Genomic DNA, 72,089 nt, shown 5'->3' on the forward strand with positions numbered 1-72,089 from the left:
AATATCAGTATACGATGTAAAATAGTAAATTTGTGATTTGTCATAATTAGGTGTTGTTCCAGATGTTACAACATCTCGGACAACATGCAGCGGAATATTATATTTTGTAACACAAATTCACTTTAAATAAATAGATGGACGAGATTAAACATGCACAAGTATAAATACTTGTGCGGTGCCTTATGACAAAATTTAATCACTAGAAAAACCAATCGTTTACAAAAACTTATCACTAGTGATTATGACAAAAATCAATTTCCTCAACAAGTTGAGAAAACAAATGCTTTCTAAAAACAAAGAACCAGAATAAAACTAAAAACAAGAAAGCAAAACTTGATCCCGAAAAGCACGATCAATTAGATGCAATCTTCAGTCAACATCGTTACAGATGTTGTCTGTAGATGTTGACAACATTCAGAGCAACACGCGATTTCTGCACTCTTCAAAACAGCAGTGTCCTTGTAGGATGTTCTTCATTGAGAACCACGACATGCAACGTGCACAAGATATGCAACAGGAAAACTTTCAAGCACAGAGTGAAAAACACGATAGCAATAAATCGAAGAAGCCGCCCACGAAAATTACTCCACGAAAAACTCCACCACTAAAACTCTCTGATTTCTCTTCGTCTCTCTCAATCCCTTAAGCTTTTGAATCTCCATCTCTTATTTATAAATGTCTCCTCTTCTATGATTTATCTTCAAGGAAATCTATAAGATATTATATACAAGAATTATATTAGAAACAAAATCAATAATATCATATCATGTAAATCATTATCATAAATATTATATCTACAAAATCTTTATCATAAACATAATATCTAGAAAAGTAAAACACAATATTCCACATAATCTTATTAAGATGAAATTAAAATTAAGGAAGATATTATATCACAATAAAATCTTAACATAATTATCTAGAAAGACAAAATCATAATTAAATATTATATATTACATCAACAAGGAAGAATATATCTTGAGAAATAAATTTCATATGGAAATTATATTTCCCTTCAATCTCCCCCTTTTTGCCTTTCTGGACAAAATCAAAGCAAACTCAATTTGTCAGTTAAACTCTAGTTAACTCCCCCTTAATATGAGAATTTTTCTCCCCCTGAATAAAATCAAGTTGGTACGGGAACACCTGCAAAAATCATTAACAGTTAATTAAAACAGAAACACATTAGGGAAGTAAAACCTTAACAAAGCAGAACAATAAAAACGAAATCAAGCAAAGGTATCAGATAGTTGGTATCATTTGATACTTTCAATTCACACTCCCTTGAGTTTGAGTCACGTCTTCTCCCCCTTTTTGTCCAGAATGGACATCTACCTCCATAGCCAGACGATAGTCAGAAACTAAGTTCTCGTAGGAGACAAGATCAGCTTTAGCTCGTAATCACTATCCAAAATTACTGAGATAATTGCATCAAAAATAATTTCAAAAAAAAAATTTCCAGAATTGAAACCCACATCGATTTAACACCACTGAACCATCAAAAATCACACATATTCAATTTTACGTAAAATCTGGATTTTCAACGAATTTTCTCTGTTGAAATACTCATACCTCATGACACAACAATATTCACAATGTTATGTTTGTGCATGACCTATTTATGCATAATAACATAATGTAACAGAAATAGAAACATGAAAGCAAATATGAGATATGATCACAAATGAAGTGTTTTTCGCAAATGTTGGCAACATCTTCTGACAACACGTCCAACTTAAAAATTTATTTCGATTTTTCTGCACACTTAGAGACTTATCAATTTTCTCATAATAGAAGTGGTAGCTCCCACACTAGAAGAACGATCTTCTTTAGGACTTCTCTAGGTAGCTTTTTCTAACTTCATATGTTTTTCTTTCTGTATTAAACTCAGAAGAGGTAGCTCCCACACTAAAAGCACAGTCTTCATTGGACTCTTTTAGGTAGCTTTTTCTTATCTTGTCTTCTGATACAGAGCATATTGATTTTTTTTTAATCTTTTCAAGTCACTTTTCGTATGGAACAATGTCATGGAGTACATGATCATCCTTCAACTTCTTTGTGATTTAATCAGATTGTTAAGCATATCCAAGTGTGTTAAGTTTAGATAGAACAAGAAATTGTAAGTGCGCCAGAAGATTATGCAACATTGTGATAACACATCATATAACAGTATGCATGCAGATGCAGTATGTCTAAGTCCTAAAATTGCACATGCACGTTAGGTGTTGTCCGAGATGTTGTAACATCTGAGACAACATCTATATATGATTAGGCAGAACACATGCTGAGAGATTTCCGAAGGTTGGAAAACCTCTCAAAATCTAATGCTTTTGTTAATATGTCAGCCAGTTGGTTATTTGTACCAACAAATTCAATTCGAATCAATTCCTTTTCTACTAAATCTCGAATAAAGTGATGTCTAATGTCAATGTGTTTTGTTCGAGAGTGTTGTACTGGAATTTTTGAAATATTGATTGCACTAGAATTATCACAGTACACAACTAAAGTTTCACTTTTAAGTCCATAGTATTCAATCATTTGATTCATCCACAAAAGATGAGTGCAACCACTTCCTGCTGCCAAATATTCGGATTCAGCAGTTGAAAGTGACACAAAAAGATGTCATCATGCATTTGTTTCATTTGTAAACCAAGAAAGAAACTTAATTCATCAACCATGCTCATTTCAAATGTAGATGACATACGCTCAACAAAATTATCAGCATGTTTTTGAGATGAGGAACCAAAGATTATATCATCAACATAGACTTGACAAATAAGAATCTCACATTTAGATTTCTAAATAAAAAGAGTTTTGTCTACCTCACCTCGTTTGAAGCCAATTTCCAGTAGATATTCACTCAATCTGTGAGTATAAGGAGCTCATGCAAATAAGTCCAGCCATCTTTCGGTAATCCACTTTTTCTTTCTTTCGAGTTTGGACACCTTCATGCATACTTCCAATTATTTGAGATGATGGATGGTTTTTCTGAATTTTACTTGGAATATTCTGTCCATCATCTACTGCGTCATCATCGCTATTAGTTTCGTCCTCAGCTTTAGTGACTTCAGTGTCAAGTATTGTGCCAGGTGTTGCAATATCTGGAGCAACATCTGCATTTTCCAGTATGATTGGAATTTCCAGTAGGTCTTCCACATCATCTTCAGCTGTTTTCTTTTTCAAATCTGCACAGTCATCAAAAGCAACATTAATGGATTCCATAATAGTCATAGTTCGTAAATTAAACATGCGATAAGCTCGACTATTAATGGCATATCCCAAAAACAAACACTTATCACTCTTTGAATTGAACTTTGCAAGTTGATCCCTGTCATTCAAAGTGTAACAAACACAGCCAAAAACATGAAAATATTTAAGATTAGGCTTCTTTCCCATTATGATCTCATAAGATGTCATGGTTGAACCACTTCTTAAATAGACCCTATTCGAAATATGGCATGCTGTATTAAGGGCTTCTGCCAAAAACGCTTCGAGATATTCTTTGAAGCCAGCATTACCCTTGCCATTTCTTGCAAAGTCCTATTCTTACGTTCGGCAATGCCATTTTGTTGTGGGGTTTTTGATGCTGAAAATTCATGTGAAATCCCTTTCTTGTCACAAAATGATGAGAATGATGAGTTTTCAAATTCCTTACCATGATCAGTTCTGATCCTTCTCACCTTTAAATTATGGAAGTTTGTGATTCTTGTGACTAATTGTTTAAACACATCAAAAGTGTCCGATTTCTCCCGAATGAAACTTACCCATGAATATCGTGAGAAATCATCAACACAAACAAAGGAATATTTCTTACCTCCGAAGCTTTTCACTTCCATAGGACCCATGAGATCCATATGTAGTAATTCCAGACAACATGTTGTCCCAGATGTTGGCAACACTGGGTGCGACACGCGAGTCTGTTTTTCTTTTTGACAATCTCCGCACACATATGATATTCCAGATGAAAGATTAGGCATACCTCTTACTGCATCGTACTTACTCAAGTTCTTCAAGGTCTTGAAATTTGCATGTCCTAGTTTTTGATGCCAAAGGTTGAGTTCACTGAGTTGTGCATGTTTGCATGAAAGTTCCTCACCTATGTGGTGGTAGTTATCCGAAGACCTTGTACCTGTCATAATACACATGTTAGTTTCATCAAAAACTTCACAAGTATGTTTATCAAACTTGACAAGCAAATTATCATCACACAATTGGCTTATGCTTATCAAATTTGAATTTAATCCTTCAACATGAAGCACATTGTGGAGCTTCGGTAGTCCTTCAACATTCAATGTATCCTTTCCAACAATCCTTCCTTTAGCTCCCCCTCCATAGGTTACTCTACCACATTTTTGTTCAACATAATCAATGAGATGATCTCGTGATCCTGTCATATGGCATGAGCTTCCACTATCAAAGTACCAATGACCTTGCAGTGTTAGTTTTTAATGAAGTATAGACAACATTACCGTGAGTTTTTACCCTTGGTACCCAAATTTGTCTTACTGTAGGTCGACGATTGGAGGTGTTGCGGGAAGTGTTGTGCAACATTCGGGGCAACATCTGACTCGTCTTTTGATTCATGCGGTCATCCCTGAGTTTAAAACAGTAGGGCCTGATATGTCCAGGCTTAAAACAGTAATGACATACATACCTGCGTTTTCCTTTCTTAGGGACATGTGCAGTGGATTGTCTTTTTGGTGGAGAGCTTTTGATTGGAGATGTAGGTCGTGTGGATGTAACATCTTTTTCTTTCACAAAGAGAGTCGACTTGGATGATTCACCAATCTCAAACACACTGTCTTTGAAGCCTAAGCCCTTTTTATCATCTCTTCCCATCAAAAGTATGGAATCAAGTTTGGATGTGCTCGAATTGAACTTGGATAATGTTTCAGTTGTATTTTGAAGCTCTTCTTCGGTCTTACCCAGTTCTAAGTCATTTTTGCTCAGAACTACTTCAAGTTTGGCAACCACGGCTTTTAGATTGGTGTTTTTCTTCATAAGAGTTGAGTTAAGCTTGTTTCTTTTGGTCAAATCCTCAAACAACTCTTCATAAAGCTTTTGAACACTCTCAAGAGTCATCTCTTCATCATCAGCTTCTAATTCATCATCTACACTCGAATTTTCAGAAGCTGTAGATTTTAAACAAACTGATTTTTCGCAGATGTTGCGGCCAGGAGTGGCAACACCTAGGGCAACACCTAAAGGATTTACTTGCAACCAGCGTTTTTCTTCATTCCTTGGTCGAAACTGTTGTTGGACATGAGGTTTAGGAGCTGGTGGTCGAAGTGCTGCATTTGCCAGTGATGTGTCCATTTAAATATTTCTGTCAAACAAAACAAAAAACCAGAATCAGCACTTAGTATATCAAGAGTAGGCTCTGATACCACTTGTAAGAATTATTTTGTTCGACCGATACCACAAATAGTAAAAATATCAGTGTACAAGTAAAATAGTAAATTTGTGATTTGTCATAATTAGGTGGTGTTCCAGATGTTACAACATCTCGGACAACATGCAGCAGAATATTATATTTTGTAACACAAATTCACTTTAAATAAATAGATGGACGAGATTAAACATGCACAAGTATAAAATACTTGTACGGTGCCTTATGGCAAAACTTAATCACTAGAAAAACCAAGCGTTTACAAAAACCTATCACTAGTGATTATGACAAAAATCAATTTCCTCAACAAGTTGAGAAAACAAATGCCTTCTAAAAACAAAGAACCAGAATAAAACTAAAAATGAGAAAGCAAAACTTGATCCCGAAAAGCACGATCAATTAGATGCAATCTTCAGTCAACATCGTTACGGATGTTGTCTGTAGATGTTGACAACATTCAGAGCAACACGCGATTTCTGCACTCTTCAAAACAGCAGCGTCTTTGTAGGATGTTTTTCATTGAGAACCACGACATGCAACGTGCACAAGATATGCAACAGAAAAACTTTCAAGCACAGAGTGAAAAACACAATAGCAATAAATCGAAGAAGCCGCCCACGAAAATTACTCCACGAAAAACTCTACCACTAAAACTCCTCCACTAAAACTCTCTGAATTTCTTTCGTCTCTCTCAATCCCTTAAGCTTTTGAATCTCCATCTCTTATTTATAAATGTCTCATCTTCTATGATTTATCTTCAAGGAAATCTATAAGATATTATATACAAGATTATATTATAAACAAAATCAATAATATCATATCATGTAAATCATTATCATAAATATTATATCTACAAAATCTTTATCATAAACATAATATCTAGAAAAGTAAAACACAATATTTCACATAATCTTATTAAGATGAAATTAAAATTAAGGAAGATATTATATCACAATAAAATCTTAACATAATTATCTAGAAAGGCAAAACCATAATTAAATATTATATATCACATCAACAAAGAGGAATATATCTTGAGAAATAAATTTCATATGGAAATTATATTTCCCTTCAATATGATAACAGATGTAGTCTTTTCAACCTCTGAACACTGAAAAGATGGAAAACAGAAAAAGGAAAAAGTGCACAATTGTGATTTTGGCATGCGTGATTTAAAAAAAATGGTAACAAGAGCATTCATATGTTCTTGTCATATTCTATAATACGATGAGAAAACAAAAAATCAATTCAATCTCTTAACTCTTAGAAAGGATTCTACCTCAGCAAAAGATCACGAGCTTAACAATAAAGAAAAGAGTCGTACAATCGGCAACTTCACCAAGAATATAAAACCTGGATCCTAACAATTTAGTCCACCCATTGTTCACACTCTTCCAATCACAACCTACCATATCAAGACAACACTTTCATGATTTCAATGGCGTGGTAACTGAATCACATGCATATTGTGCCCACTAAAGCATGCAAAAGTTATTGAAATAAAATCGAAATAGTAGAAAATATGCTGAACGCTTTTGGGGTTGGTAGCACGGAATTGACATACACTTCTCAAGACGGACTCAATGCGGCAGGTTGCTTGGCTTGTCAAAACAAAAAGCGAAGCAAGACACGTTGAAAAGCTTCTATTATAGGCTTTAAACAATCTTTTGCAAGAGCGTCTCTTCATATTCTTCCGTTGCATCATCGGCAACCCGAAATTGTCCTGCAGTGTTTAACAACACAACCCCCTCAACTTGATCTTGCATTGAGGCCACTGATACCAAGGCTGTAAATCCTTCTAGACTGAGAAAAAAATTAGGTAAGTGGCCAAGTTCAACTGCCCCAAAAAAAGGGAAGCGCAAAACTAAAATTTAGACATAAAAATAGACCAATCAATTCTGAAACTAAATAAGAATGTCCAAATGCATTAGTTTTAATGCTAGGAGGAAATTGGTACAACCACTTCTCTACTTGTAGGACGTCCATAAAAGGATTAAAAGGTCATTACAAATAATATTCAAATCCATATAATAAGAGAAACAACCATATTATATAAGGGCTACATCAGCTAGAAAACAACATTTAACTCAAATTAAATAATATTGGGTTAACCTCAATGATTCTCCTGCATGAAATGCAACAGCAACATCCTTCGCGCGGCCATTAAAAGCAGCAAGAAAGAAAAAAGAATAAATACTTGTCTGTTCCTAACTAATATAGCAGGTTCTCTGACTACCTCCTTTAAGAAATCCAACACCCGATCTCTCAATACCAGGGCATCGTAATCAATAATTGCCTTCTTGCTCCACCCGAATTCTAGCAAATCTAGTGCATAGACCTTATGATTTTTTGCCCATTCAGGTATGTTGTAACTAAAGAAAATAAAAGATGAAGAGGAAAATAAACAAATTTTCCTAATTTGATCCGAGCAATTGTTAAACTGAGTACCAACATCCATATGGCATGGCACCACCATATTAGAAGTTAGAATCCATTTGTGTTCAGAACCTTCTAATCACAAAGAAGTTTGTCATTTTTAGATCATTTTTGTTTCTGTAGATAACATGAAGAGCACATAAATAACTTTTGCACAAGGCAGAATTAGCTATGCAGGCGAGATTCCGATAGTTTCTCTAGTTGTATTAGGAAGTTAAATAGGGGGGGGGGGGGGGGGGGGGGTGGGGGGCATTGATATATTGCGATTAATGTTTTCACGACCCAAAAGGACAAAGAAGAAAACAAAAAGAGATCGAACGTAACCTCCAGTGATATGCAGAAGACCCAAATCCATGAATAAGAACAATGGGAACCCCTCCCTTCCACTACATAATGTATCTTTCGACCTCAGCCATATCCAATACTTATATCCATCTAGTTTAATTAGCAATTTCTCCAAGTATAGCTCATATCAAGAACTGATATCACAAATAAAGTTAATTAACAACGAACCAATCACAATAGTTAAGTTACCTCCACCTTTTGACATCGAGGAGGGGGTCGCATGACAGTTATAGTGGAAGCAGTTGAAGCTAGCAGCCATAACAATTCTTCTGAACGCTAAATTCTCTCCGACTCAACCCACGCCTGCTTCCTGAAAGCAAAACAGCTAATCAAAATCGTAATCGAAATTGATAAGCAAACACACACTGACCGTGAAGTTGAAGCGTGAAGAATATGTTCTCGCGGCCAAACAGTGGTAATCCAAGCGAGTTTGGTGCGTGCGTGTATGCTGACATCGTGAACTGCTTCCGGAGGTAGCATCGCTGTCAAAGAGCAAGTGCAGAGCAATTGAGAGAGAATGATGACAGACATATGGAGTCGAAGAAAATGAGAAAACCGAATGGTTCTGCACAAGAGCCCTTTTTTGACATCACAAACTCTTGCTGTGTTGGAGAAAGCAATGTAGAACACATGTATTTTACTTGACCTGCAACCGTACCAAAACTGGCCCATCACAACTTATGTTCTCGCGGCCAAACACTAGTAATCCAAGCGAGTTTGGTGCGTGCGTGTATGCTGACATCGTGCGCTGCTTCCGGAGATAGCGTCAGTGTGAAAGTGTCACGCTCTGAGCTCGGGCCCACGGCTGCGTGACTGCACAATGAACCCCTATAGCAACTATTTCGTATTCGTCCTCGCTTTACGAAAATAATTAACCCAAGTTGTTATAGAACTCCATTGTAAGCCATTATAAACTCATTTTAAATCTTTCATTTTTATTATGTGGAACAAAGGTATCACAATCACCCCTCCTTCAGAACGCGACGCCCTCGTCACGGCCTGACCCCTCGATCCACCAGCACCGAGAATCTAGAGGTGACTCCTACATGTTCAAGAGGTGGCTCCCGTCATGTAGCACTTTGCCCCGCAGATTCAAGAGGTGGCTCCCATGCACGTAGCACTTTGCCCCGAATAGCACTTATTTCCCGGTGTTCCATGTCGGTGACCTGCTCTGATACCATTCTGTCACGCCCCGAGCCCGGGCTCGCGGCTGCGTGACTGCACAATGGGCCCCTATAGCAACTATTTTGTTTTCGTCATCGCTTTACGAAAATGATTAACCCAAGTTGTTATAGAAGTTCAATGTAAGTAATTATAAACTCATTTTAAATATTTCATTTTGAATATATGAGACAATGGTATCACAGGAAGGGCAAGTGCATAACGATAGCAAGAAGGATGATAGGAAGATGGAGTCGAAGAAAATGAAGAAAAATAGAAGACTTAATGTTGTAACATCTGCACAAACGCCCTTTTTTGACAGCACAAACTCTTGCTGTGTTGGAGAAAGCAATTTAAGGCACGTGTATTTTATTTGACCTGCAACGATACCAAAATTGGTCCATCACACAACTTATTCGTGTTTTCATATAAGTACATATAAAATAAAGGATAAATATTCAAAATGTGCAGCTCAAATAATTTTTTTCATCGGACTTTTTTTCTTTGGAGCCATAAGTAAGGTAGCCCAAGATGTTCGAACTGTTTCCCCTTCACTTATGAAACTCGGCGGTTCCATTTCTCGCCACTTCTCAAGAATCCTCAAATCTGCTCCATTAGTGTGCGGTGACCAATTCATCAAGGAGCGCCATGCCCACTGCTTCAGAACCCACCAGTCCGGAGACTCGAACGCCATGTCGAAAATCATCAGACATTATGCTCTCATCGAAGCATCTATGGACAAAGCTCGTTTTGCTTTTATCGATGTTGAGCGGCCCACATTGCCCATTTGGAATCACATGATTCGTGGGTTTTTTCAAAGCGAGAGTCCTGAATGTGCCCTTGATATGTTCGATGAAATGCGCGGGTCGGGAGTGCTTGGGGATAATCTCACTTTTATATTCGCGTGTAAAGCGTGTGGTAGACTTTCTGATGTTTTATATGGAAAAAGAATTCATGTTCATGTTTTAAAACTTGGGTTCGGGTCATATCTTTATGTGTGTAACGCTTTGATTCATATGTATGGTTGTTGTGGGGATTTGAGAATTTCAAGAGAAGTGTTCGATGAAATGAGTGTAAAGGACTTGGTCTCTTGGAACTCGTTGATTTGCGGGTATAGTCGATGTGGTGATTATAAGGAGGTTTTAGACCTTTTTGACGCTATGAAAAGGGGAAATGTCAAGGGTGATGAGGTCACTATGGTGAAAGTTGTATTAGCTTGTAGTTATTTAGGCGAGTGGAAACTTGTGGATTCTATGGTGGAGTATATTGAGGATAATTGTGTTAAAATCAGCGTGTTTTTGTGCAATACATTGATTGACGTGTATGGGAGGCGTGGCTCCATTGCAGTGGCTCGAGGTTTCTTTGATAGGATGACGGAGAGGAATGATGTTTCTTGGAATGCCATGATTATAGGGGCTGCCAAATCTGGAGATTTAGTTGCAGCGAAAAAACTTTTTGATGAGATGCCAGAAAAGGATGCCATTTCTTGGACTTCTATGATCACGGCATATGCTCAGGCTAACCTATTCGATGATGCTATATGGCATTTCCAGGGAATGATGGCGGCTAATATCAAGCCTGATAAAATTGCGGTAACTAGTGTGCTCTCTGCCTGTGGTCATTTAAGAAGAGTAGATGTGGGTAGTGCAGTGCACGATTTTGTTTGCAAAAGTGGTACAAATTTAGATACTTTTGTCGAGAATGCTTTAATAGATATGTATTGTAAGTGTAAATCTATCGACAAGGCATTGACCGTATTTCACAAAATGAAAGAAAAGGATTCCATTTCATGGACTTCAGTCATCTGTGGCCTAGCAATGAGTGGAGATTCTGACAAATCTCTTGACTTTTTCCAGCAAATGTTAGGTGATGGCATAAGGCCCATTCATGGAACCTTTATTGGTGTATTGCAAGCTTGCATTCATGCCGGTTTGGTGGAGAAAGGATTTGAATGCTTCTGTAGTATGCGAGAAGATTATGGATTGGTTCCAGAAATTCGGCATTATGGATGTGTGGTAGATCTTTTTTGTCGTGCTGGTAACGTTCCTCGGGCATATGAATTTATAAAGCATATGCCTATTGTTCCAGATATTGTCATATGGAGGATACTCTTCTATGCTAGCAAATTACATGAAAATTTTGCTATAGCTAAGATTGCGTTTGGCAAACTTTTAGAATTGGATCCTAGTAATGGTGGGAACTGTGTGCTCTAATCAAATTCATTTGCAATGCAGAGATATGGGTTATACATGTCAAAACGGGGCGGGTCTAGCCAATTTTGTGTTAGATTTGGCAGAGAGGGACAATGTCAACCCAACCCACCTATTTTATGTGGCCGGGCGGGCTTAGCCTATTTTGACAACTATAGAGATGGTATTATTCCATGCTAACGATAGAAAGTACAGTGGCATTCTCTGTCAAACAGATTGGGAATTTCATTTCTTCACGGAGAGGATAGGACTTGATTCATGCTTTCTCGTGAATTTTAAGAAGATAACATCCCTGGATTCAGTTTGGAGCTTCATCAAGTTTGTTACCTCATAACTGAACAAAATCAACTGACTTTTGGCTGGAGGTCTTATGAGTTAAAATAACCAATCTTGTGATTTTTTTGTTTGATTGTGATTTCTCTGGCAAGCTTCATCGATTGCTTACCACTTGTGGTCTCTATTCAAGATTCTCTTGTCGGACTCCAGTGCTTCCAAAAGAAAGCAAAGCAACATGATGCTTAATTTTGATTCTTTCTGAAACATTATAGGTAACTTTTGAAGTTTATCTTCTATGCTGTTGCTGTTCTTATTGGATTTCATCTGTCCATGATATGTGATATGGCTTGTAGAAACCTGGGGCAGGTGCAACTTGTTTGAAAATTGGACGTTTTGTAAACTTTCATCATCAAAGAAAATTCTATGGTCGTTCAGATATCAAATAGGAAAAAAGTTTCCACATGCAGCTTCAGAATGCAAGTTTATGAAGATGCTAGAGTGATTGTTTTCTTGGTTCTTATATTCTTCAATTGAACGACCAATGAATTGGCATGCTCTCGAAAAGTTATCTGGATAAACAGAAATGCAGTTCAGTCAGGTGATGGACAATATGAACCAAACTAACAGCTTGGACTTCAGGTTTGTCTAGTCGACAGCAAGAAAGTCAAGATCATGAATGAGCGCCACCATGCTGTATACAGCACTAGGAAGAGGCCGATATCGCCTCCAATCATTGGGTTCAGGAATAACTCATTCTGCTAGCGCGAATTGGGTGACCTCCCTAAAGCAAAACAGCATGACGAGGAGCAAGTACTGTTGAAGGCAGGGAGATGAACATGCAAAATTAAGTGCGTCTTTTCATTCGATGCGCATGCATTTATACAGAGTTTAGAGTCCGACAGGAAGCAACTTGAGATGTTGCACGACCGCTTGTGGCAATTATTGAGTGGTTGGGGTAAAAGCTGATGAAGGAAATGCGTTTCAATTAATGTGAAACTTGTGAAATGCATTTCACATTAAATAGAGCTCTCTCGTTTCTTATATTCTCATTCTCGAGTTCTACGAGAGTAGGTTGTTTTGTAATATTTGTAAGGTATTTTGTCATCCTATATTAAAAGAGCTCTTTGAAAACAATTTGAGAACACAACGAGTGGTTGTACACCATAATTTGAGAATTCTTTTTATCTTTATTGTTGTTTTTTTCTGATAATTTTTAGAAGTTTTATACTGAAATTTCGATGTCTAATTTTTTTTTAAATTTTTATATTTATATCTCAATATGTTGCATTTGAATCTAATAAAAAATAAGCTTGCAAGTACATGATTAGTCTTGTGGAAGTTCTTTCTATGTCCCCCTTTGTGTCCCTGGATTTATGATAATGACGTATGTATTGGATCTTTTTTTTGTACTCGGAAGATGTGATCTCCATCTATAATTTGCTGGCGAGGACATTCAAATTTCACGAAGTCAATAGAGTGCATATTTGTTACTCTTTTGAATAACTTGTACAATCCTGATGCCAATACTTTATTTAAATTAAAAATATAATAAATAGATCAATATATTTACATAAGAGAGTAACACACTTGAATTTGGTGCCTTCAAAAGTGAAGTTATTATTATTATTATTATTATTATTATTATTATTTTTTGAGAGAAAACACAATTAAACATTAATAGCATCCAACGATGTTACATCCATCAACCAGGATGGGTACAAAGAACCCACCCAACGAACAGGTGAAGGGTGGGACAAACCAAATATAGCTAAGCAATGAGCACTATTGTTTGCTGATCTAAACATGTGACTAAGCCCATAGAATTTACCAGATTTTAGGTTTTCTAAAATGTTGGAAACTAAAACACCATGAGGATCACGACCAACTTTCTTGAAGTTCACCTCCTGGACTGCCGATAGTGAATCTGAAAAAACCCACACTTTGTGAAAGTCGCTTTGTAATGCTAGAGTCATTCCAAAGTTGATCGCCCGGATTTCCGCATCCAAAACCGTGCCAGACAATCAGTAGCACTCGGCAGCAGCTGCACAGATAATACCCCGATGGTTGCGAATCACAGCAGCTGCACTACACAATCCCAATATCTCATTAAATCTTGCATCAACGTCGAGACGGAGATGACCTAAAGGAGGAGGCTCCCAACACTTTGATTTCGCCTTTGAAGATGATTCCTGAATAGTCCCATGCTTTTTGCGAGCTTCCTGGAATTGACTGAGATAGGATATGGCCCAATTAACTTTCAAATCAGGTAGTGAGATGTGTTCACTATGCTTAGCCTTGCATATCCCTATCCATACAGCCCACGGAAGCATAGCAAAGTGTTCAAACTCAGACATCGAGTATCCGTCTTTAACACTGATTCCACAATACAAAAAAGACAGAAGCTTACAGCCCTTCAACCGATTCCAGAAAATGGTTTCTTTCCACACCCCACACACCTTGGGGCAGAAAATCAGGCTATGGCTGGTAGATGCTGTGTAATTTCCGCAAAAGCCACAGCAACCTGATGACAAAATGTGTCTCATGAAAAGATTTCCTTCATTAGGCAATAGATCATTACAAGCACGCCATAAGAAAATCCTAACCTTTTGTGAAATATTTAATTTCCAAATAAATTTCCACCACCACTCAATTCCAGAACCCGACTGAGATTCATGGGGATCAAAACACCCTATCTCGAGAAAGGTAACCAGATTTAACCGAATATTGGCCATCCCGACCCCATTTCCAATATCTAATGTCATTTGTGTTATGATTATGCAATGGTAAATCCAGAATACTATCTGCCTCAAAAGAAGGAAATAAACTGCGTACCTTATCCACATTCCAAGTTCTGTCTGGTAATATTATCTCACTAACCATCAGCGATTCATTAGATCCTTCCATAGAACTTTTGCCAGAAGCTAACGAGGATATCCAGTTATCTGAGTATGCTTTAATTCGAAGACCATTCCCAACCCGCCATCGAACACCTTTCTGAATCAACCCACGGCTCCACAGTATTGATCTCCAAATATACGAAGGTTTCGATCCTAACTGATCAGTCAGTATGTCACCATGTCTAAAATACCTAGCTTTAAGAATCTTAGCCATGAGCGATGCGGGATCGCAAATTATCCTCCAGACTTGTTTTGCCAACAATGCTCGGTTGAAATCCAATAGGCTCCGAAAACCCATACCTCCATATTGTTTAGGTTTGCACATATTCCTCCATTTGATCCAATGCATGCCTTCCCCAGACGAGTTGGACTTCCACCAGAATTTGGAACAGCATTGTTCCAGCTCAAGACACAGAGAAACAGGCAGTTTGAAACATGACATTGCATACGACGGTATCGATTGTAGAACGGACTTGATAAGAGCCTCTTTTCCCCCAGCTGAAAATAACTTAGAAGACCAACCATTTATTTTCTTTAGAAGTCTCTCCCTCAACCCTGCAAATTGGATTCTTTTACTTCGCAATGAAAATGTAGGAAGCCCCAAGTATAACTCATGTCCCTTTACCACCGCAATCTGAAAGATTCTGCTGATCGCATTAATAGTATTTGCTGAAGCACTCGGGCTGAAGGTGAGGGCAGATTTATCATAATCCACAAGTTGTCCCGATGCTTTTTCGTAAATCTGCAGGCACTTTTTAATATGGAGGCACTCTGTGTCCAAAGCACGAAAAAATATGAGACTGTCATCGGCAAAAAACAAGTGGGAAATAGAAGGGCAATTAGATGCAATCTTAACTCCATAAAACAAGGAAACATGCTCCGCTTGAGTGAGAATCGTTGACAGGCCTTGAGCACATATTGTAAACAGATATGGCGATAAAGGATCACCTTGTCGAATACCACGTTGAGGGCGAATTTTACCATAAACAGCCTGGTTAACTCTAATAGAGTAGACAACTGATGAGATACATCTCATAATAAGAGCCACAAAGCTCGAAGCAAACCCCAGCTTGGTCATCATTGCTTCCAAAAACTTCCATTCCACTCGGTCGTATGCCTTGCTCATGTCTAGTTTAAGAGCCCCAAATCCAATCTTATTCCTTTTGTTATTGCGGATCCAATGTATGCATTCATAACCAATAATAACATTGTCTGTAATCAACCTTCCAGGGACAAAGGCGCTTTGGTTTTGGTTTATGACTTTGCCGAGAATAGATCTCAATCTGTTTGTGATAGCTCGAGCCACAACTTTATAGCACGTATTACATAGACTTATCGGCCGAAAATCACTCGGTTTTCCAGGAGCTGCCACTTGGGAATCAGAGTTATGTTCGTTTCATTCCACCCATCAAGTTCGCCTCTGTCATTCAGAATATATAGACAAGCAGATACGACTTCCCTACCCACAATACTCCAGTTTTTCTGAAAGAATAGAGCTGTGAATCCATCTGGACCAGGAGCTTTTGATGGGTGCATGTCAAACAAAGCTTTATAGATATCACTCTCAGTGTATGGCTCCTGCAAAATTTCATTCATAGCTTCGTCCACCAAGGGGGAAATATTCTTAGTTGCTTCCTCAATTTCTGCTGCAGAAGAATGGTTTGAGGAAAATAGATTTGCAAAAAAATTCAGCATTACATCAGCAATATCTTTTTCAGCCTCCACCCATTGACCATTATCATCAATCAACGCTTTAATTTGATTAGATCTTTTTCTTTGCGAAGCAAATGAATGGAAGAATTTGATATTCCCATCACCTTGTGCTAGCCAGTTAGTGCGAGCCCTTTGTTTCCAGTGCATCTCTTCCTGCATAACTAACTTCTCAATGATGTTTTCTAGCTCATTAATTCGTCTTTCATTGCTAGAGGCCTTCAATGGGTTCATAAGAGCATCAAGTTCTTTTCTTAAAGCCTCGATTTTTCGAGAAAGATCGGAAAACCTAGAACCTGCCCATTCCTTTAAGACTCCACTGAACTTGAACAAAGTTCTGGGTAAATCATTTCCCTCACTTTGACTCAACCAGTTTTCCATGATCAAGTTAAAGTCCTCCTCCATCATCCATTGATGTTCAAACCTGAATCTTTTCTGCCCTTTTTTGAAGTTTACCTCACATCCCATCTTCAAGTTTACTGAGATAGGTCTATGATCCGAGCTGTAGTAATCCAGATGTAAGACCTCGGCCATGGGGAACAAATATTGCCATTCATTGTAACAAAGGAATCTGTCCAGCCTCTCACAAATCAGCCCATTATTATGTCTTTTGTTACTCCAAGTAAATTTGTCTCCAATAAAATTCAAGTCAATCAGCATACACAAATTGAGCACCTCACGAAACGCTGACATTTGAGACAGAGAACGCATAGAACCTCCAAATTTTTCGCTTTCATAGAGGATTTCATTGAAATCACCTCCCACTAACCATGGTAGATGATTAAGCTCAAGGATATAACATAATTTTTTGAGCAGGTTCCAAGAAAAAACTCTAGACGAAGGAATAGGATTGCCATAAAAACCAGTAAATCTCCAAACATAATGGTCATGACTGACAATACAATCAATGTGGCCATTCGAATAGGAGCAGATTTTAACATCCAAAGGATCATTCCAGATCAACACTAGACCACCTTTCCTACCATCACAGTCTACAGCAAAAAGACCCTTAATCAGAAAATAAGTTCTCCACCATGCATACTGAGATTGATACAACTTAGTTTCACAAATAAAAACCAAAGATGGGCGTCTTTTGGCGACAAGTCGCCTGAAATCTCTAAATGCACGCTGGTTTCCAAGCCCGCGTGCATTCCATGCTAAGCAAATCATAATGTTCGGCGGGGCTGTGAAACCGCCACCGCCGATTCCTCAACATATAAAATAATAGAACCTGGACTCTGCTTTGTTTTCTTGTTAGTCGAATCCAAAATCTCCTGATCTTCTCGTGATCTTTTGGTTCCATCTCCAGGTCCCACCAAAACATTTTGTTGGTTTGTTTTTGCCAATTCTCCCCTGGCAAGACGTTTCCACTGTTTTTTCCCTTTCTCATTTATGTTTATATTATGATATCACCTTTATTTAAATATAATATTGTAAATTATAATATGAGTTTGCATTATTTTGCTTGGATCCGGCTCTACCTAAATTTTTCTGGTTCGTCCCAACATTTCTCACTTGTCTGACTGAGCAGTTTTTGGATATCAAACGGACTTCCCCAGAAGACAATTTTAAGGTGACCGATTTCCCCTCTTTTGCAATCAGTTTCGCTACAGCACCTGATGCTCTAACTAATTGTCAATCCTTTCCAACTAGTGCACCGATGAACGCGTTGCGTGCTTGTATAATATTTTTTATAATTCATTTGATTTATATTTAAATAAGGATCAAAATATAATTATAAGAAATAGTTAGGGACTACACTGTAATTTTGATATATAAATTAAAAAATAAAAGAATAAAAAAATGACCTCAGTGAGAATTGAATCTATAACCTAAACCCCAAAAAATAATGACTCTATCCGCTGAACTATATATAACTTACATTAACATTTTATTAATATATATAATTATTAAAACAGACCATGACATCAAAATTAGTTACTCTAGGTGTCTCAAACTTAATAAAATAGTATAGATTATGATTCTGATTTCTATGTTATCTATGGTCATGCCTAAAGGCATATCGTTTGAAGTAGATTCATTTATTTTATTTTATTTTTATTTAAATATAAATTAAATAAATTATACAAACACGTGGCGCATGCGGATCCACAAATTGAGATGAAAATGTATGATTTTATGAAAGGCAGGTGTTTGGGTTTTTTTAAAAATAATTTAAAATTTAAAAATTAATTCGAAAATAAATTTTAAAAAAAGGATTGCAATAATACTGTAATCCGCGCTCCACGTGAGCAGCGTCCGTGCTTACAAAGCACAGATTGCAGTATTTTTGAAAAGTTTTTTATTTTTGAATTAAATTTTATAAATTAAATTATTTATAAAAAAAAAAACCAGATGTTTGGTTTTATGTGAGTAAGTGGGTGACTCAAAATTGTGACTCTTATAGATATCTTCTACCATCGTTATCAGCATTATAATATAAATATAAATGCTGAAAACGAACATGAAAGCTGGCAGTGAGTGACGAACGGGTAAAGAATCCATCTTTCTTTATTATTTATTTAAAGATAAATCCAATAAATATTGAACTAAACTTTGTTGTTTCTTCATTCATCCGAACAGAGGCAGATATCAGAAATGGGCAAAGGTGGGATGTCTCGTGAAAATGGTGAAGAAGAGAACATGGCAGCTTGGCTTCTTGGTGTTAACAATCTCAAGATTCTACCTTTTAAGCTTCCACCTCTTGGTATTTTAGTACTCACTGATCTTTTTCTCTGTTTGTTCTGTTTGAAATTTCAGTTTTATGATTGGGGAATTCCCGTGAGTATGTATGCATGTACTATTTGATTACGTGTTTCGATCTGTCTGTTCTTGTTTGTTCGTAGGTCCTCATGATGTTAGAATTAGAATGAAAGCTGTGGGTATCTGCGGAAGTGATGTTCATTATCTCAAGGTGAAACCCTTTCCCTATTCTGGAAAAATATAATTTTTCGGTCATTACACACATGTAATACATATTATATTGAATTTCACCTAGATATGTTATTCTTGGGGTCTGCCTGTGTATGTGACTTGAACATAGTCTTTTGGCTTTTTGATGTGTGGATATCTCGTCTTTGTGATGCTCGAATTGACGGGGAATCAGATTTTATTTATGAATTCATTAAATTGTTTGAACAATCTTAAAGGTCATTGCTTTCTCATATTGTAGGAGATGAAATTAGCAGATTTTGTTGTGAAAGAGCCGATGGTTATTGGGCATGAGTGTGCTGGTATCATTGAGGAAGTTGGGACTGAGGTGAAGCATTTAGTTGCCGGTGACCGTGTGGCAGTCGAACCAGGGATCAGTTGTTGGCGGTGTAATCTTTGTAAGGAGGGCCGGTATAATCTATGCCCCGAGATGAAGTTTTTTGCTACTCCCCCTGTTCATGGCTCCCTTGCAAATCAGGTGTGTTGAAAGTTATGGTTTTGTATAAAGTTGCTTCCATTTTGTTCTTTCCAATTAATATACAGTATCCGGGAGTAATAATTGTCCATGTTCTTTTTTTTTTTTTAGGTGACGGTTTATGTATTAGACCATTATGATTTAATTTTTTTTTTGTTGCATCGCACCGTTATTGCAATCTGCAGCCCTTGTTACTGTGACAAGGGATTTGTCCTATATATAGTATCAAATAATCTGTTGCGAATAAAACATTGAATTAAGCTTTCTGCTATCTTTTTGTTCGAATTCGCTCTGAAATGGTGGAGTGATGATATTAATCTTTGTGTTTTGACACAACTGCAGATTGTGCATCCTGCAGACTTGTGTTTTAAACTCCCTGATAATGTGAGTTTGGAGGAGGGAGCAATGTGTGAGCCGTTGAGTGTTGGGGTTCACGCATGCCGTCGTGCCAATGTTAGTCCCAAGACCAATGTGCTGGTGATGGGCGCAGGACCAATAGGACTTGTAGCATTGCTTACTGCACGTGCTTTTGGATCTCCAAGAATTGTCATTGTAGATGTCGACGATCATCGACTATCTGTTGCGAAGGAGCTTGGAGCTGATGAAACTGTCAAAGTTTCAACTAACATGAATGTTAGTATCTCTTGCTGTTTTGCAAATGAATTTCGTTTATTCAGGTTATTCTTGAAAAATGTCAGTTGCATAATGTTCAGTGGCAATTACCTCTTCCGACTTGTGTTGTTTATGTGTGAGTGTGTGACAATGGTTGAAACATGAATATGCTTGAGAGGTTTTAGGTTTTATGATTTAAAAGATTTGAGTATACATTGTTACGTCTAGATTTTGGTACATTAGCAGACGTGTGATCCTATTCATACATTCTATCGTGATAACATCTGACAGCTAATTTTAAACAGGCTGTATCAGCAGAAGTTGAACAAATCAAGAAAGCAATGGGAGCAGAAATCGACATTACTCTTGACTGTGCAGGATTCACCAAAACCATGTCGACTGCATTAGGTGCCACTTCATCAGGTGGCAAAGTTTGCCTTGTGGGAATGGGGCACTCTGAGATGACTATCCCCCTCGCCCCCGCTGCTGTAAGGTATCTGATCACAGATCCCTTTTATCCTCAAAATAATGCATCTATCATTTCTTTTTATTTTATCTTTCTTGTTGAGGCGCGTAGGATGATTGATGTGGTCAAGTCTAAAATTTACAGGGAGATCGACGTGGTGGGAATATTTCGGTACAAGAACACATGGCCCTCGTGCATAGAGTTTCTGAGGAGCGGAAAGATAGACGTGAAGCCATTGATCACCCACAGGTTCGGATTCTCTCAGAAGGAGCTTGAAGACGCCTTCGAAACGAGTGCACGTGGGGGTAATGCTATCAAGGTCATGTTTAATCTGTAGAAAGTTGTGTAAAAATGGTGTCAATAAGAGGGGAAAAAAAAGCTAGACTCCATTTTGGTTTCTCCCCTTTTCGTTTAGTTGTACTGGCATGTAGCACGCGCGAATGCTCGCACATAACACATATTTTATACTTAGAATACTTATTTCGAGATAAAATTTATATTTACATATATAAGTTTATTTAAAAATCGAGAAAAATGGTTATTGTCAACCATGCCTTTGCCCAGGCTTCCGCAGATCATGCGGAATTTAATGTTGTCCTAGTTTTCTTTTCACTTAGTATCATCCAACATCGGTATTATGACAAGGAAGACAAATTAAGATGAGGAAAGCATCAATTAATTCATGACTAACAATTACAATGGCTCAAATTCATAAGCCTGAGTAGGACCAACCACATCTTCTATATTCACCTTACATTTAGGCAACAACCAGATTATTCAACCGTCCTCTAATCAAACTACCAATAAGGACCAAAAAAATGGATAAAAATGGAAAATGGAAACAGCCATCCTCTCATCTGGCGTTTGTTTTCTTCAACTTGTACAGCGGAAAAATTAAGACACCGAGACAACATTAAAGAGACTCGATGTATGGTTAATCATTTGCATCTCATGATGCTGCAGCTGGAGAATCATTTGCGTTTGACCACTTCCATACTCGCACCAGGCCGGATCCATCTCCGACGAAAAATAAACCACCAGGACCAATTTGAATGGAGCGAACCTCTTTCTGGGAATAGATCTTCCCCCTCTCGAAAAATCTAGTAGAGAAAAACAACCAGGATAATATTCATTATTGTTATCCAAGCCTCAGTTCTAAGAGTAGAGTTGGGGTCAACTAGAATTCAGGGTGATCATACGAAATCAACGCCTGGATCATCATGTAACGAGAGACAGGTATCAGCATATGGGACTCACGATGGTAAATCATAAACTCGGATGGAATTATCATTGCAAGAGCACATCAACACTGGTTTGCCTTCTGAATCATGCATCCCACAGAGTGTGAGTAAACCCTGCAGAAAACTACTGCAGTTAAAAAACCAGGTATTTTTCTAGCGTTGATAACAAGATTAACTGATTAATAATAATTTTGAAAATTACAAGATAAGACAATTTATAGCTTTCTTATGACCAACTTATGATACATACTAGCAAATTTTGGCAGGCGATGGACGCATATATTTTAAATTTGATATAAAATAATTTTTCTTTATCTAATTTTTCATTTTGAGTTTTATTTTATGTTTTTTTCATAATAATATGATATAAATATATAATCATTATATGTTTTTTTTAATTCTTTTAAACATTAAAAACTAATATGGGTATGTTTTAATTAAATGAAGTGTTTTGAAAAACTGGAATAAAAATAAAAAATATTAAAGGTGGTTATATAAATAGGTTTTAGGAAGAATACATAAAAACACACCAAGAGACCAAGATGATTATTATGTGGTGCTCTTCCTTAATAATATAGTAAAGTAATAGGTTAACATGTCCTCACATAATGATTCCATTCATCAGAAGAAGAAAAGAAGTGTAAACAACAAATTAAAACATACATATTCCTCTGTATGGGTGTATGTTACATCCAAATTCCCCGTCTCTGTTGCAGCCCAAACCTAGGCAAAGCAGGGAAATCAACAAAAAGACAAGTCAATTATCTATTACAGATATATTTCTAAGTCAGATGATACAGATGGAAGGAGCATCAAATTTTAGGAATAACACAAACCTTGACAGTTTTGTCCAATGAAGCTGACAAAAGAAATTGATCCCAGCATAAAACGGACATCACAACATCTGAATGCCCTGTTAAAGTCTGTAGGCACTGTAAAGTTTCCAGGCTCCATACCTGAACATAAAGCATATAAGATATAACAGTCATAAAATAAGAGCGACACACACAGACACAGTACAGCAAGATTTTAAGGGCAAAATTTAGCAGGAAATTTTGTAGCAAAGAAACTTAATGAACGTGTCTCGGGAGGTTAACTCACTTTGATAGATTGGTCCATGGAACCAGAGTACATTCTGTTACCTCCAACAACTAGCGACACAACTGCACGAGTGTGGACCTTGAGAGATGCTGCTGGTTCAAAGCAGTTGGCAGCTACATTGAATTTCCATGCCAATATTGCCCCATCCTGCAGTAGATAAGCACAGTCAGATTAATTGGATCTAGTGGTGTACGGAAGAGCATCCCTATCTATGACTGTAAGGAGCAATAAATCACTTTCAGTTGATGCGCATTGTCATAGCTCATCCATCTAGCAATTAAAATCAGGAGACAATATTTGGACATGGACAACAAAAAAGCTGCAGACAATTCATTAACACATCAAAAGCAACATAGCATGCGTATTCATAGCGGACAATTAAAGCAATAGTTATTGTTATCCCAAAAATAGGCTAAAATACCTGTGTACCAGCAAAGAGAAACTCAGAGCCAACGACAAGGGAATAGACTTGGCCAACTGGTCCATTTAAACTGAGCTCTGCAGAAGTTTGAGTATTCCATGCCTAGCACCGCACACAAAAAGCCAGGGACTAAAATAATAGGACATTGATGAAGCAAGTGGAAACAGGCCTTAATGTAGACAAGCAAAAGAGTAACAAACAAAGTAATATAACGGTGAGCCAAAACAAGGTTAATTGCAGTTGCTGCATTTAATTTTTAATCTTACCTTGACAAGATTAGTTAAACCAACAAATACCCAAGGCCCTTCACTCAGCATACATCCAACAGCACCACCTAAATTCACTACGACTGCCAGCTGTAGGATAATAAAGAAAGGAAAAAGAACCACACATTGGTTAAGTACAACTGTTCAATGTTTTTGAGAATCCAGTAATCAAAAGACCAAAGTAAGTAGGAAAATATCTGAACTATGCAATGTAAGTTGACACGAGCTATAAGAGTTTATATGAACCAACCCAATCCTGCAGTTTCTATCCCTTCATCTGTATCTTGTGCGTTAAGTCACCATCTATGTACAATACCTCCCAATTTTACTTAGCTCAGAGGATCTCGAGCATATTAACATGTGCCAAGTTGATTCTATTTTATTTTTGGTTTTAAATTGTGAAATTTTGTAAACAACCATCTGCAAGCTGCAGCCTACGCTTGAAATATTAGGTCTCTAAACACAAGTAACATATGCGATCAACTGTTAAGGACAAAAAATTAACATGTGAACAACCTGACCCGACTGGCAGTCCCAAACTCTAACAGTCTCATCTTGACTCCCAGTGTACAGCTTATCCGACCCTGAGGGCAAAGCAATCCCAGTAACAACCTGATTGAAAAATGTATGTTTAAAGATAAAGGTAAGGCAACATTTATGACATATTGCAAAAAGTAATGCTGACTCAATAACTTGTAACTAAGAATTGAAGTCAACAAAATGCAATAAAACAATCCATCCATTACACGCAAAACCATCACACGAACACAATTTTTTCTAAGGAAAAACAGCAATATCAATCATATTAACTCGGGTATTTTTCATTTTTAATCAAGATAAAATCAAGGTTGAGTTTGGCAACACATCCAAAAATAGACAAACTAAAGAACTCCGGGATCTAAAGAAAAATCCCACAATGAATTCAAACTCCAATTCACAACCAATCACGATACTTTAATAGTAAGCAACGTAGTAAAGATAACCTCCCGATGGCCTTCAAGTGGCGTCAAAAGCGAAAAGCAATCTCCCGTAGACCACTGATGCAAGTACTTACAAGTATCCCCATATCTACAGCTCCCTTGCGCCTTCCAATTATTACACAATTTATCAATCTTTTTCACCGTCGTCCTGTCGTCAGTAGCAGGCTGCCGCGATTGCTCTCTACCCCACGCGTTACTGTAATTATTAAAATAATTATTGTTTCCACTTCTCCTCAATCCTCCACCGGTTCGATATTTATCATCCGTACCAAACCCCTGATGCGCCGTCCTCTTCCCATTCGACGCGGCCGGTAACTCGCTGTGCAAATAAGGGCAAGGGAATTTCGTGCACTTCCCTTGTCTCCAATAAAAACAGACCTTTTGCTGCTTATTATTGCTCCCACCATCGCTCGAAGACGATGTTCCGAGTCTATTGAAAACTCGTCTTCCTCCATCCACATCCATGATTAATCACACGGTAGAAGCTCGATACAGAGTGAAAATTAGAAAAATTTATCAGGTTAATTGAAATGAATAAGGGCTTTTTACGAGATCGTGTGCAATTGGACTTCCGAAATTGTCTTGATCTGGAAAATTGAATATTTTAGGGGAATCAGAAATATGGAAGCTATGGCTTTGAGATGGTTGAATTACAAACCCTAATATTGGGGATTGCAAAAGGGGAAGAAGAGAATTTAAGAGATTTAGCGTAAGCTTAACATTTCATATTTATCTGGATTCAAAGTGATTTTAAATTTTATTAATATATTTTATATTAATTAAATAAATTTATTAATATCTATAAATGAGAAATTTTTGATGTATTTTAGAGTATCCAAATTACTTACTAGTGGCATATTCTTTTTTTATTTTAAAGCAAAACTATTGGCATATTCTAATTGATAACTAGTTATTCTACACACGCAATGTATGTGTACAGTTTTTTTTTATCATTATCGATGGATTAAAGTGAAATTTGACAAATTATGGAGGGAATAAATTGATATTTCAATTTTTTAAATAAAAAAATAAAAATAAAAGTATGTATTGAAATTTAAAAAAAAAACAAAAAACAAAAGTGTAATATTAATATCATATAAAGGGTAAAATTAAAAAAATAAGTTGGTGTCCTTCCTAGATGATTACTATCATGTCATCAACCTTAATAAAATAGAATAGATATAACAAGTATTTTACTAGTACAATCAAGGGTTAAATATTAGTATTTGAAAGTTTATTAAAACTATTATAATGAATATATTTAAATTTTAAATATCATTATAAAAAAATATTTATATGATTTGAGGTAACATTTAAATGATGACAACAATATTTTAATGTTGAATTGACTTATTTTTTCTTGACTGAGATGAACTGTTACTGATAAAAAAATAGAAAAGTTTATCTTAAAAGTCAAATATATTATTTTTCTATCAAAATTTTAAACAATTAACAAATATTTTTTAAAAAATCATTTTTTACATTTTTTATATGAATAAATTTGATTAAAATTTTTAGTTATTTTTCAGATATGTTGAAAATATTTATGTTGAAATATGAATACTACTAAATGTTTCTTTTTTATAATTATTTTTTTGGCGAGACTTTTCAAATATAAAACTATATATATATAAATAAATAAATAAATATAAATATATATATATATATATATCTTGCCACACAATATATTCATATACTATAATTTTTTATGCTAAGTCGTGTTCTAAAAAATTTAATTAAGTCTCACTTAAATTTATTTGAGCTTGAAGGTTGTCTAAAACATTTTGTTTTGGTCTAAAAAACAAAAAAAGTCAAAGATAGGTTAATTATATTAAGTATCATCAAATACTCTTAAGTTCGTTGTTTTTTAAAAAAAGAAAAAACAAAATTGTTGAATAAGAAGAAAAGAGAACATAATTTAGCGATTTTATGAATGATTGATGCTAACATTGTATAATCATGATTAATAATGCTTAAATGCGATTTTTTTCTAAAGCGAGATTGGTGATAAAAAAATGTTAGGATAAAAAAGAACAGTTTAGAGTTGATGAATGAACTATTATAAAAATATGACAAATAATGCAAAAATCAAGCTGCATTAATAGTGCAAGTCAATATTCCAATCACACCGAGTAATTTACGCTGCTAAAATATCCAAATGCGGAAAAGCTTAAGTTACTAAGTGAATACGATATATACAAGTGAATATATTAGTTCAAGTTAGAAGCTCAACGTCGCGGATGATAACATATATGACAGAAGTAAAGAATGTAAGCAGAAGATGCGAGAATTTGTTTACGGAAGTTCAAAGACTAGGCTACTATGTCTCCCCTTCTTCTGTTTTCAGGTGGATTCGTTAGAAGACTTTGATTCTTACAAAACTTTATACAAACTTCACTCCGACTTAAGAATTATCTATTGCCTAATCGGAACTCCTAGCATACTATTTTCTTAACTGTATTTATTCAAAACAAGTTTCTGACAGTTACAGTGATTCTCACAATACAATACAACTCGTATAAACAAATATAAGCTAGAATACAATATGCACAAAATAATCCTTAATCGATATGATAGAACTTTGTGCATATGCAAAAACAGATCTAGAATGAATCTTGTAAAAGGTGATATGCGATATTAGGATGCTTGATGAAGATCAATGTAACATCAATCTCTGCATTTCTTGATGCTTCCCCTTTTATAGTTGTTAATCCTCAATGTTAATAAATATATATGATACTCACATTTGTACTGGATAGTCGATAATCAAATAGAAAGCCTCACGTGTCCTTGTCGTGTTTCCAAATATAGCAATGGTTAATTCAAATTCCTTGTACAATAAATGAAAAAAGGTAACCAACCGATCTTTATTATGTCTTTGCTAGCAACTCTTAGAGTAAACTTGGAGATAACTTTATACTGTCTTCAAATTGTCGCCAGATCAATCTAACAATTGATATGTTTTACTCACGAAATAAATGGAAACAAGTTGATTCCACTCGAGCTGTTGTAAGATGCTTAGCAGAACGTTTGAGCTGGACAGCTTGATTTGTGTATAAAATTTTTGTCCATCTATTCTTATGTCAGGGAAGTTCATCAGCACGTGTGATGTTCTTTCAACGATAGTCTAGTTAATTTAGTTCATTTGTTCATGTCGTTTAGCAATCTAGCTTGAGTCGGTATCAATTTAGTTTGTGATCATCAAAACTTATATTTACATTTTATCTTAAAAATTTCTCTATTTTTTGTGATATAAAATCTAAGCTGTTGACTTAATTGATAAAAACTTAACATAATATGAGTAAACAAAACCGTTTATTAATAAGATGCATAGATAAATAAAAACAAATGAAAATGATGAATAAAAATTTATCTCCTATTTGTTTTATTATTTTCTGAAAGGTTGATGTGAAAAGTAGCAGAGCTTGTGTCCATCACTTAAGCTGCTATAATGACCACCACTACCGGAACTTCCATCAAGTGGTTTCTTTTGTTGAGACAAGGAAGAAGAGGGCTTAGACTATTCTTTGAGCTTAACATTAGATCTTTGAAAAGCATGCCTGAGCTCCGATAGCCGACTTGATTGCATGTTCAACACTCTGAGTACTTCAGAAATTTGAGTATTAAAGTTTGTTTTAAATAGCTCCAAGCCTAGTGAAGATGCCATGTGATGTGCTCTCGGGCCAAAAACTTCATTTTATGATCGGGAGAAAGACTGATGAACTAAATTCAGTTCATCAAATTGTGGAAGATCTTAGTTGAGAGTTTTGTTTATGCCATTGACATGTGTATTCGAGTGCAAATCTATATAGGATGTATCTAAAATTTTCCAAAAGGCATAGCATAGTGGAAACTCCATATTGCACATTCTTAGCTCTACTTGAATTTTTTAATAGAGTTTTTTTTTTTAAAAAAAAAAACTTTGGAATCCGCAACTGTTATTATTCATGTACTCTGGATAAACCCAAAATATCAACACAGAAGTCTGCAAGTAATGCTGATCAGATAAACCAAAATGAGCAAGTTCTATGTGAGATGCTTAAAGACAAATGCATAAAAATATTGAATTTCTGACTTCTTAATAAGTGCTTTTCATAATCTAAAAAATACAACTTAATGTCCTTACATTTCTCTATTACTATTCATATTTCTCTTTAAATTAATTTCAAATATTCAAATAAATTATTTAGATACATGTAAGAACCTTCATTTTTCAAATTGTATTTCGTATAAATATCCTTACTTTTTACATTTCATTACCAGTTTCAATTATGTCTCAACGATTTTTTAAATTAATATAATTTAAATAAATATTTATCGTGCATATAAATTTCATAATATTTATGTACCATTTTATACTTATTAGCACATATAAATCATTTAAAATGCATTATGATTACAGTAAGTAATTGAATAACAAGGAGCTTCGTTCTTTTTAACAATCTATATGATTAGAAATCTTATTGATGGAAACAAAATTGCGAACAACATACGCATGGAGAGATATCATCGTACAATGTTTGATCCGACTCAATTTTTGGATGAACTCAAAAAACGATTAATTTTGTTTATGGAAATAAAATAGTGGAAAATAAGAGGCATTGAAAGAGATTATTCCATGATAAGGTTGGCCCTACTCAACTACGGAGAGTATGTTTTTTATGAGACGATCTCACGAATCTTTATCTGTGACACAGTTCAACCCAAACGATATTCATAATAAAAAGTAATATTCTTAGCATAAAAAATAATATTTTTTCATGGATGACCCTAATAAGAGATCTGTCTCACAAAATACGACTCGTGAGATCGTATCACGTAAGTTTTTGTCAACTATGGATTAGTCTTATACTAGTATAATTGCAAGAATCTGAGTGTAAACCAAACATTGAATTTTAATTACCAATCACTTATCAATATTATACAACAAGAAATAAAAGAATAGGAGTATATCTTGAAACGAAAGACTTGTGTACAAATATACAAGTAGCTTTACTCCCATAAAAAGAAGACAATTAAGTTATTCGACAGAGAAGGTAAGCGATCCCACACTGATTATCGGAAAGTCACTAGACTTGCTGCGAATGCTTTCTTTCTATGAAATCTTCTTACTATGGCTCACGAAGTAGGAATTGATCAAACAAAAAAACTCACGTAAGACATATCTTTAATTCCGATCTGATTCATGAAATTTTTGTTTCTTTGATGATAAAAGAATTATTTCTCATTTTAAATATTCACTCGTCCGACGAGAAAATGGTAACATCGTAAAACAATATACATATTCTAACTTAGGTGGCATGAAGGTTGTGTGCTCGTGGGGTTGATAGAATACCATTTAAAAAACGCGTCAGTTCGAGTTGTATTGGTGAGCTAATTTTCAAAGACATCATTTTGAATTAGCACACACAATGTCCCACATATACAAGACAAATTAAGGTAAAAAAAAAAAACTTTTAATTATACTTTCTTCCAAAAATATATAACGAGAATGAAATGGTGACCAACGAAAACATGATTGCTCGAACCTCAAACATCACAATCTTGGTAAAAACTGAGGAGGCCAGAGCAAGTCGCCCCACAGGTCTCTCTCTTCTTTCTTAGTTGGGAAGGAAGAAGGGAATAACGGCTCCCACTATTGTGCATCTTCCTCTTTTGCTGAATTTTTGACTATTTGCCTTTCCTTCTCTCAAGGTTAGATTTCTTGGTTGCAGTCTGTGTTTCTCTATTTTCCCGTTGTGTAATTCTGAAAAAGTTTGGTTCTTGGAGAACTTGTGGATCTGGGAATGCTTCCTTGAGTTCAAGTTTTTGTGGGCTTTTCTGGATTTTCATCTTTTCTCATGTGAAGGTTTGTGGATGGGGGAAATTTTTTTTTTTTTTCAAATTTCTTCTTTGTCGGTACATTTGGGCCTTTGTCTCGTAATGGGAATTTTGGGATGTTTCACGTTTGGGGTTTTCTGTACTTGATTTAGTTGGTGTCGTGTCCTACAATGTTCTAAATGCTCCAAGAGTTTAGTTAATTGAGTAGTTCAGTTTGAGTTTTTATCTTTGCTATCTTAATAAATTAAGGCTTCGCTTTAGTCTTCCTTGTTCTTTTACCCTCTGTTCGGTGAAATTGTTCACTTGTTTTTCGGTGGTTATATGCTCGTGCTCTTTATGAACTTTTCAGATCCAGGTAATTTGGGAGGAAATTAAGACTCTTTCGATTTGGGTTTTTCCTGTTGCTTTTTCAAGCTTGATACGATGAATATATCAAACCTCTTGTGACCATACCAAATTTCTGGTTGGGGCATAGAAAACTGATGCAGTTTAGGTGATAATTTGAGGTTTCAGATATTAAAAGCTGAGATCTTGATAGGGTTTGTGTGATCGTTTTGTGGTTGAACTTTTGTATGGCTGTTGCCAAGAGCGAAACTGAATCACTGTTTAGTTCATGTAATTGCTATCGAGTTGCGTGCTTGAGGGAAACAATTTTAGATGCCCACAAGACTGCGAATTTGAGCGATCAGTATAATCTCGGAGAACATTTGGGCTGGGGACAATTTGGCATCATACGGGAATGTATCGATAAGTTTAGTGGTGAGGTTTTAGCTTGCAAGTCTATTTCAAAAGATCGGTTAGTCACTCAAGAAGATGTACGAAGTATCAAACTCGAGATCGAAATTATGAGCACTTTATCGGGGCACCCTAACGTGGTTGACCTTAAAGCAGTTTACGAGGAAGAAGATTATGTGCATCTCGTGATGGAGCTTTGTGCTGGAGGTGAGCTTTTTCACAAGTTGGAGAAGCACGGCAGGTTTTCCGAGTCAGAAGCCAGGGTGCTTTTCCGACACTTAATGCAAGTGTTGATGTATTGTCATGATAAGGGTGTTGTTCATCGAGATTTGAAGCCGGAGAACATCCTCTTAGCAACAAAATCCTCTTCTTCACCGATAAAACTGGCTGATTTTGGGCTTGCGACCTACATCAAACCAGGTAGAGTGCCAACTTACTTGGCTTCCCTGTTAATTCTTGCCGATTATTATGTTGAGAAATATTTCCTGATATTTTTATTTTTCTTTTTTGAAAACAGGACAGAAGTTACATGGTACGGTTGGTAGTCCATTCTATATAGCTCCAGAGGTTCTTGCAGGAGGATATGATCAGGCTGCTGATGTATGGAGTGCTGGTGTGATTTTATACATTCTTTTGAGTGGCATACCACCGTTTTGGGGGAAAACAAAGTCCCGGATCTTTGATGCTGTTCGGGCTGCTGACTTGAGATTTCAGTCGAATCCATGGGATTTCATCTCTGATTCAGCAAAGCAATTGATAACAGGAATGCTTTGTAGGGATACATCGAATCGGTTTACTCCACAGCAGGTTCTAGGTAGGTTATTGTTACTCTTCCCTCATGGTTTTACTATCATGGTTTTACTATCTCAGATATTTTTATCCTTTTATGTAATATTCATCCTTTTGTAGAATACTAAAGATTATATTTAGATATTTGGAGAAGCGAGTTTATGGAAACATGAGATCTGAATTAATTATTGTAGTATGATTGTTGAAAGGATCAATATTGTATCCAAACTTATAACCATTTGTGAACTAAGTTCGTTCTACGACGATTTTTTACAGACCATTCTTGGGTGAAGAACACAATGCCACTTTTCAGAGATCTAAGTAAAAGTGGTGAGCAACAATGTGGACTGGATTCTGAGAATAGCCGTATTTCCCCACATGTCATGAAAAGAAGTCAAGATATTAGTTTTGGAATTGGATCGCCCAACAATTGTGAAATTATGTCACCAACATTCACGTGCAAGTCGTCGTTTTCTTCTTTCATGGTATACCCGCCTACGCCTTTGTCGGAAACTTGTGGGTTTTCTTTCCGTAGTAGTGCTGGAACAAATACCATGGAATTTTCTATGCCTGTCATCACACTACCAAGCTTTGCTTTTTTCAAACCGAGCTTTGCGGTTAAACAGGAGGATGATGATTTGGATACCGCGGAAAATTCATCAGTACTTCATTTAATTCCTCGAGGTAATTATTTAGTCTCCTTATGCTATGCGTAAATTGCATGACACCCGCCTAAGATTTGGTCTAATTACACCCTGCTATGACTGATAAACTCCCTACAATTATACCCCTCAGGCTTCAAATCTTAATGTGGGTCTAGAATCGATATGGTTAAACTAAATGTTAAGAGGGTATCAGTGTAATGTGTCATAGTCCAGTTGAGGAAACAGAATCTTGTATTTATACTAGTCAATGCGATACATTAGCAAATTAGAGTAGTTTTCCTTGACCCCCAATCTCTTCTTACTACTCCTTGCAGATGGAGACATGGACTTCAAAGCAGTTGAGGTCAGAAAGAGTGCATCTGATGGGGCTCGAACGTTAGGCCTTCACAGCAGAAGGAACCACACAATTAGCCTTGGTGAATTCGAGCAGCTTGATATCATGGTGACAGAGTCAGTGATTCGATGGGCATCGTGCACTCATCTCCCGACAGCCCACTCACTTAGATCCTCACTTGTTTGTTAAAAGATCAAACCAACTAGGATTCAGGAAGCTAAAATAGGGGTAGTCGAGCCAAGATAGTGTGAGAAATGTTTCCTTTGCTGATGAAAGGTTTTCGTGGTTAAAAGAAAATTCTTATTACCAAGTAACTGCCGCCGCATGTACAGAACTAGTTCATCTAGCTAGTTCACTGTAATTTTCTACAAGGTGTGTCAAAAATTCTTCCCTGAAGAATGGAGTTGGTTCTTTTATTGCCATTACTACGAATCTTCCATTTCTTCCTGATTTACATGGATTTACAGCTTAGTCATTAAACCACGCAAATGGTTGCAGTTGGCTCAAGTAATGGTCTCCCACTTGCATGGTCCTCCCCATTATTCATTCCACCTAAGCACACTAAAGCTACTATCAAAACTCAATACATATCTTGGTGGACAATGTGTATGTCTATTTCAGCAAAAACTATGTAATCATAAATAAACGAAATACGGATTTTTGGGAGATGATGATATTGACATAAACAAAACAAATATCACTGGATTTCTTTATATTTGAGTTCGAGTTTGAAATTAACTACTTTTGTTTTAACGCGATTCAGACTAACAATCGTCTTCAAACTTGATTTGTTTGGTTCGAACTAAATTATCGAAATTTATTAAATAAAGTGTCATTCCTCAGTTTCTTTTACATCTGGGAACTTAAATTTTTGGGTTGGTAGTTGAAATGGATTGTAATGGGTTGCCACTGTGTGTTTGCAATATATGAGCCACATGGATATTTTATTTTAAAACTAAGAAGCTCTGGGTGATTTTTGGTCTGAAATGTCTTAATTTTGTGCACTCCATAGTGTGGAAAAGTACATTAAAGAAGCACCATGAATTGTATAATCTCCGAGTTGGTCAGAAATCTCTTTACTGTCACCTAAAAACTGAACACCCGCAACCAGTGGCGGAGCCACATGTCTAAATACCCGAGTTAGCCCAATTTTTTATTATTAAATTATATGTAAATTTTGTATAATTTTGGATTAATATGATATTAACTCGGGTATATCAATTGAAAATATTAAAAAATTCTAGAGTTTAAAATTCTAGTTCGGATAGAACCATATTCCTGGCTCTGGCTCTGACTTTGCCACTGCTCGCAACTGCTTTTCCCTCTTTGAAACCCAACATATCAATAAAAACAAGAAAATGGAGAAAGCTAAAAAATTTAGACTTTATGAGGAATCTTTATAGGAAATGTGAATTTTATTTCTCAAAATTACAATAAAATCATGCCATTGTGTCATAATTTATGAGTTTGTGCTTGCATCAAAGTAGGTGAATGTAGTGTTGAAAGTGAATCAACCGACTTGAATAATTTTCAATTTATATTTGAGTTCGTCGAATTTGAACAAAGCATAGATGTTTTTTATGTACCTACCAAATATTTCATGTTTAAAAAGAAATAAATGTGAATTAGTATTATATTTAATAATATTTCAATTTTCAATGTCATTAATTAATTTATTTTAAAATAATAATAATATTTTTCATTATTTCTCTTATATTTATTTAAATGTATTGATTTTGAAATAATATTAAACAAAAATATATTAATATATTTATATGCGTAATCAAAATAATAATTTACATTAAAATATAAGACTATAAATATTTATTATTTTATTAAAAACAAATTTATTCGAAAAATTTAAATATATAATAACATTTAATTATTACGAACTATAGAAGTATTTATAATTCTTTTTGTAATTCATTAAACTAGATAAATAAATATGTATTTTGAAATTTAAAAGAATGTTTGAAATCAATAGTCTATTTAAATTATTTGTTAACTTATTTACGAAAAATTACTTTAGGTAGAAAAAATAAATTTACCTAAATTAGTTTGAGGGAGTCTCATGTGAAACACTATCACATATCTATATTCATGAAACGAGTTGACGCGATCTATATTGTAATATCCCGACATTTTATCATGTTATTGTTGATGGTGTAATTTATGATTTATTATGGTAAGGTATGGTAATGGATATTTTATATGGTTTTGGTTGTTGAGTTTATGTGGAATGGTCATTGATTATGTTTATGTTTATTGGAATGATTAAAATATGGTCATTATTTATGGTTATTGTTTTGGTATTATGTTCATAGTCGTTGATGGTTATGGAGGGGAATGAGTTCATTGATGGTTGTTGGATGGTTTGAGTTTGTGATGGTTTGGATTTGGTGGAGGTTTTGGAGTGGATGCTCTTATGACTATAGTTTTTAGAAGATTGGAGTGCAGAAATTGTATGAAAAATATCGCAGTAGTTGTGGTTTTTAGCATAATATTTTGTATATTGATCCAATTGATGTGAGGCCACTTTCATTAGAAAGATAAGATATAAGGCTATAACTTTCATGTTTTGAGTTTTGTTCAAATCATTAGGGAAGACGAGCCAAAAGTGGCCTGAAGTGTGTCGCCTGTATCGTTGTTCCTGCACTGACACATGTTGGGAGAATTAACATAACTTTTTACTCAGACCTTCAAATGACATGAGGTCAATTGGAGATGTAAAAAAACACATAGGACTACAACTTTCATGTTGACTACTTTTGTAATTTCGGAAGCTAAAAATGAGTTTTTCGGCAGAATGTGGCGCGCATATGCGTCGGGTGCTGAAGTTTAATGTTTGGGCAGAAGGGGGCGCGCATATGCGCCCGGAAAGTCGCGCATATCCGCCCAAGCAGCCTATATAAAAAATAAAAAAACACGTTTTTTTTTTATTGGAAGGCTTATATACCCATTTCTAAATATTTCTCCACACTTCTCTCCTTTTCCCTTCCTCTCTATCGGTTCTAAGCTTCTCTCCCTCAAAGATTTTCTCTCCTTCAATTCTTTACTCCAAGTTCAAGGATTATAGTGATTTCTTAGTTGCTCCTTCCTAAGATTTCAAGCTACAAGGTAATTTTTCTATATTTTTGGAGTTTAGAAGGGTTCGGAGTTTCGAATAGGTTAAGTTGAATTGATTGATTTCTTGGATTAATTGTGATAATTTATGGTTATTATTGTGCTTATTGTTGTAGGAATCATTCAAGATCATCTTAGACATCATTTACTCGTTGGGTTGTAAGTAGAAGTTTTTCCCTTTCAAATGCTCACATGATATATATGTATATAAGCCATATTTATTGATGTCTAGCTCCTTCCATTGTTATATTACTGATGTATGTATTGTTATTTGTTCATTGATTCAAGAATACCATTGAATTCATTGATAAGGAGCTAGTACTCTATGGTTGCCTACCAAGTATTTGTTGAATTGCCTCAATTGAAATTCTCATGATCAAAGTCAAGGAAATGATAATTAATTCATGCATGTCATTGGCCAATTTCATGATTATTATTATCTCTTACAGTTTTGATATATAGAATTTCCAGGCGGGTCAACTGCCAATGTCGGGCTTACCTTAATTTGCCTCATTCTATGTATCAACAATTGATCATGAAAATGTCAGAAATCATATTTCTAATTAAACTCATCGAATCATGGTAAGAGTGTCTAGTAGCATCGCCCCATAATTCCCTAGGTATCACTGATAGTGCCTGCAAGAACCAGTCGATTATGATTAACGTACATCATGGTCCCTTCATCTCATATATCCCGATCGAATCTGCAACCATTGATTCATCGAAGGTTGCATAATAATTCGATAACTATGTGACACATCTTTGGGAATAAATAGTGACATCACATGTACAATTGGAGAACTCCTTCTCTACCGTACATCTCATATTCTGGCCAAAGATTCCATGCACTATTATTTCATCATATCACATAGGAAATCCACACCCGTAGGTGAGTAGTGAATTCTCGACTACAATGCACTGGCTCCTATATGTGTCGCAACTGCACCCAACCTCGCCACCTGATGACTCTCATGGAGCCGGTAAACGAGTCAAAGCACATCCCTAGCATATAGAGCCTCAGTGTTGTCCCGGGTCGTAAGGACTAATGGTGTACAATCATAACTACGGACTTAGCTTCTCGATGAATGATAACCACTTGGAAAGTCGGAGGGAGCGTAGTTAGGTATAATAATCATATGACTACTCATCTGCATGTTTTGACATCTCTATGCCCTTACCAAAAAACGCAGTACACAACATCACAGATACTAGTCTCGAGCTCAAGCGACCTTATCTACGTTTTAGGTTGCTGAATCGACTAGGAACGAATTTAGATCATACAATGTTTACAAATGAGTTTCAATATCGAATTACGATTCATTTGTATTAAAGTATAATCGAGGTCTTTATCTATGTTGTTCACATGAGTATACATATAAAGAAATAACAAACCATGAAATAAAGAATTATATTAAAATAAAGATTGTTTATTACAACTGAGTCAATAAATTCTCTAGCCAACAATTGATTTGTATGACATCTACTCTTACAGGAAGAGCCAAGGGAGGAGGTGCCATTTTTGGTTGGCGCCGTGTTTCATATCTCTAACAGTAATTCTATTTACAATAACTTAATTCGTCTACTTCAAATTTATTATAAAAATTCATTTTTTAAAATATTTTTCCTTAATTTTCATATTCAAGTTTCTATTCGTGAAATCAGAGATACATTACATATTATTTTTGCATTCGGTTATGAATAATTTATTTAATAATTAAATCAGTCTATTTAAATAAATAACTATTTAATAATTAATCATTATAATTATAATAAATTATATATTAAATAAAAGTGTAGTTTCTGCAAGCCATTTAATAGTCGCGTGCAAGCAGATTTTTCAATATTTAATCCATTTTGTCCGAATATGCGGTCATTTTCTTGCTCATTTTCATATTTCATATGCTCATTCGCACATTTAACATAAGTTTAAATGCGCGACTTAATTGAGTTGGTAGAATAGATGTATATTTACCAAGAAGTCTAATGTTCGGATTTTCCAACATCTACCTTCTTGATCAGCGTATTTTGGAGGCTAATTCGTTAGTCCGTAAATTTACACAGAACACAAAAAAAAAAAAAAAAAAAAATAACAGTTGCATATTCCCGGTTTAAAAAACATAAGTTTGAATGCAAATTATTTAAGTTTAATCATTTAATAATTTAATTGAAATTTATTTTTGCCAGAAAATTCAAGTGAGCAAAATTGATAGCAATATATATTGTATAATTATTTCTTGTGTTATTACAAAATTATTTTATTTGGAAGAATGTATTTTATTTGGCTGAGTGATTCAGAATAATTATTTAAATGACACAAATATATATTCCATGTATATATTTATTATTTAGCATTATTTTTTCTATTGTTTACCAATCTATTCTTATTTATTAAATATATTTTTTAATTTCAATATTTTTTATATATTCTATTGAAACGCTTACACGAAAAAAATAGTAAAATTTGTTTTTTTAATAAATTTCACAATTTTGTAAAATCAAATAACATATATCATTTGACACCATTATTATTTATAAAATCTTTAAAACATTAATTAATTTTAAAAACTTTTATTAAATATTATTATATAAAATCGTATCATAAATTTTTTTGTAAAGTCGTCGTATATAAATTATGTGACCTTTTTTCCGACTAGTTTGGGCTACCGAGATTAATTAATCTTGATCGGCCAATCAAATTAAAAAAGGTCAATTGTAATGTACTGCATTAAAAGGAACTGTAGAGGATCCAGTAGTAGCTGTCCTTCAATCTCCTGCACCGTACATCTCTTTACCTTCGTTGCCCTCACGTCCTTTGGCACTCAAACAAACCAAAAAAATCCAAGAAACAAAACCAAAAGTATCAGAGTTGTCGAAAGATCCAATCTTGATGCAGTATTTTCCCGACCCTATTGGGGCGTTCATCATTCAACATCAAATCTTTGTTCTTTTCTGTGAAAAGATCTCATCTTTCGAAAGCCCATTAGCGAATTGACTTTGACATCTTTTGTGCCGGTTCATGGCGCTAAGGGTGGGCACGAAGCTGATGGAACGACGTTGCTTTGCTCTTTTCTTGGTATTCCTCTCGTGCTTTACAAGATTGCTCAGCGCGAGCCCTGGTGATGCTGATCCGATTTACCAGTAAGCTGTATAAAGATTGTGTTGATAAGCTTATTTTCTGTGTCTTAAATCTTGATTTTCGTTCGTGTTTTGATTGATTGCATATTCTTGGTTGGTGTTCAGAATTTATTTGTAGTATTTGAATGTTTTGACTATTGAGTTTGGAGTAGAATCAGTGAACTAAGTATATAGTTTGTAAGTATAAGAGTTGCCGGAGCTTTGGAAAGTGGGGCTATTTTCTGGGTCAGCTTGAGCAGATTGCTGGTGAAATTGCGGTTGTCTCATTAAAGTGATAAATTTGGAGTCCTGGGAAGTGTAAATCTAATTATACTAGTTGGTGTGGCTGTTTCCTGCAAAGGTGTTCTTGGTGCGGTTTTAGGATTCATGGCATTTTTTAAGTAAGTCTGATAGTAGGTATAACAAATCCAAAAAAGTTGAAAAATATAGGTGATGAATATTTATTTTATTGTAATTTAATATTTATAAAGAACATTTTTGATTATTTGCGATGATTTCTCTTAACTCATTTAATTAGCTTAGCATCTCAAGACGCTTTAATTAAATAAAGTGTGTATCTTGCCTTGTGACTAGGCTCTAGAAAACCTTTATGTCTTAGTGCATCTTGCAATTATAGTAACTGTAGGTAGATGGAGCTGCAGAGAATTTGAATTAGCTTCTCAAGTAATAAAGACTTGTTATACAAAGCAGTGTCCTACATTACAACGCCAGTTAAACTTTTGGTTGGATTTTCGGGTTATTGACTGACCACAAATCGTGCTTGACAAAAAAATGCTTATATAAAATGTACGTTTTTTAATAGATTGCCACTTGCTTAATTGTTTCGAGTAGTAATTTGGCTGGAAATTTAGATCCGGCATTTCATTTCCTGGAGACCCATTCAAATCTTCTTTGATGAATTTGTGATTAGTCATAACATAGACTTGTCTGCCATTTTCTGCTTTATCTTTTAACAATCTTTCATTCGTTATAAATTTACCCCTCCTAAAACTTTTGGTCATACATCATTGATGCATCTACCCTTTTTTCGGCTCTTTGTTGGGAACCACATATGAGAGCGAAGGATGGAGTATTTTCATTGCCTCTTTTCTTGAACAACAAATTCAGTCAAGAATACCTAAATACTATGCATATGTTTATTGGCTATTAACAATAGTCATTTATTTCCTTTAAAACACTGAACTCTGTTCAAGGCACAAACCATGCACCTAGGTGTGCCTTACGTGTTCTAAGTGCAGCTTAAATGTTGGAGTAGCGAGATAATGTGAAAAGAAAACGAGATTAAGGAGTGAATTCACATGGATTTGGTGATTTTCTATCTGAATAAATTATGACAGACTATAACAGACTCGCTAAGAAGTTTCAAAAAGAACTCTTCGTGTTCAACTTGTGCTTTATGATTGTGTTGTTTGGCTCAAGATATCAATGAATACAAAGAGAATATTTAATCATATCAAAACTGCTGCATGGGTATTTTATATTCAGTTCACACTTCACATGAGGCCAGTTCTTGCATTTCGATTGGTCACTTTTGGATTTCAGTCTTGAGCTTTTTGGCTCAAGTGCAAATGATTTAACACACATATGTTTATAATACTAAATAAATAATTTAGAGCCTAAAACAGTCTACGCTTACTTTGCATTCGGAGTTAGGAATCTCAAGAGCTTGTGCATGCGGTGTGTGTTGGCATATGGACAACCGTTGTTCATTACATAGCTTCTTGAAGCAATGCCTTTTAATTCTTTAAACTGAATTGAACTTCCAGGGAATGTGTCGAGAAATGTGAGAAGACCGGATGCGCGGGGGAGAAATGCTTTCAACACTGTAATTTTTCCTCAGATGGAAACAGTATTGATGGCCCATGGTATCTGCAGGAGCCACTTTATGTACAGTGGAAGCAATGGGACTGCCTTGGTGACTGCCGTTACCACTGCATGCTCTCTAGAGAAGAAGAGAGACAGAAACTTGGATACCAGCCTTCTAAGTACCATGGGAAATGGCCATTTCGGCGTATTTATGGAATTCAGGTAAATTTATACCGTTTTTTAAGCTCCCGTTGCTCTCTATTTCTAGCTGATCTATTATCTATATATGATCAGGAACCAGTTTCTATGGCTCTCTCTGCTCTTAATCTTGCTGTTCAGTTCCATGGATGGGTGTCCTTTTTTATCCTTGTAAATTACAAACTAGCATTGAGGCCAAACAAGACCACTTATTATGAATATACAGGCTTGTGGCATATTTACGCCATTATTGCGATGAATGCCTGGTTTTGGAGTGCGGTTTTCCACGCTAGGTGAGCGGCATCTTTTCCTCCTTTTGTTTCTTGTGCTAATGTGAACTAAGGACGAGTTTTAAATTTAGAGGGATTTATATTTCTGAATGCATGATAAATTTGGTGAGGCAAGAATTATTTCCTATAACATATTACATTTGAACCGGTGTAGATTAGTTACACATATGAATGTTGATGCAAAATTTTGTTAAGAAGTTAGAAATCTAATTAAGTTCATGTGCCTGATTAACTTTATGTATTAAATTTTGCAAGAGATAATGAATTTTATAATGAACTGTAAAATTTGTTGGGAAAATAATGAATTGGACTAAATTATAGTTTTTGGTCGACATAATGTAAAAAATTAATCACATATATGCGAGGACGAGTTATAGTTTTACGGTTTTACCACCACAATGATGTTGGTGAAACGTTCACAAACAACTGCAAAAAGTTACGAATAATTTCTCTCCTGCTTGAAATTATGAATTAAAAAACAAAAGAAATACGGCTCGGTGAATGCTGTTAAACATGGTGAACGTTGAATTAAAAAACAAAACAAATACGGCTCGGTGAATGCTGTTAAACATGTTGAATGTTGGTAAATATTTTCCAAGTGTTAAGAGACATTTTTTGGGATTTGTTTTGAGAACTTCACGCAGTGTAGTTCAGGCACGTGTTTATTAAGTGATTTAGGGGACATTGCAATTCAGTCGCTGTCTTGTTCTTGATACTTGCTAATTTGCACATTCATGTTTAAATAACATCAAACCATATGCAGAGATGTAGATTTGACAGAGAAGCTTGACTACTCGTCTGCGGTGGCATTACTTGGATACTCTCTTTTTCTAGCCATAATAAGAGCTTTCAGTGTGAGAGTCGAGGCTGCCAGAGTCATGGTTGCGGCTCCTGTTTTTGCTTTTGTGGCAACCCATATCTTATATGTAAACTTCTATCAGTTTGACTACGGTATGCCCACCACCACATATCATGCATTGTTGATACTACTTTTCAAGGCAACAGTGGGTCTATCCTTAATTGGAAGTCATCAAGAAGATGATGACACACATACATACATATGTTTGTGTGTGTGGGTCGCCATTTTCTCAATGGATGCAAAAGATGATAAATACACTAACTCATTCCACTAATTCCCTGGATTTGCTCTTGATTCCAAGTTGTTATTTAATATAAATAATAGTTACACTTCCTTTGCAGGATTCAACATGATAGTCTGTGTGGCAATGGCCGTGCTTCAGCTCGTTGTGTGGGCTATCTGGGCCGGAACTACTAATCACCCCTCACGTTGGAAGATTTGGGGTGTCGTGTTTGGAGGTGCGCTAGCCGTGATGTTAGAGTTGTACGACTTCCCACCATACTCAGGACTTGTGGATGCTCATGCTATCTGGCATGCAACCATGATACCCCTTACTTATTTGTGGTGGAGTTTTGTTAGGGATGACAGTGAGTTCCGAACTTTGGTTCTCACCAAGAAGACAAAATAACTATCAACTCATTTTCAACACTTATCTTTGTCCATTTATTTAGGAGTTTTTTGAATTTTTTTTTTTTGCTCGTGTCCATGAGATCGTTTCCTTGGAATGCTCGGCGATGCGGGTTTCTCTTGGTTTATGAGTAGATTGAACTTTAACTGTGGAACAAGAATGTTTGTGTTTAAGGATTTTCTATCAATTTAATGAAAGTTTATCTTCAGGTTCTATGAGAAGAGCAGAACGCTGAGAAAGTTATAATGAAACTTCATCCATTTCTTATTTTTTCGACGTCTCGATTTAAACTGCAACTATGAAAATGGTTTATTTATTGCGAGTTAGTAATGCTGAATAAATATGTAATACGTCCATGCACATCCGACTGTGGAAAATTTTGACAAATTAATCTTGTTCATATTTACAATAAAAAATAATATTTTTTCATGAGTGAATCAAATATAATATATATCTCACAAAATTATCTCGTGAAATTGTTTCACATGAGTTTTTGTGTATTTTTTATATCACATTTTATGTATTTCATTAGTTATAAAAAAAAATTCATGTACTAAAATGGGCTTTTTCCCTTCTATTCATTTTTGTTTATTAATATAAACGCAATATTATAGAGGTTGAGGGATTATCTTTTTTGCTTTTATCATTTCCAAAATAATGACAAATTAGGGGATATGTCAAATTAATATTTTTACATTTTCTTTCTATATTTGATCGTTAAACATAACGTTAGACTTAATTTTATTGTAGTGATGAGAGTCAAAACCAATAGGTCACAATAGCTATAATCAGACGTATCCCCTAATTTGTCATTATTTTGTGGGAAGTTTTCGTGAAGAGTTTTCACGTGAGAAGATTTTCTTGGAGTTTTTAGTGAGAGTTTTTCGTGGGAAGTGTTTTTGTGAATCTCTCAAAAACTAATGCTTTTGTGAATATGTCAGCCATTTGGTTATTTGTACCAACAAATTCAATTCGAATCAATCATTTTTCTACTAAATCTCGAATAAAGTGATGTCTAATGTCAATGTGTTTTGTTCGAGAGTGTTTTACTGGATTTTTCTAAATATCAGTTGTACTAGAATTATCACAGTATCCGATTTCTCCCTAATGAAACTAACCCATGAAAATTGTGAGAAATCATCAACACAAACAAAGGAATACTTCTTACCTCCAAAACTTTCCACTTCCACAGGACCCATAAGATCCATGTGTAGCAATTCGAGGCAACGTGTTGTCCCAAAGTGGGGCAACATGTGATGTGACACGCGAGTTTGCTTACCCTTTTGACAGTCTCCACAAACATATGGTGTACTAGATGATAGGTTAGGCATACCTCGTACAGCATCGTACTTACTCAAATTCTTCAGGGTTTTGAAACTAGCATGTCCAAGTTTTTGATGTCATAGGTCGAGTTCACTAACTTCTGCATGTTTGCATGAAAGTCCTTCACCTATTTGGTAGTAAATGTACGAAGACCTTGTACCTGTCATAATGCACAAGTTAGTTTCATCAAAAACTTCACAAGTATGTTTATCAAACTTTACATGCAAATTATCATCACACAATTGGCTTATGCTTATCAAATTTGAATTTAATCCTTCGACATGAAGCACATTGTGGAGCTTTGGCAGTCCTTCAGCACTCAAAGTACCCTTTCCAACAATTTTTCCTTTAGCTCCCCCTCCATATGTCACTCTACCACATTTTTGCTCAACATAATCGGTGAGATATTCTCGTGATCCCGTCATGTGGCGTGAGCTTCCACTATCGAAGTACCAATGACCTGCAGTATTAGTTTTCAACGAATTATAGACAACTTTACAGTGAGTTTTTACCTTTGGGACCCAAATTTGTCTTACTGTAGGTCGATGGTGAGAGGTGTTGCGGAAAGTGTTGGACAACATTCGGGGCAACATCCTGCTCGACTTTCGATTCATGCAGTCATCCCTGAGTTTAAAATAGTAGGGCCCTGATATGACCAGGCTTAAAGCAGTAATGACATACATACCTGCGTTTTCGTTTCTTAGAAATTGGTGCAGCAGGTTGTCTTTTTGATGAAAAGCTTTTGATTGGTGAATTGGATTGTGGTTGTGGAGATGTATCAGCTTTTCCCTTCACAAAAAAGTAGACTTGGAAGATTCACCTATTTAAAACACACTGTCTTTGAACCCTAAGCCTTTCTTGTCATCTCTTCCCATCAAAAGTATGGATTCAAGCTTGGATGTGCTTGAATTAAACTTGGACAAGGTTTCAGTTGCCTTTTGAAGTTCTTCTTTGGTCTTACCAAGTTCCAAATCCTTTTTGCTCAAAATTACTTCAAGTTTGGCAACTACGGCTTTTAGTTCAACGTTCTCCTTCATGAGACTTGAGTTCAACTTGTTTTTTTTTGTCCAATCTTCAAACAGCTCTTCATAAAGCTTTTGCACACTCTCAAGAGTGAGTTATTCATAATCAGCCTCTGATCCATCATCTCCACTCAAATTTTCAGAAGTTGTGGAGTTCAAACGCACTGAATTTTTGCAGATGTTGCGGCCAGGTGTGGCAACACCTAGGGCAACACCTAAAGGATTCACTTGCAAGCAGCGTTTTTCTTCATTCCTTGGTCGAAACTGTTGTTGGACAGGAGGTTTAGGAGCTGGTGGTCGAAGTGCTCCGTTTGCAAGTGACGTGTCCATTAAATATTTCTGTCAAAACAAAATAAAAACCAGAATCAGCACTTAGTATATCAAGAGTAGGCTCTGATACCACTTGTAAGGATTATTTTGTCCGACAGATGCTAAACATAATAAGACTTTCAGTATAGGATGTAAAATAGTAAATTTGTGTTTAATCAGAATTAAGTGTTGTTCCAGATGTTACAACATCTCGGACAACATGCAGCGGAAAATTATATTTTGCAACACAAATTCACTTTCAATAACTAAATGGACGAGATTAAATTTGCACAAGTATAAATACTTGTGCGGTGCCTTATGGCAAAAATTAATCACTAGAAAACCAAACCGTTTACAAAAACTTATCACTAGTGATTAAGACTAAAATCAATTTCCTCAACAAGTTGAGAAAACACATGCTTTCTAAAACAAACAACCAGAATAAAACTAAAACAAGAAAGCAAAAACGTTGCAAAAAAAGTAGATCCACGAGAAGCAATCTTCGGTCAACTTCTTCCCAGATATTGTCCGCAGATGTTCTCAACATTCACAACAACACCTTATCACCACTCTTCTATACACAACACGTCTCTTGAATAAAGTTTTCTCTGAAATTCTGAACGTGCACATCTGAGTGAATATTTAACCGAGAGGAAGAAGCCGCAAGAAAAACTCTCACTAAAAACTCCAAGAAAATCTTCTCACGTGAAAACTCTTCACGAAAACTTCCCACGAAAATCACGTTAAAAGACGTTAAGTTATTTCTGCTTAAACTAAGTTCTGCTTATAAATCCATGTGATGTTTCTGACTTTCTAAGCTTTTTAAGTACTCGAAGAGTAAGCAATGTAGGATATAAATTAAATGACGAATATACGAGTTGACCTGATCTAATTCATTTGTATTAATCTAATATAACGTCAGGTAAGCATTCTTATATCAAAAAATTAAATTGTAGAGAATAAAAATTATAAAATAACATTTATTGAATTCTGAAAACGTAACATATCAAAATCATAAAAAGATAAATATCATAAAATTAATTTCTCTCTTTAGAAGTGTCGTTATTTAGGGGGCAAAAAAAGGTTGTTAAAAGGTGGGGTTTTTTTATTATTAATTTAAAATTTTAAAAATATTTCAAAAATAATTCAAAAAAAAATTATTTTGCAACATTACTTTATACCGCGGTTACAAAGTGCGGACGCTCCACGTGGACCGTCTGCACTTACAAAGCACGGACGCTCGTCCACGTAAGCACGGATATAAGTATATTATTATTTTTTTAATATTAATTTAATGAAAATATAAAATATAATATTTAAAAAATATGTTAATTATTAAATATTTTGTATTATTTGGTTGGGTGATTGAAAAATTAGAGATATGAGAGGATTGAAGGGAAAACGTACATAAAATCAACATTTTTAAAATATGAGTGGATTGAAAAAATATTATTGTTCCATTTTAAATTATTGTTCCATTTAAAAAATATGAGAGGATTGAAAAAATATTTATTGTTCCATTTTAAAAATAAGAGAGGATTAAAAATATGAGAGATATGAGAGGATTAAAAAATATTTTCTATTTTTAAATTATTGTTCTATTTTAAATTATTGTTCCAAGAAAACGTACATAAAATCAATTGTCAAAAGGATATTTCAGGAAGACTCATTTCGAATTCTTTCAAAATTATATAAACACATATTTCATAAAAAAATTAATTGTAAAACATATAATTATATATCATGGGTTTATTATTATTAATAGATTTATTAAATAAATCAATCTATAAAAATGAAAAGACCACCGGTGAAGGAAGCAAGCAAGTATTAATAATTATTTGTATAATATATTAATATTGTATTTTTATGTTGTGATTAATATTTTATTTTAATGTTGCGATTGAAATTCAATTAATAATAATAGCTTAAATAGAAAATAAACAATATACATTTAGGAATAAAATGAAAATATTGTAATTCAGTGTAAGTTTTATCGATAATATATGCTAAAATTAAACATCTTATTGGTGTATTGATGAAATACTACTATTTTTATTCTTCTTAATTTTCTCCCTTAGATCCTCTAATATATCTAATTTTTCAATCACCCAACCACATAATACAAAATAGTTAATAATTACCATATGTTATAAATATTTATATTTTTATATTTTTTATTCGAATTAAATTAATTAATTAATAATAATAATAATAATAATAATAATATATTTATAAATAAAATTTCACGCCGTGTGAATTTTTATGTTGCGATTGAAATTAAATTAATAATAATAGCTTAAATAAAAAATAAACAATGTAAATTTAATAATAGAATGAAAAAATTATAATACATCGTAAGTTTTATCGATACTACATGCTAAAGTTAAACATCTTATTGATGTATTAGTGAAAGACAACTATTTTTATTCTCCTTAATTTTCTACCTTCAATCCTCTCATATCTCTTTAATTTTCTCTTTTCAATCCTCTCATATCTCTACTTTTTCAATCACTCAACCAAATAATACAAAATATTTAATAACTTAACATATATTATAAATATTTATATTTATATTTTTCATTAAATTAATTATTAAAAATTATAATAAATAATAATAATAATAATAATAATAATAATATACTTATATCCGTGCTTACATGCTGCCTTTTTATTTCACTTTTTAACTTGTAATTTTACACTACATTATTAGTAGTTGGTAACCAGCCAACACGATATTTCTTTTTATTAATATTTCTGTCATAAAATCCATATTTAACTACCTATATTTATAGTTGGCTTAAAGTAATTACATGAAATAATAGTGACTAGAAATTATCTAATTTCCATGTATGTTGAGTTATCCAAACGACAATATTGGCAGATTTTCATATCATCGTTAGAGCTCGTCGGAAAATCCAAAAAGAAACCATTCAATTGAAACCCGGAATTACATACTATCGTTAGCGCTCGATGATTGTCTTGTCGTCTCAAATCTGCAATAAGATCACTCTTTAAATGCATCAAACTCGATTCTTGAAAGAATCAAATTTCATATCTTGTTACTGAAATTATTTTCAAATTTCATGTTGATTCTAAATTGAGAACTTAAGAACATTATGGTGTAGACAAAATGTCAGATCTTATAAATTTGGACAAAGAAGTGTACCATCAAAGAGTTAGATTTCATCCCAAGCATCGAATTCATCTCGAAGTACGGGACAAACACGAAAAAGAAATTTTTTAGAAGAGCTCACATTGGAGTTAATGAAAGTTTTAAATATTATAATTACTAGAAATGTGGATCAATATATCATATTTCGATCAACGGTCTAGAAAATGATAAAAAGTGAATAAGACGCTTTGAATAAACTTCAGATATCGAATAAGAGGTTTATTACGAAGACCTAGTTCAAATATACCGATTTGAGGACATTCTCTCGAACGAAAGTATATATGAAGAAGAATAAGTCTTGAGTCAATACAAATATGATGGAACAAAATCCGAATATGACCAAAGACGAAGTATTTTAGTATGCAACACACGAAGATTTGTCCGGTTTCTTTAGCCAGACAATCATATCTAATAACATGGTACAAAAGATCATGAGAGAAAACCCAGACTTACAGAGATATCAAAGATTCTCTGCAGGACATGTAGAAAAGTTCTTAGAAAATCTTGGCCTGAGAAACATAAAACAGCATCTAATCTATAAGTTTCAAGAAAGGAAAATGACAATTCTCATGGAAATAACAGGAAATCAGATAGAGATGCAGTTCTCATGGAAATAACAGGAAATCAGATGGAAATGACAATTCTCATGGAAATTTTCTCAAGAAATTTGTCCATAAATAATCGAGGTTACTTTAAAATAGGAAATAAATATCCAGATAGAAGACAAATCGATTCTATATAGAAATCAAAGTCGCCTTAGACTGGAACCAAATAGATTATCTTTTCAGAGAGATAAGATCACAAGTCAAGGTGAGAAAAAACACAAATACAAGAAATTCAACATGTAACAATTTTTTTTTCCGATAAAAGAAAATCTTAGATGTCCATAAACATGGAGGGAAGTCAAAATAATATTTGATATTACAAGACAGAAATAAATTGTCTTGTAATACCATATACTATTTGGAACAATCTATGATAAAAACTTATCAAGGAATGATAAACATTGGTGAATTGAAAGTTCGCATCAAAGAAATTTCTTAGAAAAAATCCGATCAATTGGTTATTGTATTAAAGTTTCTCGAGGAACATATACCTTGACAATGACTTGACGAGATGAAATTCTTAAAATGACAAAAAATGTGGAAAATTCGATGAATACGAGTCCATTATCGATATATGTTCTAGTATGAATGTTTTATAAACAATATAAAATATAATATTTGCTGCTTATATTGATTTAGAGGCTAGAATCTGTACAATAAAAAGAGAAGTTTTTCAAAAATAATTACCTCGGATTGGTGGACTAGATTTTTCAAACGAATCTTAATCTTATTTAAAGGAATAAGATGAACACAATATTAATCAGATGTGATGGACATCTTCTACACTATCGATATATTTCCATTATACAAGAGCAGAAATTTTCCTAGGAAATAATTTCTTGCAAATGTTTAAAACATATACTCAAGAAAATGTAATTAGAAGATTAGTGTTCACAACACCATGTGATTACAAAATCATATATCAGAGATAAATAGAGAGGCATTTTATACATAATTTCTAATCTAGTTCACAGCAAGCGTGATGATGAAGGAAACTCTAACTCCCAAAAATGAAATATTCCATAAGATTTCGAGATACAATGCTCCAAACAGAACAAAACCTTCAACTGAAAGAAATGAATGTCCTTAAAATAGCTTTACATCAAAAGATATAGAGTTTGAAATAGAAAATATCCCTAGAAGATGTCAAGAAAAGAACTAAAGAAATTACAATGAAAATTTCTTGACAAAATGGGAAAGAAACCAACTCCAAGCCAGCCTTAAAATCAAGAAGACAAGGAATATGAGTTCGTAATATGTAAGCCTATCCCGATGAAAATAATTAATCAAAAAGATTTGCAGATTATTATCAATATATATTTGGACCTTATTTTAATGCTCGATTATACACAATACGTATACATTTTGCATGAAAATTAAACTGAACTATAGACTTGGTTAATTTGCAAGTTTTTATAATTTTTTTTCATATATATATATATATATATATATATGTATATATTGTTAAACTCATGACAAGTTGTGCAGGGTTTAGAATTACTTCAGACGACATAATCATGAATTTTATTTGAATGACATGCATAGTATAAAGAAATAATTTTTTCCATTGATTTTTTTTTTTATTTTGAGTTTTGATCTTTAAGTTTTTGAAGTTTTGGTTCTCATATATTAAATTCGAAACTTTTTTTGCTTTCAGTCCTATTTCGTTGAGTGTTGACGTGACAATAAAAAATACTGATATGATATCAAAATTATATAATTCTGTGATGTTACTCCAACAGTTAGACGAAAATAACTAGAAAACAAAATCTGAAAGTTTGATAATTTACCAAAATATAAAATTGAACAAGTTAATAAACCTCAAAAAAATTATGTTCCCTATTATTATATGATCAAGCAAAATCTTAAGCCGAAGATTACTGTTGCGGCCTTTCTGGAAATCGAAAGTTCTACGGAAAAAAAAGAACTGTTGGGACAATTTTATTATTATTTTTTCCTAGAAAAGAAGGCCCGGACCGGCCCTACTTCATTTAAATATGACTCCCAACACCAAACACCACATAATAGGTGTTAAATTTTATAGGAAGATTAGAACAGCTCATGGTCTCGGACTCGATCGGAGGATGAGTTAATTAATGTATGGGGCGAGTGCATAATTTATTTCGATAAATTTATGAAATTTATTACAATTAAATCTGGAAAACTATGAGGAGAGAACAAGAGATTGATTAAAAGCGATCGGCTAAAAAAATACGGATGAAATTGACTCAAGATTAAATTATTATTTAATTTGTTCAGTCAGAAGCAGTCAGTGTGAAGCCAGTACGTAGCAATTGGAACTTGCTTTGATTTTGATAATTATAACCTGAGCAAAAGCAAACAAGCAAGCTCCCGCTATAAGCGGGGAAAACTCATAATTCAGTTCATTTATGCTGAAAAAATCACAGAAAACCAAAACAAAAGTGCACACAAAGATGGCGGAGTTGTCCATTTTAATGGCAATCCAATTCCATAGACACACGATACATATATTATACATCATATATATCTAGATTCTGGATAGATTTTATATATTTGATATTGTTAGGTTATTTTAATTTGGCTCAGGTTCTTTAATTTTCTTGATCCATGTTTTGTCAAGGGTAGCTCCAAAGACTGTCGTTTCTTGAACTGTTATCCGGCCATTCATCGTCCTCCGCCGCCCGCGGCGGGCTGAGAAGCATCCCCCACGCCATGTCCACTAGCAACTGAGGCATATCGAACAACTCTTCCTCATCCACATAGTTGCTCTGCAAGCTCAACGAACCTTCGTTTCCCGGCATTACCGAGGCTCCAGTACTCCCACCCCCGGCTCCTCCAGCCCCGGATGAAGCGGAGGCAGCCATAGCGGCCGCCGCCCTTATGTCCCCGGCCGACTGAGAAACCGGCACCGGGTACGAAGCAACCAGGCCGGGGAAATTGATCCTCGCATCCGACCCTTTCAACGCCAGCGCCGCCACATCATACGCCGCGGCCGCCATCTCCGGGGTGGGGTAAGTCCCCAGCCATATGCGAGTTGTTTTACGTGGCTCCCGAATCTCGGACACCCATTTCCCGCCTCGGCAACGAATCCCACGATAAGCCGGGTGGCGCCCGGATGTCGGGGAGGGAACGGCGGCGGCGCTGTGATGCGGCGGCTGAGGAACTGGTGACGAGTTTTCTTGGTCATAAGTGTAAGAGAGAGGAGCATTGTAGTTGTAGTAGTAGTTGTCATGGTCTATAAAAGGATTTATTTGATTTGGACTTTCTCTCCTGCCTCGATTTGCCATGCATTCAATTAAAATTAAAAGAGAAATAATAATAAAAAAAAGGTCAAACTAATTTATTTTAACATAAGATTAATTTAGATAATATGTTTGAAAAAAAGTTAAGGGGTAAATGGTTTATAAGGGAAAATAAAACGCAGCCGAAACGCGGAAAACTCGTGGGCGTAAAGTAAATCAGTACTTTGTGTTTTTTTTTTTAAATTTAAGGTTTGTGGTGACAATATTTGAAGCTACCTAAGAATTAGCTGTCGGAATTAAGGCATGTGTTTGATAGGGATTTCTCCACCCTTTCTTGTTTTTGCATCACAATTTATAATCATTAGTTGCCATCCAATTGCGTTTTAAGTATCTTTCCTCTGATATTCTATTTGAAATTTAATCAGTATCAATTTCAAATCAAAGTTCAACAGTAGGATGTATTAAATTTGGGTGGAGGATTAAACAAAGTTCTAAATAGTGTCAAATAAAATAATAAAGTTTTGTTATAGGATTGTAATGGGTCGAAACCCGACCCGAATAAGTCATAAACGGGGCTGGCTTTTCTATGTTGAATGGGTATAGAGTCTTGTAATTTATATTGATTTTTCTACCTTAGATGTACCGACCGTGGATGGGGGTTTTTCTCCTGTAAACAGACTTCCTCGGAGGTCTTCTCCCTCCTCAGGGCTTTTTCATGCGCCGTCTTTCACAGAATATCCACATCCCTAGAAAATAAGTTACTTTAGTCTCTTCAACACTCGAACTCAGGACCTCCATACTTAAGTACCAAGATTTCTAGAACGTTGGTAATGATTGAGTTACTAGTTCAATTTAATAAAACAAAAGGACACCTAGTAGAAATGGTCTTGCGAAATTGTGCGACAAAATAGTGTATGCATTTGAATCACATCTTGAACTTAATAGAACCGTCTTTAGATTCTCGGCACCCCCAACACCGATGGGTCAATGTATTAGACCTCGACGAGGACGTCGTTTCTTCAAAAATAGGTAATCCTAATCCTCCACCCGATTTATGGGAAGAGTTTGATAAAGTTTAAAATCTGTGAATAGATTCTTACAAAAAAAAAATGAACAAATTGATTTTTATTAAATGAGAATAAATATAAAATAATTATTCGTAAAACCCATTACATAAATTAAATCTCGTTAATTAACTTGCATCATTAATCGTATAAAAGCCACCAAGGATCTTAGTCTGACTCACATATATAAGTTGAAGAGAATTGGCATTAAATTTCTAAATAATTAAAAAAAAGTTAAAATCCCCATTTAATTGTTCATATCATTTAAATTTTGAAGCAATACAAATGGTGGCTGGCTAGTAATTAAAAATTTGAAAAACTTCTATATAGTCTTGTATATTTTACCTATTTACGATTTTGATATTAAATGTTTTCAAATTTCAGTCCAATCCCATAAAAAATATTACTTTTATATCCAAATTATTATTTTTTTGCAAAAGTCAGTTTTTTTGTTAGTTATGTTATGAAAAAATATTGTGTAATATATGTTGGTTGAGTGAAAAGTGTACGATACATGAAAATAATTACGTTTTATGTCCAAATTATTTTTTGCCACGGTAAAAGTAACATTTTTGTCAGTTATGTTGCGAAAATATCGTGTAACATATGATGATTTCAGTAAAAAAAACATTAATTTTCACCGTAAGTGTGGAACTGGATCGATCCGTCTCATAAATAAATATTCGTGAGATCGTTGCACATAACACCTAATCATATTTTAAAGGGTCAACAGTAACCTTTTGTCCATTTTTGTCGATATTTTAAGATTTTGATATAAGGATAAAAATAGCATTAATTGGGAGTTGAGGGGGGAGTCATGAATTGACCCACAAACATATAAAATAATTTATAGGATTTAAAAGCTTTATTAAAGTCAAGGACTGACAGTATAATAAAATCCAAGCGAAACGTGCAAAATTACTCAAGACTTTCTACAAAACTATTTATAAAATTTTAAAAAAATTTCCATTTCACCAAAAACAAATGTTATTCAACTAGGTCTAAGGACAATTAGTGGCGCCAATAAATTATTTTGAAAGACTATGATATATATTTCAAATAACACATTAATAGACATTTAATTAATTTATAAATTTATAAATACAAAATTACTTTAAATATCTGATATTAGAATCAATTTTATTTTATAAAATCTTCCTAGAAAAGAAGCTTAAAAATGAACATCTTATTATATGGTATGTTTCTTTAAATGCTAATATTAGTCTCAGATTTTGTCCACTAAATATAACATCATACAATTAAAGTGCCACCAAAAAAATTAAAAACCCAATTTATTTTTTGTTACAATTGGAAGTTAAATTGAGTGGGAAAACCAAGAAAATGAAAAAGGGCTTTCAAATAAAAACAAGAAACATACCTACATTTTCTTCTAGATTTTAGCAGGCTTTATTATTCTGGTGTCACCTTTTTTATATCTCCACAGTTGACTAAGTGCACAAAACCTCTATATATCTATATCTATATACATATATATATCATCATCCTTTGTATTTTTGTCAACTGCTGTTGTCAAAAAGAAAGAGATTAACATGGAGGGTGAAACTATTACCATAAGCAACACCTTTTCCAGGTCGGAAAAATCGTTCGATGCGCTAAGCATTTTGGTCGTTGATGATGATACGACATGTCTCTCCATTGTTGCTGCTATACTCAAGAAATTCAAATATGAAGGTAGATTATTGTTGGATAAATGTGTGTCTGTCTGTGTGAAGTTCATGAAACATATCCATTACTTTGAGGGGTTTTCAAGATTTTTTTAAAAAAATCTTGAAGAAATTTTTATTCGATTTTCTTGTTTTGGATATATGTGTCTCTTTTTTAATGGGATTTACTTAAACTATTTTTCAGTGGATTTGGAATCTTTTCTTTATTTTAGGGTTACAAAGGAGTTCATTGAAGACCTATATTTAATCTTCAAGAAATGTGGACGTGTAATTGAAATGGCCTGATCAATGATTGTTTATTCATAAATTTTCATGAAGAATATGAGAAAACAACATGAAAAAATGGTTGTTAAATACGGAAAATATTTCAAGTTTTATTTCCAAGATTCATCAAAATTGTTCATAAATCAGGCCACTGCAAAAAATTCCACATAAAATCAGTGATCTACACTAGATTATGTCACACATAGACAAACAAACTTGTCTTAGTTCCATAAGGCATGTCTTCTTGAGTTGTTCTTATATCTCGGAGTCAAGATTTTTTGTTCTGTTTTGTGAAGTATCAGTTTATACATAACATTCTAACTGATTACTTATTCAATTTCAGTTGTCACAGTCAAACACCCGAGCGATGCTTTATGCGCACTTCGAATCAAAGGGGGTGCCTTCGACTTGGTGGTATCAGATGTTCATATGCCAGATATGAACGGATTCGAGTTACAAAAAGTCATTGCTCGAGAATTCAATTTGCCTGTAGTTTGTGAGTTAATTGTATATACTATGTAGCGAATCTGTGAAATCGGTTGAAGATAATCACACAGACATAGATTTTATAATTAATTACGTTGATACATCGCACAACTGGTTATCAGAACCCTAATTCCTTAACATGTTCTTCGAGCCATTTATTCGATCTGATTTTCTTTTATACGTTTGATTTTGAGATTATTTCTAGTACTTTTTATGAGCTACATGAAAGTATTCGAACATTCAAACTATTTTTTTTTTGATAATTCTTTTTATCTATGTCATGTCCTAAATCCGATATATTTAATATATTGTGTCACTTTTACAGTAATGTCAGCAGATAACGAAGAAGCTGTTGCACTAAAAGGATTGCGAAATGGTGCTGCTTTCTTCATCTTAAAGCCGGTATCTGCAGATGACTTAAGGGATTTATGGCAATTTGCATCAATGTATTAGTAACAAGAAAAATCAAGTTCTTATTGAGGAAAAAACAACTGTCGATGAAATCAACGATATTTCCGAGTCATCGACACTTGATGAAGATGGGAATATTAAGAAAGATCCAAGAAAATCTCCAAGAAAAGAAGAGCCTGCTGATGGAAAAAGAGGAGAAGTTTCTGAGTCTTCACAAAAAAAGCCTAAAGTTGTTTGGACTAATGCATTACACAACCGGTTCTTGGACGCTATCAGAAGCATTGGATTTGATAGTAAGTAAATATCTATATCTATATGTATGTATGTATACACACACACACACATATCATATATGGAAATTCACAAACATGCATGTGATTATAGAGTAGGTCTCTTGTGAGACGGTCTCACGAATATTTATCTGTGAGATGAGTCAACCCTATCGATATTCACAATAAAAAGTAATACTCTTAGCGTATAAAGTAATATTTTTTCATGAATGACCCAAATAAGAGACCCGTCTCACAAAATACGATCTATGAGATCATCTCACACAAGTTTTTGTCGTGATTATAAGTGTGCATACATGAATATACATACATAAAAGAAGTACATGTGTGTGTATATGCATATATTTATATGTATGTTATTAGTGCGTGTGCTTTTTTTTTCCCTGATATTTATGTTTATTTTCTATTTTTCGTATTTTGTACAGGGGCTGTTCCAAAGAAAATCCTGGAGGTAATGAATGTGCCTGGATTAACTAGAGAAAATATAGCAAGTCATTTGCAGGTTCGATATATTTTATTTCTCAAGAGAATTAATTACAGTATCACATCATATTATATTATATCATATAATTATGATTTCATATATAATTAATGCATAATTCCTTTTCCCCCTTTGAATAACTATATATGAAAGGGAAAAAACCATAGTCTATTTATTTTAAGTTCATGTATTTTTATTTAATACAAAAAAAATGAAGATATTTTCCCCATAAAGTAGATAGTTTAATATCATATACGATTTTTTTTAGTAACTAATACAAATCCTTAAATTAAACTTTTCAAATATTTCACAATCAAAGGATCATCATTTTATTAAAAATCCATTCTAGCCTTTGTTTAACCAAATTTAAAAAAGATCAACATATTAACATTTATTAATTTATCCGAAATGACAAAAATAATTGATTAATTTTAGGTAAATATGTATTTATTTCAAACAATATTAATCATATTAGTGTTTATATTTATTTAACAAATTCTATATTTTAACTGAAATGAAATTTATCAACACGAATTTTTTTTATTAATTTAGCTTGAACAAAATTTATGATATATGGAGTATTAATTTCAGTTTTAAACAGATATATTTTTTATTTGTTCATATACAAGTTTATAATCAAATATATTTACATAGCATTCTACATAAGAATAAAGATCCTCTTGTAAAATATTTTTTTAATTAATATAATTATATTTTAGTTTTTTTTTTTTGTTATGAAAATATTATGGATGAATCTTCTGATACAATTTTATTTTCTTCAAATTTTTTTTTTATAAAAAAATTTTCTAAGGAAAAAAATTCTCTTAAAACTTCTGATTTCATTTATTCTTTTTATTATAGATTTTTTCTTGTTTCCTCGTTTACATGCGTATGAATGCAGAAATACAGGATCTTCCTGAGACGGGTTTCTGGTGCAGACTATAAAATTCGTTATGCCACGGATAATTGCTTCAGTAGAAGCTTTCGATCGATTTTAACATCGTCACGAACAAACCCTTCAATTCTAATGCTCAACAATTTCATGAACAACCAGCATCAAAATCCAGGACGATTTCCAGGTGCGAAAAATGGCATATTCTTCCAAAATCAGGCAGCTTCTTCCAGCAGCAGCGTCACACCTGGAATTGAACGGTCCCGAATACTTTCCCAGTCAGGAGGTTTTCTGAGACCAAACCTCACAAATTCAAGCCTCCTGATTCAGGACACCGAGCTGTCACGCGTCAGTTTTGCTCAAAGTAGTAATCTTTCTGCAGCATCAGGCCTGGAAGATCTTCCAGTGAGCCTGCCCACTTGTTTCCAGACATCACTGTTATCTTCAGCCGGGTTCAATACTCCAAGCCTTACTTATGAAAATTCACCCCGTCAAGAGATCAATGTTTTAACAAATGATACTGTTTCTACAAATTATAAGCCATCCAACCGTGTCGCGTATCGGACGAATTACGTCGGGTTAAGAATGTCGAATTTGAAGCAACTTACTGAGTCAGGCCTGAGTAAGACAAACCAGGGGACGAAACCTTGCAGCGGAATGGAAACCCTGCCTGGATTCGAATTCCAGGGAAATATACTCGATGCTGCTGATCAAGATTTTCCGAACGATGATACGGCCCTGGATCGATTGCTGGAGTCTATAGGGAATTCTTCATGTTTCGCGCCTGATGCGAATGGTGGAAAACAATTATCCGATGTTATTGCAGATTACCAAATGTTGATCAGTCCTTCTAATTTAGGTAGCTTGATTGGTGAAATGGAAAATGGAGGGGGAACTCAAGAATCTGTGTTTGGTCCTGATTTTGTTGCATTTGATCATCATACCATCTCCTCGGAACAGTACTCTATGTTGCAGGTACCATTTTGAAGCTTAATTTTCTCTTCTTGGTGCATAATTATGAAGAAATAGTATATTTTCATTTTATTTTTTTTTTGTGAGGATATATATATATATATATCTATATTTCTACCAATTTTTATTAATGGACATACATCTAAGCAGCAAAATGGTAACAACGATACAATCAACTATGCTCCTTCACAATTCAGTGCAACCCTTCTCTCTCCGAGTGAGGTATACATTGTCTATTTATTTTTTTTCTTATAGAAAAAATAACTCGTTATTTATCTTTTCACTTGTAACAGACTCGTGTGTATGTGCACGCGTGCGTATGGAATTAGGTTTTATAACCTTTTTTTGTTTTATTATTACACAGCGCGAAGATCAAGAATTTCTTGCATCTTTACTTGCTTCTGACCAATTTGGAGTGGAGCAAACAACCCTTGATGGTATGTAACTAAATTTCAATTGTTGCAATGGATGACAATTGGTACATTTATGTGTTAAATTTACAATGTAAAAGAGACAAATTGACTTATAATTGGGGTTAGAATTTCATATGTATTGTTGGGCTTGATACCCATTTGTGGTACAAGAAACCAAATTTACTAACTTGAAAACAATTTCCAGTATTGTATAAACAGGCCCATTATAAATTGGGATTGTTTTCTTCTTCTAACGTCTATGTTGTCTAATTTAGATTAACTAAACTATGATCTTACGTTTTTATAAAATAGATGACCAAAATTACGAAGAGCGAAATACAAAGAACGAAAAAAAACAATTTTCCTGATAAAAATATAACCTTTTTGATCCTACTAATAATTCGTGTGACTAATTTTGGAGTTTTTCAAATTTCATTTGTAATTAGTTTTTATAAATATAACTTTTTGGCTGCTCAAAATAGACAAAGTCCTCTTTTCAATTAAATTGTTGATTCAACGATTAATTTAGTGTACATTCCATGTGTTAAACTAAATGGAATTTAAACATTCAAAATAAAATTCACTTGAAATTTTACCAAAGTATGATAATAACGAAATATGAGCTTTAAACATCGAAATCTTTACACGAAGTTTATAGAAAGTCCGCACAAATTGAAAAGAATAGAATTACTAAAAAATATAATAATACAAATTTATTGCACACACTTTGAATAATTAGAAGATTAAGAATTTATATATTTAAGTCAATTTACATGACAATTGTTTTTCCATTTTTTGCGTATTCAAGTCGAAGTAAAAGTGAACAACTAGCTCTTCACATGTAAAGCCTACAAAACCCTTTAAAAAACATATAATTTACCTAAAAGGTTTACAAGTTTAGGGGACAATTGGCTAGTATAAAAGACTTTTTTGGAACAATAGTATCCAGGATTTTAATAAATAGATCTCTTAAATATTAGGGAAAATGATTTTTTTTTTCACTCACTTGTTCAATTTTGGGTTTGATCCAATAAGTTTTCAAATTTTGGGTTTAGTACGTTAAATTTTAGTTTTTGGCTATTTTGATCCAATTATTGATGAAACATCAGACAATTCAGAAATTTCTGATGTTGCATCAACATTTGTTTGTGTCACATCAACATTTTATTGTGTCACATCAACATTTTCTCGTTTCACGTCAGAACTCCGGAGAAATTAGATCAAAAGACAAAAATTCAAGGTTAGTCCCTCACAACCAAAATTTGAAATTTAACATATCAAAACTCAAATAAAAAAAAAACTATTAGTAAGAACGTTTTAAAGGTCAATTTTGTTAGACGGGTCAGATCTCCAACCCAACCAAACTCATGAAAACACTTTTTTACGCCAAAATATCACTATTCAAATATGAGTCTGATTGATATGTCTCATGTATATAGACATGTGAGACAGTCACACAAAAGACTTATTCAAACTCAAAATAAGAAAAGTTAGTATACCAAAAAATTATTTTCCCTAAATTATCATTAAGTTTTTCTTTGCTTTTGTTTAGAAATGAACATTCATCTTCATGATAAGAAAGTGATGTTTTGTGAGAAAATGATACAATACTTGATTTTTCATAAGCACCACCATCGAAAGTTGTACACATTCATATCTTATTTACGTTTCATGTGGTGCAAAACACTATTCTCTACATCTTCAACGACACGTTTCGATTTATTATTCGAACTAATCTTTGGAATACTCTTGATATAAAGAATACTTTTTTGGTATTTGACGATGATATACCTGTATTTATGTACTCATATACAGCAACAGAATCATGTTTTACGACAAAAAATTCGAGAAATAAAGTAATTAACGATAGACAAGATACATGACGTTGCTGATAATTTGAGAAAATAATTAATTATTAAAACTTTTAAGTCATCTCAATATCAAAATTCTTAGATCCATCGTACTTTGATACGGTTCTTAATTAATTTATTCTAGTTGGTTTGTCAGAATTTATGCCTATTGTTTTATTCTAATAATCGGACAACAAACCCTAACAAATAAATCAGGATAATTAATAAAATATAAATTTATTAATTCATTTTAATATGTTTTGCTTCACCACTAAGTATGTTAAATTCACTTATCAATTATACATAAGCACAAACATTTTATATGGTCCATGTTTACTTGTATGATCCAGTATTTTCAAAAAATATATGAAATATGTTCACGTAGTAACATATTATATATATATTGTTTTCAGTATATATATATATATATATATATATTTATATATCGAATTTATATACACAATATAACACATGCTTTATTTTGTTAGACAATGGCAAGGGCTATATTTATATTTTAATTTTTTTTAATAATAATGAGTTATTTTAAAATATCGAATTAATGTCCCGCGAATTGAAATCCCGACTCCTTTCCTAATCGCAACGAATGGAACGGAGAGGGTGACGATTGTAGCTATGTAATCGCTATTCACAATGTTTGAAAGGATATATATTTTTATTAAACTTGCTCATGAGAATTCTCATCTGCTGTAGGGTTGGGGAAAACCTCGTCGGAATAGGCAGATACGAATTAGTTGCTATGAAGTTTTTATTGAATGGTTCAAAAGCACTGATTCCATTCATGTTATAATTGCATTCAACTACTGAAAAGCTTTTAGTACATCGAGATACTTATGAAAAGTTTTCCTAATGAAGAGGCAACGGGAAGGCAGAAGGTTGTTGTACGTAACACCCTTCTTCTATGTTTGACGTGACTAATGATGATTACGTTCATAATTAAAATAGAGTTTTATAAATATACCTATATCATGGAACAATCCAACCTATGAGCACTAATTTGATGGTTTATAAAATTTTTGAAATGATTTCCCTATATTTCGGACAATCCAATAATCCAAGCAATAGATAAATTAGTATAACATATATTCCAAAACTTACCTATATAAACATTAACAGATTTACATCAATATGATCACAAAGACATATATTTCGTCCACAATTTTTCTCAATTCATTCTATATACGAAGACTTTCTTTCACCTTTATACGTATAGACATAGATAACATAAAGCTTATTTCAAACCCTAGCGTAAGATCAACAATAATGCATATATGCCGAAGCCAGGACAATAGCATGTCCAGGTTCTTGTCGAGATAAGGCACTTCACAAGCATCCATTGGTGAACCGGCATCCTATTCACCTTCATTACCTGATCCTGTAATACATGAGCTATGTGAGTTTATAAAACTCAATAAGTTGGCACTTATACATATCAATATGCGTAGAAGGAACATATGTATCAAAGTCGTGATCAACATTCAATTCTTAAATTTTTTCATATCATAAATTACATCCATAACATGTAAACAGGTTCCTTTTTGTACTTGAGCCCCATTAGTTGATCTTTACTACCGTGCTTGCTTTATTATATAGCTACTACTGTGACGACCGTCCGGGTGCCCTGTGACAACCCCATGATCCATGAACATATATTGGTCAATAGGGCTGGTGGACTTAAAACCACCCATGATGTCAACGAGCTCATATATCATAACATAATCTATTGAATTCATTCGTACCATTTTCATGTTCATGATGACACAACACATCTCTTGAACATTCATGATCTTTCATCTTTAATACATAATAATGGTATATGGTGCTATGTTTTCATCTATAAGCGTACTAACAAAGTACATATAACAATAATCAATAAGAAACATTTGAAACTCATAATATACTCATATATTACTTCAAGAACATGTCAACTTACTTTCCAAGCGTAAGAACAGTACTGGTGGAATATAGTTCATTGGTTCTACTATGTAAAATACTTTAATAATTCAATCACTATCTTTATAATTAAGCATATGGTTGAAAGTCACCCTATATGATCATCTACATATGAAAACTAACATTCAATAGGTGAATATTTGTAACTCTAGGATGCTCTTGTGGTTGAGAATTCAATTCTAGCTTCAATTTGAGGAAGAAGAAGAGATGGAGGATCAATTGAAAGAAGAAATTGACAAACCCTTGTTTTCTCCCTTGTTCCTACCTTGATTTTTTATGGTGAAATGGTGAAAATGGCTGAAACAATCGATCCTTATCTATTTCAATCACAAAAATCATGTTTCTAACTCACACTTTTGTCCAGGGGCGCTCGAGCGGTAACATTTTACTGCTCGGGCGCGGACCATTCTGCCCGAGAATAAAGGAACACTTCAGCGACGCTTGGGCAGTCAAATCTTATAGTTCGAGCGCCACATTCTCTGCTCGAAAACTCATTTTTCCCTTCCGAATTTGCAAAAATGTTCAACATAAAAGTTGTACCCTATTTCTTAGCTTACATCTCGAATTGGCCTTATGTAATTGAATATCTGAGTAAAGCGTTATGCTCATTCTATCAAAATGTATCTGTACAGTAACGACGATATACATGACATATTTCTGAGCGCTTTTGGCTTGTCTTCCACAATGACTTGAACAAAACTCAAATCATAAAATTTGTAACCCTACTCCTTAGCTTTCTAATGAATTTGGCCTCCTATCAATGTGATTCATAGTCAGATAATTATGCGAAAAACCGTAAGAACTGTCATATCTTTCATCTCATTTCCTGCACTTCAATATCAACTTCCATTACACTACTTTATCTATACATCTTACTATATACACCATGGACAATATAAAAACCATATTCAATCTCAATATCAATTTCTCAATCGATGTCAATAGGTCCATATGCATAATACGAGGAATACTAGCGGCATTATTCATGTAAATCATAATGGATCAGTTAAGCACATAACAAACGACATAAACACATTAATCATTTGTACGAGTAAACTGGCATTACAGTTGTGGTCCATTACCAAATGAAACTAAGGGTATCATCAATGGATAGATCGAGTTTATATGACTTTTTTTTAGATAAATGACTAGTAACTACTTGATGGATCAGACACATTAGGATAATATGAGACGATATATGCATTTTCGTCTTGCAACTTTCTACGGATTAAATGTTTTTTTTACTCTTCAAACTTATATATACATGTATCCACATCAGCTATTGGTTTGGATACATGTCCATATCTTCAACCATCGATGTTAGCAGAAGAGTAACACAGTTTAACTTATTAGAGTACTGTTTCATCGTACACAAGGCACAACAGAAGTTTTTAATTTTTAGTTTCGACGCTTAAAAATTTCCTTGAACGTCACATTAATTTAAACATCGATATGATATTTAGAATTATTACATTTGCGTATATTACGCTGGATACCAAACAAGTCCAGAATTAGCGGAGTTGGCATTCTTGTATATCTTTTCGAACGGATCTCCCGTCTTTGATCGTCAAATTAAGCCCACGATCGGAGACTGAATTCCTTGTTTAGATATCACTATAGATCCTAGACAAACTTTGCGTTGAGATTGAATCGCCGGAGTTTTAGGGATCTTGTGGTAATGATGGCCGTGGAAGTAGCCAAGAATTTTTCTTGTAGAAAACACAAGTGGCCGAAATTATGGTTGAAGCGAGGTGAACAAAATTTTGTTGGACAAAATTTTTGTGTGAAAAAATTGTCTCATGTGACCCTCAATGAAATATTTATAGAGGTTAATTCTTGATCAAATCATGAGTCCTTCTCCTATTGAGATTCATAATCTTACTCTCACCAGGATTCCTTATTTTCATTAAATAAAATTTTCATGTTTATTATATCATGAATTAATCAGCTATTGATTAACTAATTAGTTAATTAATTCTAGACCACTCTAGAATCATTATTTAATTTCTTTATTTAGCTAATTAATTCTAAACCCATATAAAATATTTTTTGAGAATTTTGTACATATCAGTAGTCATTACTACTAATACTATTAGTTAATTAGTAAATTCTAAATTCACAAATTAAATAATTGTGAACTCATCATAACCCAATCGACAATCTGACAGTGCTGATTTATCAATGATACAGATCTTGTTCATATAATAAAAATTGAAAATTTCGAAGATCAAAATTTTTACTGATTCATTTTTTGCAGCTGCCAGTTTTGTGAACCCATTCACTAAAATATACAGTTTCACTATCATTACTTAATTAGTAGTTAAACTAAATTCCACTTGATCCATCATATGAAATCAACTTATAAACTCTTTTATAAGCATTCTGTTTGATCTCCATCAAACTACAGTCGCCAAATCCAATTCCTTGAACTTTGACTTTCTTAACGGGAACACAGAATACGATACTTGTATGAATGGTTCAGTGATACAATTAGTCATGAGTTCACAATTTCTTCTGATCAAGAATAACATTTATTCTTATTTGGGCTTACCTTAATTAGCTCATTATTGACATCAACATCTTGATCAAGAATTTCAGAGCTCATTTCTGAGCGCACCCATCGGATCATGGTAAGACCATCTAGTAGCTTCTCCTCATTATCCCATAGGTATCACTGATAGTGTCTGCAAGAAACTTAAGTTATAGTTAGCGTACAATACAATCCCTTCAACTCATATATCCTGATCGAATCTGTAACCATTGATATATCGAGAGTTGTATATGAATTCGATAACGATGTGATGTATTTTTGAGTAATAGTAGTGACATGATATGTGCAACTGAGGAAACACATTTCCGAAACGTACATATCTTACTTTGGCCAAAGATTCATCGCACTATTACAACAAATCACATAGGATATCTTCACCCGTCAACAAACGGTGAATCCTCGACTATATTGCATTTGATCCTATGTATTTCGAAACTACACTCAACCTCACCGTCAGATAACCTTCAAGGGAGTCGACAAATGGATCAAAGTGCATGCTGGTGCGTAGAGTCTCTACATTGTCTCGGATCAAAAGACTAATGATGTACCACCATAACCGCTAACTATTCCACTCTATAATGATAACCACTTGGACAGTCTGAGGGAGGATTGTTTAGTGAATCATCAAATGATCATCCATCTGTATGAATGGACATCTTCATATCCTTCAAGGATTTCATCTATGCAACTTGCATGAGTAACAGATAAAATAAATGACATAATAGGATAAAATTGTAAAATATATTAGAATAAATATCATTTTTACATTATAGCTAGTTGAGAACCTAATCTAACACTACCACTATCGAATGAGCTGAATTACATTGGCCTAAAGGCATGTAACATGTCGTTAAATTTGGGTACAAAATCTAGACTTAATTTTTTAGTACAATAGTAGTCAAAGTACTCGAAGGTCATGTATATGGTAAAACTCGAGCGGTGTCTCCTTTGACATCTGATATCTTCACCAAAAAATTCAAAAATATGATGCTTCACTTCGAAGATATGCAAGACAACTGCAAAAATTGATTGAAAACTTATAAATTTCAACGAAGAGGTGGTTATGGAACTTTGACGTGACATGTGGAAAAAATTATATGGTGTAAATTTTCATTGATTGTTCTCAAACTCAAATTTCGACATTCTCTTCTCAATGGAGTAATGATTCTCAAATTTTTAAATTTTATGAATCTAAATTTAGATTTAAAAAATATGACTAAATTTTGTGCAATTGAACAACTTTCTTTTAGTTTTAGTGATAAATTATCTTTTGAAAATTAGTTTTCTACAAGTGCACATCCTTATATTAGACGTATCTCACAAACACTCCTAAACACACACTTAAAATATTAGTCATTGATTAAAAAAGAATTAATTAAATAATTTACTAGTTAAAATGATAGTTTCTTTATGTTATGATATTTGAGTGATCATTAACAAAGTTGTTAATATATGGGTATTACATGTCATTGGACTGATAAATCTTGGAAAATTCAAAAAATATTGTTTGCATATAGATATTTTAACGAAAAAACATGACACAAAATATTTCTCAACTTATATTGTATAACTTCTCAAGTTTTTTAATTTTTTTGATAATGCTAGTGCATTGAAATATATAAAGCACGTACACTAGGTGGTAAGATTTCATATTAAGTGTACATATCATTTTAGATTAATGTGTTCAAAATGAATTTAAAAATTTATCATCACATATTCAACAAATTAAGAATGCAGTTCATTGATTATGGAGACATCTCCAATTAATGAAACAATTGGGCAAATTTTGCAAAATAAATGGTATGAAGCTTAAAAGATTTTCACTAGACGTATCAACTCGTTTAACATATAAATTGTTATTATTATCTCTAAAGATTTATTATGTATATTTTTCATCAAAATGTTAAAGCTTGTGATATTTATTTGTTTTCAAATCAATAAAACATATGTACAATATTTGTGAAATTTTACATTTTTTTAACGATGATAGTGACTAATTATCCGGTGTTTATTATCTCACTTCTCATTTAGTTTTAAAACATTGTTGCAACATTGCATGTTTTTTTAGTGAGCATATTAAATATAATGATTATTCTTTAGTTCAATGTATTTATGTCATAAAAGAAAATGAGAAACATATTTTTTACAAATTCTTGAAATAATTTTATGTTCTTCTGTTTAAGATCCTAGACTTAAATTATATGGTTTACAAGAAATGTTAACATTATATTACGAATATTAGACCTTGTTATGGAAACGATTTCTAATGTCTCATTGATTTTGTTTAATATTAAAACTCATTTATATTATATTTATAATGAATGTAACACTAAATATGATGAAAAAATTGTTCCATGTGAAACACAATTCACTATCATTAGTAATATTACTTCTAAACTTACTAAAACACAACTTTTATTAAGAGAACGGACGAAACGTCCACGAGAATCCTCAAATTCCAGTCAAGAATTTGAGAATTATTTTACACTACTTTTGATTTTAATTTTAAAACAGGAAATTTTCGATATTTTGCGATGGTAGTCGCAAAAAGCACAAATATATTCAATTTTGTCAATAATAAAATAAATTCTAATTTGTTAGTTTCAACAGCTGCTATAGAGCAAGCTTTAATTACTAGAGGAAATATATTGGATAAGAGACGTTCTGGCTTAAGGTCGAAAATTTAGGAAGCTCAATGTTTGCTTAATGATTGTTCAAAAGTCGATAGCCGAGCACAACATATTAAAAGTGATGAAGAAGACCAAGACGAAACTGAGAGAACATTCGAAACAACGACGAGAGGAAATGAGAGTGAACTTAATTTTATAATTTTTCGATACATTAGATGACTTTGAAACAAGACTTGGTCCACTCAACCTTTGACTTGGCCGACTTAGTATTTAAACACATTCATTATACCTCAAAATTTCCAATATTCACATTAATTATATATTACATTCTTTTCTGTCGGTATTTTTGTCTTAAGTAGAGGCAGTCTACAGAAAAGATTAATTAAATTCATTAAATAAACGTTTGACAAAAAATAATTAAATTGGATGCAGAAATAAGTGTAAGACTAAAATTATATGAGGCCATACATCATAATAAAATTTCGTTTAAATCTTTCGCTTCATTGAAAAATGTTAATGCCAATTATGACTCATAAAATTGGAACTAGATATCAATTGCTTGCAGGAAATGAAGACACAAAAATTGTAAGTAAAATCAATTGATTTTTTTTAATGTATAATATTCTAGAGATATTGAAAAAAAATTTGTTTCCAAAGTTTTGCTTGACTTTTTTTTTTTTAATTTTTTAAATTGTTAAGATTGGAACTTGGATCTAACTCAACCCCAAAAGCTAGCTCAAGGCGGAAGGATTGTCCAAGCCCATATATACAACTCCAAAGTTATTTATTCAACCGATGTGGGACAATTAACACACCTTTCTCACGTCCAGGAATGAACATCTGGAGCGTAGAGTTTACAAATGCCATTTCAGGAGGATGCTCGTGCTGGTGGAGCTATTCCTGACCGTTTCGGAACCAGATTAGAGCCACCAGTGACAGGACCTTCAGCGAGTTTTGGTATCTCTGCCACTGCCAAAATCAGTGTTGATGCATCCTTAGTTGGAGTAAGTTCCAAGCAGATATCCCGGGAAACAGGAGTTCGAAATAATTTATAGGATTTTCCAATAATTTTGTTATCAACTTTGATCACTAATTCCAAAGGGACTAAAAATAATTTTTGACAAACCTATTGTGCAAAATTCTTAATTTTACGAATTCACCATCTATATATGAAGCCGAGGTGGTAAAACCGTAATCCAAATTATTAAATTGTGAAACATGTCACTAATCAATTGGAAGACTAATTTTTTTGGCTTCATAACTTGTATATTTTTCAATTTTAGTCATATTATTAGTAAAATCAAGATTTTAATTTAATAACTTAACCCTTTTTTTTTCCAATTTTAGTCATTTATCATCAACATATCGGTGTTTTTCTGGTATCATGACATTGTTTACTAGAGTCATGTCAGTATTCTCGTGGAAAAGAACTAAGATTGAAAAAATACAAATTAGTGTATTAATATTGTGAATTAATTGATAACGTGACAAAAATGGAAAAAAAAAATTATAAGTTATTTGACAAAAAAGTTATTCTTCCTTAATAAACTCAATAATGATGATTAAGATTATACTGTTTTAATGAATTTTTTATGTATATTATAACATGGATTTGCCATAGATATTTGAGTTAATTAAAAGCATTTTTGCATTGATTATTTTTAATGGCATGAATCAATTATCAATCACTCACTTTAAATAAGAATTGACGAATATAAATGATATTGACGAGTTGACTCAAAAGAGCCAATCACATAGTTTGCCACACATTTTCTTATCGACATGAAATCAATGTGGTCTTCTTAGTTGAAGTACAATGACCAAAATATTCAAAGTCCTTCAATCGTAATTGATGGCCCAATTGTCAAAATGAGAAAAAAAAAATAAATTAAAAGTTGTAAGAAAAGTTATACAAAAATTTAAAATTAATTAGAAAGCATTTTTTTTAAAGAGATTATGCATATGAAATTATTTCGGGAGAAGGAATCATATGCGAAATATAAAATATTAACATAATGTTTTCAAGCTTTAATAATCTCATCATATATTACTTTATTTAGGACTAAATAAAAATATACAAAATTAGTTTAATGTGAACGGCAGAGTTGAGATGAAATTTTGCTCTTCACTTTTGAAGTCGAAATTTTCCACACGCTCACAAGACCAAATCAATATAATATTGTAATTTTTTTTCTTAAACTTATGGGAATATTAATCAAATTAATCTTATAATTATATATAGTGATTTGTTTCCCATTCTGATATATTAACCCACATTGAGTGTTGTTATTTACATTTTGTCTTTTGTTGTTTGCATTTCAATTTGTTATTTTTTTATATATATTAAATGAAGTGTAAATATTATAAAATGGAGTAGAATAACATTAACATATATATATTTTTGATATTATGTGCATATGTCGGTGGGCCTTTCACGGGCGTCGCAAGATATTCGCAAGAACATCTTGTACAACGTCACATCGGTCGTCCTCTCACATAGTGCTGCATTAGATGATTCGATATGTTCACGCGAATATCTTTTCACGTCCGTTTTTTTAACATTCGAGAATATGTTATCGCGTTAAATGAAATCATTTAATGTAACAGTTTGTGAGCGGAAAACATATGTGACATTCTAAGATATGTTATCGCGAACATCTTGCGATGTTCATGAAGTGCCTACCAATAGGTAAACACCATAACTTTTCTATATATATATATATATAAATTTGCATTTTATCTGTATAATTAATTAAGATTGTGCTTGAATTGATGAATTTCAAATGTATTTTGTTGTTTATATAAGTAAAAACTTAAACTTCTAATCCACTTCTTACATGTTTATATAGTATTACATGTTAAAAATTGTGTATTTAAAATTCACCAAATAATTATGCTATTTGCAATTTATTCGACTTTGTATTACTAACATTTAAATAAATAAGATTTGAATTTAAGATCTGATCTATATTTTACTGTAAACAATAAAACTAATCGAAATCCATGGGTTTCAAATCCATCTCCTCAAATACATCCTAAAGTTAAACAAAAAATAACCATTTTTTATATATGATGGTGATTTTTTTTTTAAAAAAAATTCATAAATATAACTCATATATTTTGTAAAACATAAACTTTATTTTCCATCTAAATTAAACTAGGTCGACTCTTTTCA

The 72,089-nt window shown here is 33.7% G+C and overlaps 6 protein-coding genes and 1 long non-coding RNA gene across 7 annotated transcripts; 4 read left to right on the plus strand and 3 right to left on the minus strand.

Moving 5' to 3' along the window:
- Positions 1-7,203: 7,203 nt before the first annotated feature.
- Positions 7,204-8,682, minus strand: LOC142531376 (uncharacterized). The gene is made up of 3 exons (XR_012816266.1): positions 8,541-8,682; positions 8,150-8,232; positions 7,204-7,761 (listed from the first exon to the last, which is right to left on the minus strand). It is a non-coding gene; the product is annotated as an uncharacterized LOC142531376 (long non-coding RNA).
- Positions 8,683-9,793: 1,111 nt separating this feature from the next.
- LOC142531587 (pentatricopeptide repeat-containing protein At2g22410, mitochondrial-like) lies at positions 9,794-12,618 on the plus strand. The gene is made up of 2 exons (XM_075637778.1): positions 9,794-12,089; positions 12,171-12,618. Exon 1 carries the CDS (start codon positions 9,889-9,891, stop codon positions 11,542-11,544), a length of 1,656 nt encoding a protein of 551 aa, XP_075493893.1. The 5' UTR covers positions 9,794-9,888; the 3' UTR covers positions 11,545-12,089; positions 12,171-12,618.
- A 6,243-nt stretch (positions 12,619-18,861) lies between these two features.
- Positions 18,862-21,276, plus strand: LOC142530386 (sorbitol dehydrogenase-like). Its single transcript, XM_075636209.1, has 7 exons — positions 18,862-18,916; positions 19,008-19,131; positions 19,271-19,338; positions 19,597-19,833; positions 20,173-20,463; positions 20,748-20,935; positions 21,053-21,276. Exons 2-7 carry the CDS (start codon positions 19,023-19,025, stop codon positions 21,243-21,245), a joined length of 1,086 nt encoding a protein of 361 aa, XP_075492324.1. The 5' UTR covers positions 18,862-18,916; positions 19,008-19,022; the 3' UTR covers positions 21,246-21,276.
- A 286-nt stretch (positions 21,277-21,562) lies between these two features.
- On the minus strand, positions 21,563-25,631 carry LOC142530385 (zinc finger CCCH domain-containing protein 48-like). Its single transcript, XM_075636208.1, has 9 exons — positions 24,921-25,631; positions 24,454-24,549; positions 23,938-24,027; positions 23,672-23,773; positions 23,251-23,397; positions 22,986-23,105; positions 22,813-22,872; positions 22,166-22,263; positions 21,563-22,008 (listed from the first exon to the last, which is right to left on the minus strand). Exons 1-9 carry the CDS (start codon positions 25,380-25,382, stop codon positions 21,858-21,860), a joined length of 1,326 nt encoding a protein of 441 aa, XP_075492323.1. The 5' UTR covers positions 25,383-25,631; the 3' UTR covers positions 21,563-21,857.
- A 4,769-nt stretch (positions 25,632-30,400) lies between these two features.
- Positions 30,401-33,767, plus strand: LOC142531091 (calcium-dependent protein kinase 26-like). The gene is made up of 5 exons (XM_075637118.1): positions 30,401-30,611; positions 31,087-31,892; positions 31,990-32,286; positions 32,538-32,945; positions 33,241-33,767. Exons 2-5 carry the CDS (start codon positions 31,310-31,312, stop codon positions 33,447-33,449), a joined length of 1,497 nt encoding a protein of 498 aa, XP_075493233.1. The 5' UTR covers positions 30,401-30,611; positions 31,087-31,309; the 3' UTR covers positions 33,450-33,767.
- A 5,362-nt stretch (positions 33,768-39,129) lies between these two features.
- On the plus strand, positions 39,130-43,512 carry LOC142531328 (uncharacterized). The gene is made up of 5 exons (XM_075637423.1): positions 39,130-39,521; positions 41,285-41,546; positions 41,619-41,815; positions 42,576-42,763; positions 43,013-43,512. Exons 1-5 carry the CDS (start codon positions 39,400-39,402, stop codon positions 43,297-43,299), a joined length of 1,056 nt encoding a protein of 351 aa, XP_075493538.1. The 5' UTR covers positions 39,130-39,399; the 3' UTR covers positions 43,300-43,512.
- Positions 43,513-52,018: 8,506 nt separating this feature from the next.
- LOC142531228 (ethylene-responsive transcription factor ERF027-like) lies at positions 52,019-53,072 on the minus strand. Its single transcript, XM_075637317.1, has one exon. The coding sequence runs from the start codon at positions 52,997-52,999 to the stop codon at positions 52,328-52,330; it is 672 nt and encodes a 223-aa protein (XP_075493432.1). The 5' UTR covers positions 53,000-53,072; the 3' UTR covers positions 52,019-52,327.
- Between the last annotated feature and the right edge of the window lie 19,017 nt (positions 53,073-72,089).

Source organism: Primulina tabacum, chromosome 17 (genome assembly GCF_025594145.1).
Source record: "Primulina tabacum isolate GXHZ01 chromosome 17, ASM2559414v2, whole genome shotgun sequence".
NCBI lineage: Eukaryota > Viridiplantae > Streptophyta > Magnoliopsida > Lamiales > Gesneriaceae > Primulina > Primulina tabacum.

Excerpts from the sequence above, each read along its gene's own strand:
- LOC142531228 (XM_075637317.1), bottom strand. The coding sequence starts at position 52,999 with ATGGCAAATCGAGGCAGGAGAGAAAGTCCAAATCAAATAAATCCTTTT.
- LOC142531328 (XM_075637423.1), top strand. The coding sequence starts at position 39,400 with ATGGCGCTAAGGGTGGGCACGAAGCTGATGGAACGACGTTGCTTTGCT. Across the intron at positions 39,522-41,284 it reads GATGCTGATCCGATTTACCA|GGAATGTGTCGAGAAATGTG; the intron begins GTAAGCTGTATA and ends TTGAACTTCCAG. Across the intron at positions 41,816-42,575 it reads AGTGCGGTTTTCCACGCTAG|AGATGTAGATTTGACAGAGA; the intron begins GTGAGCGGCATC and ends AACCATATGCAG.
- LOC142531587 (XM_075637778.1), top strand. The coding sequence starts at position 9,889 with ATGAAACTCGGCGGTTCCATTTCTCGCCACTTCTCAAGAATCCTCAAA.
- LOC142530385 (XM_075636208.1), bottom strand. The coding sequence starts at position 25,382 with ATGGATGTGGATGGAGGAAGACGAGTTTTCAATAGACTCGGAACATCG. Across the intron at positions 23,106-23,250 it reads CCATGGACCAATCTATCAAA|GTATGGAGCCTGGAAACTTT; the intron begins GTGAGTTAACCT and ends CTTTATGTTCAG. Across the intron at positions 22,264-22,812 it reads ACACCCATACAGAGGAATAT|GGTTTACTCACACTCTGTGG; the intron begins GTATGTTTTAAT and ends AGTTTTCTGCAG.
- LOC142531091 (XM_075637118.1), top strand. The coding sequence starts at position 31,310 with ATGGCTGTTGCCAAGAGCGAAACTGAATCACTGTTTAGTTCATGTAAT. Across the intron at positions 31,893-31,989 it reads TGCGACCTACATCAAACCAG|GACAGAAGTTACATGGTACG; the intron begins GTAGAGTGCCAA and ends TTTTGAAAACAG. Across the intron at positions 32,287-32,537 it reads TACTCCACAGCAGGTTCTAG|ACCATTCTTGGGTGAAGAAC; the intron begins GTAGGTTATTGT and ends GATTTTTTACAG.
- LOC142530386 (XM_075636209.1), top strand. The coding sequence starts at position 19,023 with ATGGGCAAAGGTGGGATGTCTCGTGAAAATGGTGAAGAAGAGAACATG. Across the intron at positions 19,339-19,596 it reads GTGATGTTCATTATCTCAAG|GAGATGAAATTAGCAGATTT; the intron begins GTGAAACCCTTT and ends CTCATATTGTAG. Across the intron at positions 20,936-21,052 it reads CTCGCCCCCGCTGCTGTAAG|GGAGATCGACGTGGTGGGAA; the intron begins GTATCTGATCAC and ends TAAAATTTACAG.